We start from the raw sequence: 72,089 nt of genomic DNA, 5'->3' as shown, positions 1-72,089 counted from the left end.
TATATGTTCACTAGAGAAAGCATTATATGACAAAAGGGGATGGAAGGCAATACAACTGGGCATACGAATATGGGCTCCAGTGGAGGAATGGAAACAAAGGTTTGAAAATGATTAGAAAATGTTCCTTCTGGGTTTCCATTTTATATTTTGTTTGAATGTGTTTATTGGAGGAAACTTTTTTTATTATGTTTTTCCCTTTTTTTCTCTTGGTTTAATTAATTAATGTATATATTCTGTGTAATAATGAATTAATGAATCGGAAATTCTTGATGAAGAAGCAACAGTCACAATCCCTGTCAGGGTTAACATTAAAACTTACTAATTAAATTGTGCTTAACCCTCTGATAGCTTGGTACAAAATCAGTCAGGCTTAAATTACAGGCAATGTGTAAAGTATTTATGCAGCACACAAATATTAAGATTTGAAAACAACACAAGAAAAATTCCACACCAATTTAGAAAAATAATAAAATGTAATAAACTATTTGACACCAAAAGGACAAAAATCACATTATTAGAAATGGAGATGAGCAATTTAAAACATTTAAGGTAAGCCCGTGACCCGTGGTCACCTGGTTGTGCAGGAATGGGGCAAACGCACAAGTTCAGGCTGACTGCTATTATATGGGTCCAGGATATAACCCATTATTCTCCTTTCCCCAAATTGTTTCATAGAGTACTGGAATATTTCATTTATTCCCTTTCAGTGCATAAGTATTAGAAATTGTGTGCCAAAATTGTGCTTCAAATGCACTTTTTGATTTAATTTTATTTCAAAACTTTTCTCAAGGAAGTGGAGCTTCTATCAAAACCTTATTTGGGGAAGGCTTGCTTGCTGAAACAAACTCCGATCAGGTAATGCATCCGGCTTTCAGCAGTGTCAGATGTGGGTGTGGACCGAGCATATTGAGAAGTAGATGGAGCTAGTGGATGGAGTAGCTGGAGACAGGGGAAGTGGGTGTGGCCTCCTAAAAAATGTGAGCACTTGCACTTAATATTTTACAAATTAAGCACGGATTAGGCCCAGATCTCTGTACTGGGGTGAATGTATGACATTGTTCTGCATTCTGTCCATCAACTGTTGTTTTTGCATTTGTCACCCCGAGTGGTAAGGGTATGCCCAGATGGGGTCCGTGCTCTCCATGCCACTGGAATCAAGCTATCCTGGCTGATGAGGGCTGAAAGCCTGAAACCGTTCCTAGGATGCTTGTTTCCAGTCCAAGGAGGACCTGGCTTGGCAGTTCGTGCTGGACTGTTCCCATGGGGCACAGGGTCAAGACTGATTTGCATATGGTTGGGTTCAAACTGGAATGGCATGTTGAGCAAACAAACGATGGATTTAGGCCCAGATCTCTTTACTGGGGTGAATGTATGACATTGTTCTGCATTCTGTCCATCAACTCTTGTTTTTGTATTGGTCACCCCAGAGTGGGACGGGTATGCTAAGACGTGAGTCCCGTGATCTCCATGCCACTGGAATCAAGCTATCCTGGCTGATGAGGGCTGAAAGCCCGAAACCGGTCCTAGGATGCTTGTTTCCAGTCCAGGGAGGATTAGTACAGCAGCGATTTCATTTCTTTGGAGGGAAATGTCGTGGGAGGGGGCGCTTGCGGGGCCAAAACACAGCTGTGTTGATTGCTAGAGCGTAAGAACAGGGGCACTTTTGGAATCAGAAAGACATTTGGGACATACGTGACCAACAAAGCATTTGCCATCCCCGGACCCAGTTCCAGGCATGGTAGGGCCTCTGATGTCTGCAGCCTTTACATTAGCCCCAAAAAACGAAATATGGCCCATGGTACCACTGAATGTTTTTGTAGTGCAGAGTGCAAACGTAATGCAATCTAGACGCTTGCCTGACCGTTTAATGCGTTTAAAAGCTGTCAAATTGTGGGTGACTGGAAACAGTGAAAACACCTTCACACTGCCTGCCACTGTGCACCAGTGTCTTTAAGGTATTTATTTATTTATTTATTTTCTGACACTTATAAAGCGCGAACAATTACCCTTGGGTGTCTCGGTGCTAGACTGCAGTAATGTCATTCCTTAGAGGTGAGGATGCGGTGAGTGTACTGTATTATTGGTTGAATAACCACGTCTTCAGATTTTTTCTAAACTGTAAGAGCGATGGACTGGCTTTGATGTGGTATGGTAGGGTGTTCCAGATTTTGGGGGCCGCAACTAGGAAGCGGCGGTCACCCCATGTGACTGTTCTGCTACGTGGGACCACTAATTGGTTAAGTGATGAAGATCGTAGCTTTCTGGCAGGACTGTAAGGTATTAGATGATCTTTTAGGAAGCGAGGCCCCTGATCCTGCATTACCTTGTAGACTATGCACATAGCTTTAAACTTTATCCTGTTTTGGATAGACAACCAATGGTAGGACCTCAGAGTATCTGAGATGGGTGCGAATTTTGGTTTTTTGGACAGCAGGCGTGCAGCCGCATTTTGTACCGTCTGCAACTTTTTTGTGACTCTGGATTGTGCATTCAGAAAGAGTCCGTTGCAGTAATCTAGTGAACTTAAAACCAATGACGTGACCAGGGTCTTAGCGGCCGTGTCAGGCAGAAAAGGCAAGATTTTCCTTATCATTCTGAGTTTAAAATGGGCCGTGGACGCTACCTTATTGGCATGAGCCATAAAGTTAAGCTGGTTGTCAAAGGTAACTCCTAGATTTCTCACCTTGGGGGTCGGACAAGGTGGGGTGCCAAATGTTGATGGCCACCAAGTAGTAGGCCATGATGGCGAGAGATTGCCAAAAATGACAACCTCCGTTTTCTCGGAGTTGAGCTTCAGGCAGTTTCCTGCCATCCACTCACCGATAGCTGTCATGCCTCTTTGGAACCGTTCTGCCACCTCCTGTCCGTCACCCTTAATGGCCAACACCAAATGTGTGTCGTCTGCGTATGAGGTTAGGCTCATCCCATGTGCTTTGATGACACTAGCAAGGTCCGACACATAGATGTTAAAAAGTGTCGGACTAAGGGATGAGCCTTGAGGGACCCCACACGGCAACGACAGTTTGGCAGATTGGAATGGTCCAAGAGTGACCGCCTGAGTTCTATTAGCCAAGAAGGAGGCAAGCAGGTTTCTCGCAGTGGAATGGATTCCCATTTTTTCGACACGGTCGACCAAGGGCGAGTTAGATCCTTGGCCACTGTGGTGGGGCTGACAGAAGCAGAGGCAGTCAGGCCGCCCAAGGCTTGTAGAGCTGGGAGAGAGTCATCAACGTGTCATCATGTGTCACACTGTAAACGATTCCCACGCCGGTTCAACATGTGACTTTCAACCACACGTGCCTTTGCGATGTTGGAGGTACTGTGTGTTGAAAAACTCACAGGTTCTCGATAGGCCAGCCCATCTCAGTCAGTTACAAAGTTTGTTATGTCTCTCCCGAGAGGAGAGTGTCATAGGTTATAGAACCGGAATACTTGAGGAATAATCCCACCATTGCCACATGGCGTGATCCTGGGCATATGGCTTAACTTTTTGGTCATCATTTCTGCAAAAATGGGAGTGGTTACACACACTGTGCAATATTGGAACCAAACATATGACAACCCTCAAGGGGCTTCAGAGCGTATGCGATGAGATATTTTACTTTCATCAGCACCCACTGACCACAAGCTTTAACATAGCAACAGGGTGGTGATTTTTTCATAACATAAAACCGCAGGGCTGAGCATGCACTTGCAGGTGTAATCTGTTTAGCAGGGCTAGGTCCTGAGGTTCTTTTCAAGTCTCTATATGCCAACATCAGCCCCAGGCACTTTCTGAGGCACTGACTCGTTGTCCTCCCAGTGTATCCCTAGACCCAACCACCACTGTCCCTCCACGCTTCCTTTCAGACGCGGAATGTGCCTAGAGATGAATTCAGTTGCATGGTGCACTTTACGTGCACATATGGGGGCAGCTGTGCATAAGGTTGCTAAACACACTACGTCAATACTTTAAGAAGGACCCCACATTTCTCGCTAGCGCCCATATCTTGGATTTTAGTATTTGTTGTGATTATGTCCACACCATGGCGACGCTCCTCACGCCACACGGACACGGTGGAATGTTGGGGTCCGGGGATTCTATTCTGTGAGGCGCACCCCAAAGAGTCAGTTGGCAGTTGCTGGCTGAAGGTGGCGGGTGCGCTGACACTGGCTTGCTGTAACTTAATAAAGCCTTGAACCCATACTGTGTCTCCGCCTCATGTTGAGAGCTACAAAATGTTTTTGGCGACAAGAGGTTCTTCGGTCAGCAGGAGACACGGCATACAGCGAAGAATTGGCATGCGAAAAAGATCGTACTTCCTGTGAAGCGAGTACCCATCTGGTGTGACAGACTGCTTGTCACTAGTCCGGTGCGACATACAGAAGTATTGTTACTTTACATAGTGAGTAAGTAGCGCTTTGCCACATAGGAGATTTCGTCAACCTGGGAGAGTAAACGCAATATAGCCTGTGATTAATCGCAACGTATTTTGGCAGAGGAGTATTGCCACACAGTCATCACCGCTGAAGTAAACATCGCGGTTGAGCGCATGAACATTTGTGAAGAAATGTTTGAGGAAAACGTTAGCCGAGCGTCTGCGTGAAGAAATCTGAGTGTCAGCTGCGTGAAACTGACGGACAGAACTGGAGTCCTGCCGGTAATGAGGTGTGCCACTCGGAAGACTAATTACAGTCCGGCTGTGGGATTTTTGGAAAAGAGCGAGATTGCATAGATGTGGCTGAATAATGTGGTGAAATAGACAAGTTGAGGATAATCTTCTGTCACAATCTGTGGGACGATAAGGGAGAGGAACGACCCTGTGGTGACTCGCTCTTCGCTTTGGCCGGAGTGGTCGCTCCCAGTGCCCCTGGCGTGTACTGGTATCGTTGAGCAGCGCTTTTGTTTATTTTGCCTCCTCTCTGCCACCTATAGCTCTGCCTGGCTGCCGCTTTGCTTGTAATGCGCTTTGGTTTGTAATTTGTACATTTGTGCTGCTGTGTTAGCGCGTTCTCCCCAAGCGCTCTGTTGTGCTCCCCCCTCCTCCATTTTGTTGGTTGTTGTTGTCTAGTTCAGCCCGCCCCGCCTCCCAGCTGAGCCGCCCTCGCCCCTCCCCCTCCACTATCCATATATGACAGTAGTTCCCGCGCGCAGCGTTTACGCGCAGCGACCGCGCCCAATCCGCGTCGCCGAAGGTGCGCCAAAGGTAAGCCCGTCTACGCCCGTCCGCGCCTGGACCGCGCCCAGCACGAGACCCCCTGGCCCCCGTCCCTCCCTGCCCTCCCGCATTACCTACGATGCCGCCACCCTCCTAGCCCTAAACCCCGGTCGCGCCCCCAACTGCGTCCAAGCCGCTCCTGGACACCCCCATGGACCTTTCTCCTGCTACTCCTGCAAATTCAGCGGCACCGACAACATCTCCGCTACGACCACACCACAGACTCCCGACCCCAACCACCTACAATGCATCCTTCTCAACACCCGCTCGGTCCACAGACACGCCATTGACCTATGGAATCTACTAGACACCATCTCTCCGGACGTCGCCTTCCTGACAGAAACATGGATGAACGCCACATCAGCCCCTGACATCACCATTGCCATCCCTGAAGACTATAAGATCACTTGCAAGGACCGTACCGGCCACACAGGAGGAGGAATCGCTATCGTCCATAAGAAATCAATCCGCATCTCAACCAGCTCTGACGCCAACCTCGCCAACTCCGAACACCTTCACTTCCAGATCCACATCGACCCCAAGACCACACTCAGAGGCACCCTCCTCTACAGACCACCAGGACCCCGTGCAAAATTCAGTGAAGACATCACGGATTTCATCACTCCACACGCGCTCCCCTCCAAAGACTACATCCTTCTGGGAGACCTCAACTTTCACCTTGAAAAGATCAACGACCGCAACACCTCCACCCTCTTGGACAACCTCGCCAACCTCGGACTTAAACAACTGGTCACTTCCCCCACCCACATCGCAGGCCACACACTCGACCCCATCTTCACCTCCAGCAATCATGTCTCCTTCAGCCACACTACGGATCTCCTCTGGACTGACCACAGCTGCGTTCACTTCACCTACAACAAGCCAAAACCCATCAACCACCTCCAACCAACTCTGCAAAGAAACTGGAACAAAATCACCATCGACCAGATCTCCTCATCGATCCTTCTAAACACCCCAGCCCACTCTTCTAACCCAGACCAAGCCGCCGCCAACTTCACCCTATGGTTATCCAACACCGCCGACACCTTAGCACCACTGAAAAAACGTCAAAGCAAACCTGGCAACAAGAAGGCCTCATGGTTCAACGATGATCTTAAGAAGTCCAAGAAACTCTGCCGCTCCCTTGAAAAGGCCTGGAAAAAAGACCCAACCACCAGCACCAAGGACGCCTTCAAAAACGCCACCCGCACACACCACCAACTAATCCGAAAGGCCAAGAAAACAGCATTCAAGGATCGACTTGACAACAACGCCCACAACAGCAAGGAACTTTTCAACATCGTCAAGGAATTTACCAATCCCTCGGCCAACTCCAACGACATCACCCCCTCTCAAGCCCTCTGCGACTCCCTAGCCTCATTCTTCCACAACAAGATTGCAGACATCCACAACAGCTTCGACAACCAACCCGGAGACCAACCCACCCAACCATATGCTGAACATTCTCCCCCCGTGAACACCCTTAACGACTGGAACCCAATCTCCACTGAGGACACCATCCGCCTGATGAACTCCATCCACTCAGGATCCCCCACAGACCCATGTCCTCACCACATCTTCAACAAAGCAGACTCCGTCATAGCACCGCACCTCCGAGACGTCATCAACTGCTCCTTCAACTCCGCAACCTTCCCGGAAAGCTGGAAACACGCTGAACTCACCGCCCTTCTGAAAAAACCCACAGCGGACCCCACCGAACTCAAAAATTACCGCCCCATCTCGCTCCTTCCATTCCCGGCCAAAGTAATCGAGAAAGCTGTCAACAACCAGCTCGCCACTTTCCTCGAAGCCAACAAATCCCTCGACTCCTCACAATCTGGCTTCCGAGCAAAACACAGCACTGAGACCGCACTCATCGCAGCAACAGACGACATTCGAACTCTACTGGACAATGGAGATACAGTCGCCCTCATCCTCCTCGACCTCTCTGCAGCATTCGACACAGTCTGCCACAGCACCCTTTTACAACGCCTCAGTAACATCGGAATACAAGGAAAAGCACTTGAATGGATCACCTCGTTCCTCACCGGAAGAACCCAGAGAGTCCGCCTTCCACCATTCAAGTCCGAGGCCACTGAAGTCATCTGTGGCGTACCACAAGGATCCTCACTCAGCCCCACCCTCTTCAACGTATACATGAGCCCCCTCGCGACCATCGCCCGCCAACACAACCTCAACATCATCTCCTACGCGGATGACACTCAACTAATCCTTTCTCTCACCAATGACCCCAGCACCGCCAAAACTAACCTACACGAAGGAATGAAAGAAGTTGCTGAATGGATGAAACACAGCCGTCTGAAACTGAACTCAGATAAAACAGAAGTCCTCATATTAGGTACATCCCCCTCTGCATGGGACGACTCTTGGTGGCCGGAAGCCCTTGGAAAAGCACCCATCCCGACAGACCACGCACGGAACCTAGGCGTCATCCTGGATTCTTCACTCTCAATGAACAGACAAGTCAGCGCCGTATCCTCATCCTGCTTCAACATTCTTCGCATGCTCAAAAAAACATTTCGCTGGATCCCCACCGAAACCAGGAAAACAGTAACCCATGCTCTGGTAACGAGCCGACTGGACTACGGAAACACCCTCTACGCAGGTACTACCGCTAAACTCCAGAAGAAACTCCAACGAATCCAAAACGCCTCAGCCAGGATCATATTAGACATCCCGCGCAACGAACACATCTCTGGTCACCTGAAAGACCTCCACTGGCTTCCCGTCAATAAGAGAATCACTTTCCGACTGCTAACCCACGCACACAAATCACTCTACGACATCGGACCAGAATGCCTCAACTCACGACTGTCCTTCTACACCCCCTCCCGCCAACTACGTTCTTCCAGCCAAGCCCTCGCCACTGTACCTCGCATCAACAAGACCACCATGGGAGGCAGATCCTTCTCATACCTGGCTGCTAAAACATGGAACTCACTCCCTACTTACCTTCGCCTTACCCAGAACCACCTAGCATTCAGAAAGCAACTTAAAACGTGGATATTTGACAAATAATCCTCCTCCCCTTCCTAAGCGTCTTGAGACCCTCTGGGTATGTAGTGTGCTATATAAATTCTTTGACTTGACTTGACTTGACTTGTGGGAAACTAAGAGACGACGCGTCTGCCAGCTGACTGAAATTGACACGCGTATAAAGTAAACAAAGCGTGTTCCTGTGCGGTATTGCCGGCAAGGATAGCAGAGGTCTGCAATATTCTGTGGTGAAACACTGCCATCTTGTGGTTTAAAGTGGTACACGCAAGTTATTTACTGTACTGCTAAAAGGTTTGCTTTGAAGACAGCAGTGGGTATAAACAAAATAAAAGTGAACTGCTACTCATTCAAAGAAGATATTTGTTTATTTGTAATTTTGACTTTGTTATGGATGCTATCTTTATTGGTGGGAAGAAACATTTTATCTAAAAAGACCTCGAAATTGAGAGGAATAAGCAGACATTTCCAGCATTATTCACTAGTCAAATTAGCTTTGGAGTATCCTTTGGTGATTCATAATGGATGTAACATCCCTTGATGTCTCAGCGGTATCTACTCCTCCTCACTTTCTCAGCCAACCAGGGAATCCAAGTATAGAATGGGATGAGTGGATTGAGATGTTTGACAAATATTTGGAAGCTTTGGATGCTCAGGATTACAGTAGCAAAAGAAAAAAAGTGAGTTTACTTACCAATTTAGGAAAAGAAGGACAACACATTTTTAAGTACTTACCTGTTGCAAACAATGAACGTGGTCAACCCATTGGGAATGTTTTTGAAGAGGCACGAAAAAGTTTGGAATTGAGATTTGCCAAAGAAACAAACAAATGTAAATTTGGTCCTATGACTGAGGAAATGATTCGGGACCAACTGATTGTTCAATGTAGAAGCAGAAAGACACAGGAACGCTTATGGGCTGCACAAGATCCCTCTCTTAAGGTTGCAATTGACATTGATAAAATATTTGAAGAGTCGGATTCTTGCATGAAAGAAATGGATCGCAGGGATTCTAAACTTAACGAGCCCAATTCACAGAACTAACTTAAGACAAAATCCTAAACTTACTACCATTTTGGTATTCACAGAAGGCACTTACTCATTTCGGTATTCACAGAAGTTAGGAGTCCTAATGCTAGGACACCTAAATGCCTTCTGTGAATACCGAAAGTCTTAAAGTTAGGATTTTTCTCAGTTTAGGAAAACTAAAGTTAGGGCTCCTAACTTTAGGACTCCTAAATGCCTTCTGGGAATACCAAAAGTCTTAAAGTTAGGATTTTTCTCAGTTTAGGAGTAGTAAAGTTAGGAGTCCTAACTTTAGTACTCCTAATTGCCTTCTGTGAATACCGAAGTCTTAAAGTTAGGATTTTTCTCAGTTTAGGATTAGTAAAGTTAGGAATCCTAACTCTAGGACTCCTAAATGCCTTCTGTGAATACCAAAGGTCTTAAAGTTAGGATTTTTCTCAGTTTAGGAGTAGTAAAGTTAGGACTCCTAACTTTAGGACTCTTACACTGACAAAACCTAACTTTTGGGTGATCAAAAATTGTTTTTTGAAAACATCAAGCTAGAAATATGCAATGCAGACATTTTGGTTTCTTTTGATGTGAAAGCAAAAACTATTATCACAGTGGACGCTGCTATACATTCCAGTAACTGGGAAAATCTTGACCTCTCCAAGTTTAATCTATTCTTGTCTAATAGTGCTCCTACTTTCCAAAACAATGTGGCGTTGGACCAGAGAGCATTTCAAGATTGGATCCAACTGGCTCTCGAATACTTGCCTTCCAACTTCAGTTAGGAATTTTAACAGTCATCGCCCTCTCGCCCCCTGGTTCTCAGAAGACCTAAAAATGGAAAAAAACAAATGGAAAAACTCGGAGATTCATTGGCGAAAGACCTATGCACCTGATGCCAAAATTGCCTACCTCCCTAAAAAACTGGCTTATCAGTCTCATTGTAGGTCGGCACGTGCCACCTATGTCTCCAACTCCATCATCCAGGCCAAAAATTGCCCTAAAACTTTATTTAACATGGTTAAAGATCTATCTGGCTCCGCTGCATCGCAACTCCATCCCAGTCTAAATACGACTCAATGTGAGAATATTGCCCTATTTTTCCTTAATAAAGTGGAAACTATCTATTCCAATTTGGCTAGAACCAGCCTCTCTTCTTCTCCCCTACCTAATGCTACTATGGATTACCGTGCCTCAGTGCCCGAAATCTGCACTGCTCAATCACATATGATTACTGTTGACACCTGGCCACTTCTTGACATTTTAACATGTACTCAACACCTTAGTCAAATTAAATCAGGATCCCCCTGTGACTTATTGCCCATCTCAGTTTTACAGCAAATTAAACCACTCGCACTCGATTGCATCTTTCAACTTCTCAATACATCCCTAATGACCTCCATTGTTCCCCCTGACTGGAAACCTGCAATGGTTGTTCCACTACTAAAAAAACGGACTCTGACCCTGCACTTCCGTCTAATTTCCGCCCAATTTTACTTCTGCCCGCCCTCTCTAAGATTCTCGAGAGACATATTAACGGGCATCTATCGCAGCTTATTGAAACTAACGGGCTGCTGCACCCTATCCCAGTCCGGCTTTAGGACTGGCCACTCCACTGAGTCCTCCCTCTTCGGGGGTTACAGAAATTCTTCGACGTAAAATTGATGCGGGCGAAACCTTGGCTTTGGTTTTGCTTGATCTGAGTGCGGCCTTTGATACGGTCTCTCATACCGTACTCTTAAAGGCCCTCCAATCCTCTGGTGTCATTGGGGCGGCTCTGAACTGGCTTAGCTCTTTTCTTTCTGACCGCAACTTTCAGGTCTTTTCATGCACCTCCAAATCCAAGCCTCATACCTCACCGTACGGGGTCCCCCAAGGCTCTACTCTCAGCCCCCTGCTGTTCAACATTTACGTCAGACCATTGGCAGTTCTGGTTGAGGAATCTGGGTTGTCGCTTTTTTCATATGCTGACGATACCCAGATTATCTTCTCTCTCTCAGCCGGGAAAACGTCTGTACTCAGATCGGGCCTTAGCAAAGTTGTGGCCTGGATGAATGCCAACTTCTTAAAACTCAATGGTGATAAAACTGAGGTCCTGATTCTGGGTAAAGAACGAGGTCTCTGGGGCCCTCAACATTGGCCTCCGGAAATTGGCATGTTTCCTCAACCCGCTACCCTAGTGCGCAACCTTGGCTTCATTATTGATGATACTCTTTCTATGCGGCAACAAGCCACCAAGGTTGCTGCCACTTGCTTTACTATTTGAAAATGGTTGAGGAAGATTGTGTGGATGCTCCCATCCGACGCCCAGCGTACCGTAATCCAAACACTTGTAACATCTAGGCTGGATTACGGAATATTCTTTATTTGGGAGCCAACAAAGAGGTAACACACAAATTACACAAAACTTGGCTGCTAGACTGCTCTGCCGAGCACCAAAAACTGCCCGACGTCCGGGCTGTTGGCAGATCTCCACGGGCTTCAATGGAGAAACGGGTCAAGTTTAAGGCTCTGACCTACATGTTTCGAAATAAGCATGGGAAGTCTCCCCTTTATTTACAATATTTAGCAAGTCCCTATGTTCCTTCCCGCACCCTCCAGTCTTCCACCCAAGAGAAATTTAAAGTGCCTAAAGTCAGACTTGCTCAAAAGGTAGGGCGCTCATTTGCTTATCTGGGCCCCACCTTATGGAATGCACTGCCATTGTCTCTCTGCATGCAATCTTACATTCTCCTATTCCGTAGATCTCTTAAAACACTGCTGTTTAACCAATAGGTCCCTCTAACTTCTGCTGTTTCTTATAGCGCCGGGAAACCCTTTTGGGTAGCTATGCGCTAATATATAAATTTAAACAAATAAATAAATAAATGCAAGTGACACTGGCATAGGGGCTGTATTATCACAGAATGATAGGGCTACTGAAAAAAACTGTTACTATATAACAATAAAGGGTACGGCTCTCAAACAGTAAGGCTGAGCACTCTTAAACCAACAACCAAGGAAAATGCCAATACTGCTCTAGACTTCAAGGGCCAGATGTAGGTAAATACCATTTACTGATTCTAAAATACTGAATTTTACCGATTCAGTATTTTAGAATGGGTGAATGGTATGTAGGTATTAATTCGATAATTTTTCCCGAATCTGTAAAATTCGGTAAATACCGATTCGGTATTCCCCATTCATTCCTATGGGCCTCCAGGCCCATAGGAATGAATGGGGAATACTGATTCGGTAAATACCTTATCGGTAAGGGGGGGAAGACCTACAAGGGTGACAGGGTGTCACATTGACACCCTGTTGCACCCCTGAATAGTGCATAGGTGTACATGTGGCACACATACATTCCCATGAGGGCATGTATGTCTACCACATGGCACTGTTAAAAAAGCACAAAATTGCTTTTTTAACGGTTTTCGTTATTTACCACCAACTTGTAGTTGGTGGTAAACAACGAATCCTTGCAGGTAAAAAACACTCACTAGAGTGCTTTCTACATTTCAGATTTGGTCATTTACTGAATCGGTATTTAAGAATTCGGTAATTTACCAAATTCTTAAATACCGATTCGGTAAACTACTGAATCTGAAATGTAACCACCTACATCCCAAATGCCTAATACCGGTTGGTAACGGCTGAAATTCGGTAATTTCGGCCGTTACCGACTGGTATTAGGGTACCTACATCTGGCCCTAAATCATTTAAATCAAGGGATGCAAGAACCATCAATCAATACACCCTTAAGCTCATTAATAACTTTTATTTGAATAGCACAAATTCTTTTCAATGATATCTCTAAGGAGACACTTTAATACATGTGATGGACCTAAATCAATTGTAAATACACAAAACTCAACGAAGGAAAAAAAGAGGGGAAAAAATTCCACTTTCATTCAAACACTTCCAAACAACCATTCCCTCTACACATGCAACATACATACTATTCATACTGGGAGCACAAAACACTTAAAAAATCTCACTTGCACCCCAACTACCAAACAACGTGACTGTTAATCTTCAATTTTGTAAATGTACCCTATACAATATTTGCAACAATTTACATTAGATACAAAATTCTCCTTGATTGAGCACAATAACACTGAATCTAATAAATCAAAACAATTGTTTGGCAACAACGTGGTCTACCCATTTCAACCCTCCTTGTTCTTGGGGTTCTCATCAGGACCAAACAACACTGCAAAAAAACAAAAAAAACAAAAACATGACTGTTGCCTTTACTGAAACACTAGCGAGCTCACACATCATTAACCAACTCTGCTGTCTCTTACCTAATTTGAAAACGCCCAAAGGTCGAAAAATCTAAGAAGCTGGGTTGTAAAGAGTAATTCTAGTGCAAACAGAAAAAGGGGAAAAGGAAATAATCCCACACCAGTATTTTAAAACTGTCCGTCAATTGTCCATCTGATAAAACCAAAAAAGGACCCAACACACTCTTTAGACTTACTTGATAAATCCTAAATTGAGCTGCTCTTAACTTAATTTCATTTAATGATGACAATGTGCAAGCCAGCGGCGTCCTGTTGAAAAACCAAACCACAGGTTTAATTCCACACAACGGATTGCCTTCTGCTCTTGGTATAGGACGTGCAACACAAGCACCTACCTTCGGCCCCCTCCGGCGTTTATCTAAAACGACTTCGTTCAGCTTTACATTCTGGGCCCAGCACCAATAGTCCGTAATTACTTCTGCATAAAAACGCAATGTATATAAAAGAAAACTTTTCAGTTCAAAACTCAATCCCGAATAATTTTTTGGAACAAACTGAGACACTCTGGACATGGAAATCCCACTCCCGGTATTTAGGATGCCAATGGCATCATGGATTTACATCCCATCATTCCTCTTGCTTTCTGGAAAACGTATCTTTTTCCAAAAACTTTACCACTTTCACACTAGTCCTATGCCATTATAGCATCACGGATTACTCCTGCTTTATGGGAGTCATAGTTCCTAGTGAATGGAACTGTGCACTCTTTTACCGCCAAAATCTCTACCGCCTTCGCGCTAGTCCTATACAGGTTCACTTTGTGGAATGTCTGAAGAGAGCAAAAATATATTCCCCTACCCAATATGGGTGACACTGGAAAAGGAGGCTCCATGCACGTTTAACATGGATGCATAAGCCCTCGGGAAAGCGAAGTTCTAAGGTGGTGTCGGCAACTGGTCGGGCACGTCTGTACGTGGGATGAAGATCGTTAATTTCTCTTATGCATATTAGAGACACAGAGCTAGCTCACTGCACAAGGTGGAGGTGCAATTCCTAAAAATGAATATGCCTGAGAGTACCACAATCGTCATAAGGGAGATCATCAGTGCAAAGAGCCTCAAGACTGTAGTTGAGGGGCTTAGTTTAAAAAATCCAATGGCTCATAACTGGGGCATTCAACCCTGAAGGCTTTCAAACACAAACCAAGACCATAGTCATAATTTGTATAATTCTGAAATTTCGTTTAGGCCTGACACAGCCGTGTCAAATTTCACAATGAGCTAGGCTTCTCTTTTTGACAATTTTAGTTCCAAATCCCCCCTCGGGGATCTCGTTCCACTTTAGAGATTATTGTCCACTGTAGATCTCTTTCCGTATGTGATTATTTTGTTCCAGTGATTTACAAGAGGCGCTGTTTCGACATTTTTTCTATTCCTAGACTTATGTTGGCAGATCCTCTGTCGTATCTCCTGATTAGTTTTTCCAATATGTAACATCCCACATGGGCATGTTATTCCATATACCACGTATTTTGTCTTACAATTGGTAAAGGCCTCACGTTTCCAATGTATGCCCTTATGTGAAAAAAGGGAACCTTCCACTGTTGAATCACAACAAACACATGTGCCACATTTGTGATATCCTAAAACCGGTGTCAGACCCATTAATTGCCTCAATGTTGTTTTTGGGTCTTTTTTGACAGATGCTCTCACAATGTAGTTGGATATGCTGCTTTCTTTTTTGAAAGCAAAAAGGGGAGCCGATGAAAACTCCTGGTTCAAGTTTTCTAACAGGTGCCAATTCTGGTTAATCACTTTTTAAAGATTGTTAGAATTGGGGCAAAACGTGATCACACATACTTGACGCGGACTAGGTGATTTTTTTCCATCCCTCCAGAAGTGCTTCTCTAGGGGTCCACCAAGCTCGTTTCATAGCTGCTTTAATCAATGTTCTTGGGTAGCCACGATCACGGAGTTTATCACCCAAGTTGTTGGCGTGCAATATATATTCATCCTTGTGGAAACAGTTTCAGTGTATCCTTAAAAACTGCCCATATGGCAAGTTTTCTCTCAGGCTTCTTGGGTGATTACTGGAGAACAGGAGTGCTTTATTTCTATCTGTAGATTTTTTATACAGAGTTGTTACCAAACATCCTGCAGCCGGGAATACTTCTACATCCAGAAGAGCTATTCTGTGGGCAGAGTGGAAAATGCTGAATTGTATATCTGATGTTCTAGAATTGAGCCAGTTGTAAAAACACAAAAGTTGTTCTTGTCCCCCTGACCACACCATAAAAATGTTGTCAATGAAACGAAGCCAGGTAGTTATGTACTGTGAAAATGGATTATTGTTATGCACAAATGTATCTTTGTACATTGACATGAATAACACGGCTAACTCTGAGGCAAAAGGACACCCCATCGCCACACGTTTTGTCTGGAAAAAGAACTCATTCCCAAATACAAAATAGTTCTTCTTTAGGGCAAAGGAAGCCAAATCAACAATGAATTGTGTCGGTACTCTGACAGGTTTTTCTCTTTTCTCCAAAAAGTAGGTAAGCACTGCCACTGCTTCATCCTGAGGAATTTGTATGTATAATGAGGTGACGTCAAGAGTCACCATCAGATCTTTGTCACTTTCAAAGGGTACCTTCTCCAACTTATTAATAAAGTCCGTAGTGTCTTGAAGGTAATATATTACTTCATCCAAAAACTCTTTCAAGAAAAAGTCTACGTATTTTGAAATTGGCTCAAGTAGGGACTCACACACGGAGACGATTGGTCTCCCTGGTGGATGTGTCTCATTCTTATGGATCTTTGGTAGTATATAAAATATTGGGACCCTTTGGTGTTTATTCTGTAGGAAATTGTATTCTTTTGGGCCCAAAAAACCTTGTTCAGAACCTTCCTGTAGGATGGCAAACAAGTGGCCTTGAAGTTCTACAGTTGGATCTTTAGGATTTTTTTATAGCAATTCGGGTCATTCAGTTGTTTCAAGACTTCATTGGTGTATTCTGCTGTATCCCTCACCACAATTGAGCCCTCTTTATCCCCCTGTTTGATAGTCACAGTGGAATAATTTTTTAGGGCGACTAATGCTTCTCGTTGATCCTTTGAAATATTATGTTTAACATAATTTGATCATTTTTCCTTTTCCGAAATCGCAGATAACACAGTTTTTTCGAATAAAATCACTTCCTTTGGTATTTTAATGCCAGGTGGGCAAAACGTGGATTTTTTCCGTAACCATGTTACTTCAATTGCTGTAGATGTTTCATTTCCAGCAAAAAAAATTCTTAAACGGATTTTGCGACAGAATTTAATAAATTCCATTTTTATTTTGACAAAATCTGTCTTCTTTGTAGGGACAAATGAAAGTCCCTTAGTAAGGATCATTTCCTCTGCACTAGTCAAAACTTTCTCTGATAGATTGAAGATCGGAGATGCTCCTTGTTTTTGTAGTGTCGTCCACTTGTGGTCATCTCCCAAAGCTGATTATTGTATCTTACTCGCCCTCTTGGTCTGGACTGGCCTCTACCTAAAAAAGGTCCCTGTTGTTGTTGTTGAGGATTCCAATGCTTAAAAACTGTGGCATTTTCCTCTCATACTTTGACTCCCACTGAGCGCCATTACTCTGTTATAGAAAAGGAAACCTTAGCTGCTGCTTGGGGTATGGCGTATTTCAGGACGTATGCATGGGGCGCAGATTTTTGCTATGCACTGACCACAAACTTTTGCTAAAGATACTGTCACCAGGTGGAACAGGGAAGGGGTCAGCCAGACTTGCTCGGTTAGCTTCCAGTCTACAGGACTATAATTTTAGCATGGAAATCATTTCAATATGGTGCAATGTCCAAGCAGATTACATGTCGCGTCTGTCCTTAGACTGGGAAGAAGTAGACAAGACTGGTGTGTCTAAGAGGGAGAGAGAAGGAGCTATCTCTAGTGTTGACTATGTGGTTCAATGGAGTTGTGGTGCTGTCAGAAAAGAGGAATGGGCAAAGACTATGTCTCAAGATGAAGTTCTTAAAGGAGCCCTAAACCTCAGACGTAGGGAAAGCACTTTGCCTATCCGCATTAGACTGTTCAACGCGGTCATTGACGAGTTATCCACAGTTGCAGAAAAAGTCATCATGCGACGGTGATAAGATAATTCCCCCACTTTGTATTCGTAAGAGACTGTTCGATTTAGCCCACGAAGGACACGTGGGCCAAACCATTACAAAGAAATGTTTGAGAAATTAATTCTGGTGGCCTGGAATGGATGGTGATGTGGTTGATTGGGTTGAGAGATGCAGTGAGTGTTGCAAGAGCAATAAAAGACTAAAGGTGGGACCCCAATCTGTCCCTAGTTCCATCTATGACCCAGGGGTGGTGTGGCACAGCATTTGCCTTGATTTTATCAGACCCATGCCGGGTGTTCACCCCTGTAAAAGATTTGGCATGGTAGTAATGGATGTCCATTCCAGATGGCTCTCTGTGTATCTCCTCCCCGAAATAACCACTAGAGTTACCATTAGAGTACTACGCATGATCTTAAAAGAGGAAGGTTATCCCCTGTCCTTATTACAAACAACGGGACCCAATTGACTTCCAGTGATATGAGAGAATTTCTAAGCAAGTGTGGTATCAAACATTCACTCATCACTTTTTTACAACCCGCAATCCAATGGAATTGTGGAAAGGGCCAATCGTATGATTAAGGAAGCTATAAGTTTGGCCCTCACTAATAATCTTGACATAGATGAAACTTTGAGCGAATTAGTATGGGCTTATCGCACTACTGAGAATTCCACTACAGGAGTAGTTCCCTTCATTTGCATGCATGGTAGAAAACCAACTTCTAAATTAGTGCCTCAATGGATTAGAGAATTGGTAGAGGGAAAAAAAGTGAGTGGTAGTATCAAGAGTACCCCAATGCACGCTTCCATGAAAGGACATACCCAAAAGAAGAACTCGTCTAGTATTCATGTAGGTGACTGGGTCAAAGTCCGATCAGGACGTTGGGTCAGAGGTCTATGCTAGTTTTGTGGTTCCTTCAAAGCTCAGGAAGGTCATCCCTTTTATGTTGTGTTGGATAATGGGGGAAAAATGAAACTTACGTACAGTGGCAAAGTATTGCTCACAAGACCATTCTTCCAAAACCTTTGTTAGGAAGAATTCCTGTTCAGGTTCAGGTTCCATGTTGGCTCACGATCATCAATTGCTTAACAGTGCTCGTACTGGTGCAGAGACGGAACAATTTGAGCACTAGTCAAAGGGCTATTACTGTAAATGAGGAGTCTCATGATCCTCAAGGCACCTCATTTTACCAGAGACCTTTGCGTGTCAGGAGACTTCCTCAACATTTACATGATTTCATGGTGGGATGACTTTTTGTTCTCAGACTAATGTTTCTACCTCTTCCCATCCCAGCCTTTCTTCCTACTCTTCTTCCCTTTTGCTCTTTCAAGTTCCCTACCTGCGTATAGAGGAAAGGGGGGGTATATTGTGATCTTGTCTACACCGTGGCGACGCTCCTCGCGCCACTGTGGAATCTTGGGGTCCGGGGATTCGAATTCTGTGAGGCGCATGCCTAAGAGTCTGTTGGCAGTTGCAGGCTGAAGGCGGCAGGTGCGCTGACACTGTGTTGCTGTAACTTATTAAAGCCTTGAACCCATACTGTGTCTCCGCCTCATGTTGTGCGCTACAACACCATTCTTGTGGCGGACACAGCAGAGTGAATTGTCTCTTGGCGCTATTAATGTTGCATGTTGTATGGACCCCTATTCCCACCTACGATCCTGCAGGGTTTTCAAAAATGCTATTATCCTCTGCAGTTACGTAACAGCAGTGAGATGCTGTGACGTCACAATGCCCAATCTTGGAGCGGAAGCCTTACTCCCAGCCCATGTTTACTTCCGTGTTTACAATGCCTCAAAATGTGTGTTGGTGGACAGATTAGGAACGTAAATACAACGTAAGTAGCTATAGGTGGGTGCCTGTGAGCCAAGAGGTTGTTTTTCACCTCGCGATCTCGGTGACATTATAGACAACTCTAGTTTCACTCTCGTCTATTTCGATCACTCAGAAGCCCCTAGTGAAAAGCATCCCCATTGCTCACTGTTGTCCATCTCCGAGTAACTGTTGCTCTACTACTTGGTATTCATTGTTAGCCACCTCAGCAGGAGGAAACGATGAGGCGGCCCCACTGGTAGGCTTCTAGATGACCCAAACAGACCCAGCAGCCACTGCCCAACCGATTAAGCTATTTCACTGCGTTTCTCTTTCACTCTACCTGAACCTCTCACATTTTTGCCACCTTCGTCACTTCCTAATGAATGCCAGAACCATGGGCAACAAGGTCATTGGGGACATCAGTTTTCTAGCGCTGGGGTTCTTCAAAAAAGATGTTGCATTTTAGGAATTGGAGTCTGTGTTTTTTGATTCTTTTAATTAAACAGCTTTAATTAAGCCGCAAAAGGACACATCAGCTCCCAACAGCACCGACTCCAAGACTCATCACAGACAAGCATGTACAGGACACAATACACACAGCCATTGCCGGCTCTAGAGCAGTGCGATCCGTGCCACCACACCTGGCTCTGCCTTAAGGTGGGGACGCCCTGTTTATTGTTTTAACAGCACCAGTTGCCATGTTCCTTGTCCTAGCAATTTTCAAGTTTCAATAAAAATTGCACGATCTCTGGTGAATAATGTTCTTCATAGAGAGAAAGACCGGATCTTTGTCTGGTAGTGAAAGTTTCGACTCATAATAGTGCAGAAGGTTAAATTGCCTGCTGCAAAGAACGTGTCCCATTCAGATCACAAAGTGCATACACTATAAATAGGTCAATGGGTTATCACTTTTGTCAGAGAAATCCTTTTGTTTCTGTCAGTTTAAGAGTTAAAATCCTAATATAGAGCAGTGAGCGCTTAACTGTCCTAAAAGAGCAGCATGCAAACTGCAAGGAATATATCACAGTTACATGTTTTTTGCCCAGACTTTTCTTATTCTAATATTGCAAAAAAGAGTTAACTTGGGTAGAAATCAATTCTTATTATTACAGAAAACCCCTAACAATGTAGTTACATTTTAAATTCTGAATGTGTGCTTTTCCAGACCACTGACTCTTAAACTATACTGCTTACCAGTATGGATGACATGGGACTCCCAACACTGTAAAGAAATCAATTGGACACTATAAACATAATTAATTAATATATCTTTAATGGAGCTTGGAGATCAGCTTCCATATCTGTCCTGGTACATCTCATGAATGTTCCTTCAACATTCTTTATCTTTGACATTCTTTTACATCTCACATTATGATGTCATTTATACATCATTACATTCTTCCCCATAAAATAAGTAAAATAATTTAAATAAATAAATAGATTAACATTGTTCAGTTAGTCTCTCGGGTCTTTTAAAAAAAAATCTGATCTCCTTTGTATCCACTCATCTTGTTGATCATTTGGTTGTATGTCTCTCTGTACATTCCCTTTTGTAACTTTCCTAACGAAAGACTTGTGTCTTGTAATTATTCTGCTATCATTTTCTGCAGTCATTGCTGTGCCATGTATTTTTGTAACTTCCAAAGGCATTGGGTGAAATCTAGTTTGTGATTTATTAACTTGCTGTTGTTTAACTAAAACTAAATCACCAATTTGATAATCTTTACCTTGATAAGTTTTTCCTTTTTCTGCATAGTATTTCATTTTCTCTTTGGCCTCTGTCTTTTTATAAGACTGCATCATGTACTTTTGGTGGACATGCAGGTAATTGTAGTAATCAAGTTCTCCTTGATTGCCCAAACATTAATTCTGAATGGCACCTCCCAGTTGATGGATGAGGGGTATTTCTATAGTCTCTTAAAATTTGACACAAAGCTTGATTTACTGAAATCTGTGAAAGTTTTGCTCTTTGTACTCCTTTTTTAATTGTTGCCATCAACCTTTCTACCATTCCATTTGCTCTAGGCCACATTGGAGTTATCTTCCTATGTACTATTCCCAAATAGTTCATACATTTTCCAAAATCCTCTCCACTAAATGGTGGGCCATTGTCTGTCTTTAATATACTAGGTATTCCCCATGTTGAGAATATTTCATCTAATATTGGAAGTACTGTTGAAGTAGACGTAGATTATATCAATTTTACAATTGGAAAACGAAGATATTCATCTACCACTGCTAGTAGGTAATGCCCAGAATCTAAAGGCCCATAAAAATCTGCTGCCACATTTGACCAAACAGCATTTGGAAGATCTGACATGTGCAACTCTTCAATTCCTTTCTCCTTTACGGTACATTGGCAGACATAACAAGACTGAACAATTTCTTCCACTTGTTTGTCTAGCCTTGGAAACCATAGTTTCTCTCTTAAAAAATTCTTTGTTGCCGATACACCACGATGACTTTCATGAGCCAACTCAATTACACGACGTTGAAGACTGTCTGGTATTAATATTTTTGTTCCTCTGAGTAGTATTCCTGATGGGGTTATAGATAATTCAGAAATTATATTTTTAAACGCCATCACCTTTATTTATCAATCTCCACTTATTTTCATGTATTATTTTCTTCGCCTCTTGAAGAGTATAATCTTTCTCTGTTTCTTCAATTAGTTAATTTTCTTTCACAACTCTTGGCATTGCTGATTTCACTATAAAGTGTATGTATTCTTATGTGTTATGATGCTTCTTCGCATAAGGAAAGGACAACTCCGACAATGCAGGCCTTTCCAGGTAAGTTTTATTGGAGAAAGCAACCTGGCATCCGATCACCTCGACAGCGCAGAACAACTGTCAGCTATCGAGTTTCGTATGCCTGACATTCTACAAAGAACACTGAATATGAACAGAGCGTGTACAGAATATTACGAACAGGTAAGATTCCAACATAACACATCCTCCTTCCTAGAGAACAAAAAAAAAACTGAGGAACAAGATAAACTAAATTGATACAGAATCCATCCCACTCCTAAGGGAGAGAAAAAAGAAAAAAAAAACAAAGAAGTAACATAATCTTTCAGATATATTGGAGGTTTACATACTCTACGTCCAGCACACAAACTCTCATCACGAGAAGGAAGAGCATCGGATTCACATGCGGAATTTCGGGTACCAGAATCTCTGAAATCAGAGTCAGGCATGAACATTGCACCCAAACAACCCTCTCCCTTGGAAGCTGGGACATGGAGAGAACCACCTTTCTGATAAAGAGCGACATTCCTCAAATTCCACCTATCCCCACCTTCAACAATTAGAGAAAATTTGTTAACAGAAACGACATGGAATGGGCCTCCAAACTTATGCAGACCAGCTTTAGTTCTACCAGACTTTACTTTGACCCAATCCCCAATCGCAATCTTCCCAGCAACAACCAGCAGAAAACTCTCACCATCAGAAAGTACCCAATCCTTCAACCAAGCTGGAACCATTCTAGAACTGGGAGATCGCCCACGCATAACCTGAAAAGGGGATTGATGAGTGACACTGTGAAGAGTGGTCCTGTACGACCAAATCATGTCCTGAACCAACCGTTTGGGATCTAAATTGTTGGCTAAGGCAAGTTGGATGGTACCTTTGATGAGCCTGTTGGACCTCTCGACCATACCATTGCCCATGGGATTGTACAATGAAGTACAAGAGTGCTTGACGCCACATTTCTCAAAAAAACATTTCATTTCGTTAGAGGTTAACTGAGTGCCATTGTCAGTTAAGACCATATTGGGAAAACCCTCTTGAGAAAACAGCCTCTCAAACACCTCAATAGTGGACTTAGTGGTGATATCTCTAAGAAACTCAACACAAAGCCATTTCGAGTGTACGTCAACAACAACAGCAGCAAAACGCATATCTGCAGGTAGGCCAGAAAGAGGACCAATAAAATCCAAACAAAGGTTATACCAAGGTTTCCCTGGATCTGTAATGTGACCTTTACTGCTTTGAAGTCCAACTCTTAACCTCTTCTCACTCTCCTTGAAATAAATACAGTTTTCTACCCAACCTCGGATCACATCATCCATGCCTGGCCACCAAAATTCCTGCTTTATTCTCCTAATCGTCATGCCCTGACCAAGATGTCCCACATGGGCTAACTTGAAAATATGCAACCTTAAACCAATAGGTGGTACAAAACGATCCCCTCTCATTATGATCTCAGAACCAGAAAGAGACAATTCATCCAAGAGTTTCCAATAAGGTCTAACAGCAACAGGCAACATACTCTCTCTGGAAGCACCTCTCCTTATTAGAAGAATCACCTCCTTATTAGAAGAATCACCTCCTTCAGGGTAGAATCCTTCTCCATTTCAATCAACCACTGATCTTTAGAAAATGCACCCAAGGAAGACTCGCACACATCACCAACCACAGCAACAGCCTCATCCGTATTAGACTTCTCAAGATCTTGATCAACCAATTTCCAATCAACAGACAAACAGGTAGACACCTACAGGTCTAGCATCCACTATTAATTCTGTGCATAGATGTGGGTAAAAATACTTTAGGTTTGCTGCATTCGTAATTTCCATTTTTATATTTTTTAATGCTTGTTCACAGTCGATATTCCATTGAAATTTCCTTCCTTTTTTTGTTAACTCTCTTAGAGGTGAGTGATGTAAATAAGAATACGTTTCCACGAACAGGTACTCCAGGATACAGCTTTATTGCAGCACAGAACAGGTAGGACCATCCCTCATCTGACCAGAGCTCCAACTGCCAACAAGGCGAAGGAGAACTCCAGAACTAGGAACACCCAGAGTAATCTAGAGTGCTAGCCCAAGGGAAGAGCTAAGCACTGTACAACATATCTTCCCCCCTTAACAAGAAAGAAAACAAAAATGAAAAAGGAAACACAAGAAAAGATCAATGTACATAGTCATTCAGATAGGTGGGTGGACGACGGGAGCGAGAGCTCCTCAACCTGAGATCCAACGAGGAAGAAGAGGAAATGGTAGGAACAGAAGTAGAAGGGGCAGAATCAACCAAAGAACTACCATGCACACACAAAGAAGTAGAAGCATTGCCACTACCCACCTCCCCCCATACAGTTGGCAGAGAGGTGGAGGAAGAACCACCAGAAGTCAACAAGTACCCATTGCACCCTCCTGAACCACTAGCCATTACGTCATCAGAAGAAAAACCTTTCCTCTTTTGGTATAGTGCTACTCTCCTATAGTTCCAACTTTCCCCATTGGCCAGCACAACAAAATGTGGAAAGACTTTCTTAACTCTGTAGGGACCTCTAAACTTGCTAAGGCCCTTAGCACACCTACCCGGCTTTACCTTAACCAGATCACCCACAGAGATAGGCAAAGGAACATTACTATGGGATAAAGGTACTTCACCATCCAAACGCCTTAACCAAGCAGCAGTCAATCTTGTCACCGGAGCATGCCCACGCATTAATTCAAAAGGGGATTTTTCACCATTCTTGTGAGGTGTTGACCTGTACGCCCAGACAAATTCTTGCACACGCTCATGTGAAAAACAACCACTCTATACAAACATCTGGATCACCCCCTTTACAAGACGATTAACCCTTTCACAAAGACCATTTCCTTGTGGGTTGTAAAGGCTAGTCTTCTGATGTCTGATGCCACAATCACGTACAAACGAAGCCATTTTAGAAGACGTCAATTGGGTGCCATTATCTGAGATAAGGACAGAGGGGTATCCTTCATTCAAGAAAACACCCTTCAGAAAGTTAATGGTGGTATCAGTGTTTATCTCCCTCACAAACTGTACGCACAGCCACTTCGAGTAACAATCAATTATAACAATGGCATAACGTTGGTTTAAGGGTAACTCACTCATAGGGCCTATGAAGTCCAAACAGACACTGTGCCAAGGCGCATTCTCAAATCCAATTTTCTGTGGTGACTGAAAACCTAGAATTTTCAGACGCTTCTCCCCCTCTTTGCAAAAGCTACACTTCAGCACACAATCCACAGCATCTCTATCAACAGAGGGCCACCAAAAGTTTTCTTTGACACAACGTTGGGTGAGGCTTTGGCCCAAATGGCCCTCATGAGCCAAGTCAAGAATCCTACTCCTTAATGAACCAGGAGGAACAAAGCGATCACCCCGCATCAGAACATATTTTCCTTCCAAGGAAAGTTCATCCAAGACCTTCAAAAACGGTCTAACCTGAGGGTCAACAGTGCTCTCCCTTCTTGCTCCTTTCGAGACAAGATCTATAACAGCCTTTAAAATTTGATCCTCTTCCATACTTTTTGACCACTCGTCACGGGAAAAAGAGCCACCTCCTACAAACAAGACATCCTCAACTATAGCAACAGCTAGATCATCCAAAGCCTCCTGAAAGGTACCATCACAACTAGTGGATCGCACAGGAAGCCGCGACAAGCAATCTGCTTGGACATTTTTCCAGCCATGAACAAACTCAATCTCACATTGGTAGTCCTGTGGACGAGAGGCTAATCTCGCCAGCCTTGGAGACCCTTTTCCAGCACCACCTGGAGCTAAGACATTTACAAGGGGTTTATGGTCCGTACGGAGAATAAACTTGTAACCCCACAAGTAGGTCCTAAAGTAGCTCGTGCCCCAAACAGCAGCAAGAGCTTCACGCTCTATGACTGAGTAATTTGATTCCGAGACAAACAAAGGCCTAGATGCAAACGCTATGGTCTTCTCTACCCCTCCATGCTTTTGCAGGAGAACTGCACCAAGACCTATAGCACTGGCGTCAACCATCAAAATAGAGGACCGAGCAGTATCAAAAGGGGTAAGGACATTAGCAGACTTAAGTTCCCCTTTGATCATATTGAAGCAAGACTCATGCTCAACAGTCCAATTAAACTTGACACCTTTTTTTAACAAGTATCTCAAGGGAGCAGTCTTTGAAGAGAAATCTCTCACGAATTTCGAGTAAAACTCAATCAAACCCATGAAGGACCGAAGTTGATCCTTGTCAACGGGGAAGGGAGCTAGTTCAATGGCCTCCAGTAAGTTCCTCTTAGGTTTAATACCTTCCTCTGATAGGCAGAAACCTAAGTACTCTATTTCCTTCAAAAGAAATGCACACTTCTCCCTTCTCAGCATTAGGCCAGCATCATCCACTCTTCGTAACACATTCTGCAAAGTCCCATTGTGCTCTTCCAAAGAATCTCCATAAATCAAGATGTCATCCTGAAAGTATAATACTTTATCTAAACCCTTAAAGACCTCGGAAACAAGTCTCTGGAATACACTAGCGGCAGAAACAAGTCCGAAGGGTAACCTCGTGAATTGGAAGGTCCCTTCACTGGTGATGAATGCAGTCAAATGTTTGGACTTGTCATCTAAGCAAATTTGATGGTAAGCATGCTTTAGATCCAACTTCCTAAAAAACTTGGCCCCCTTGAGTGTCGAGACTAACTCACTAATGTTTTGTAGTGGGAACACATCAGCAACCACACATTTGTTCAATGAACGCAGGTCCACACAGAACCTAATTTTATTGTCAGGTTTCTGTGAAATCACCACTGGCGAAACCCACGGGGACGCCTCAATGGGTTCAATAACGACCAGAGCTCCAACTGCCAACAAGGCGAAGGAGAACTCCAGAACTAGGAACACCCAGAGTAATCTAGAGTGCTAGCCCAAGGGAAGAGCTAAGCACTGTACAACAGTGAGCTTGTAGTTGCAAAGTCTTTTATGTATCTTGAACAATAACTTGCCATTCCGAGGAAGGATCTTACTTGTGCTATGTCTTTTGGTCTCTGCATTGCATTTAATGCTACTATTTTGACAGGATCTGGTCTCATTCCTCTTTCTGAAAATATATGTCCAAAAAAATGTTCTCATTTTTATTAACTTCACTTTTTTTGCAATTAAAGTTAACCCAGCTTCTTCCAGCTGCGGACACGCTTTTACCAATGTTTGATTATGTTCTTCTTGTGTTTTTCCAAAAACTTGGATGTCATCACTATAATTCATACAATTTTGTATTGGTCTTAGGTTTTTTATAATTTCTTGAAAAATTTCTGCTGCTGAACAAATTCCAAAGTGTAATCTTTTATATCTGAATAACCCCAGGTGTGTTGAAAACATAATATATCTTGATTGGTTATCAATGACCAGTTGGTGATATCCTTTACATAATTCAAGTTTTAAGAACACTGTTGCTCCACTTATAGTACTAATCATGTGATTCAAGTGAGGACCTAGATAACCTTCCCTTTCAATAGCAGTATTAGGAATTATCATATCTACACATATCCTGATATCAGCAGTATCTTTTTTGGAACTATGACAATTGGAATTACCCAAGGCTTTGGGCCTGTTACTTCCTCTATTATGTCTTGTTCAAGTAAGGATTTAATTTCCTTTTCAACTTTTCCTTGCATATGAATTGGTACTCTTCTGTGTGTTTGTGCTGTTGGCTTTATTCCTTCATTTATATGTAATGTAATTTCCTTTACATTTTACTAATCCATCAAATAATTTAGGATATTTTTTAAAAACTGGGTGATCAGTTGTAATATTGCAGTTCATTGCCAACGAACCGATTAGTTGTGCAGTCACATTACTCAACAGACATGGACCTGGTACTTCACCTTGAAGCACATGTATATCCTCTTTGCTTATTATATCTCCAGATTTAAACATGTCCTCAAATTTTCCCAGGCCGCTTCAAACTCACGTTTATATTCCAATTAGCAGCTCACAGCGAGGCACACATTAGAGCTCACGCGCTCTGTTTACTTTCAATTAAGTTTTCTTTTGCGCTTGGCTGCACATGCTCCGTTTACTTTCAATCGAGCTTTCTTTTTACACTTGGCAGCACGTACCAGAGCTCACGCGCCGCCAATTTTTTACTTTTGATTAAAACTGGCTTCTCTTCATGCTTTGTTACATACACTGCACACGCTATAGTTTATTTTCAATTCCCTTCACACTTGGCTTACTTTTTTACTAAATTACAGTGTGCAATAAAATATATGTATACTTTCAATGTTGTACTTTACTCATATTCCATTGTTAAGTTTGCTTGTGCACCTTAATGCCAATTTTCATTGCATTGGTGTTAAATTAACTTATAAAATTAATTTTGTTATCTTTTGCTGCTTGCAATTTAAATACACTTTTGTATAGTCAATTTTAAATTACTTACAGTTTGAAATCATCAAGAGGTGCGAAGTTTCTGATGAAATTTCCAGTAATCTTTTCCTTATACAAATTTTGCGCATTTTAAAATAATTTTCCTGTTGAATAGTTTAGCTCACAGCTGATTTGATGTTTCCAAGCAATCAATAGCCAAATATGTAAATCAAGTGAATTGCCAGATGTGTGAATTCCTTTAGAAAATTTCTATAAAATGTTTCTTTGTAGAAAATCTTCACTTTCTTTATAAATGTTCTTCTCCCTTCGTCGCCATTGTAAAGAAATCCATTGGACACAATAAATATAATTAATATATTTTTAATGGAGCTTGTAGATCAGCTTCCATATCTGTCCTGGTACATCCCATGAATATTCCTTCAACATTCTTTATCTTTGACATTCTTTTACATCTCACATTATGATGTCATTTATGGAATATGCTACTTACCAGTATGCATCTGTTCTTGGCATAGAGGGCTGCAGAGTGGTACATTTATGAATAGATCACCATCTGGTGTTGGGCTCGGATGATTGCACTTGTTTTTCTCTTGGAGAAGTCTTTTGTCGTCACAAGACTGATGACTCCTCCTTTGGTTGCTAGTGCGCATGGGCATCACTCCATCCTTAGATTGTTTTGCCATAGCAGGGTTAGATGGAGTAGTATGATAGAATACAGATAGAAATGCCCATGTAAGTGTATCTAAAGAAGATAGTGTTGGAACAGACACAGGTTTCCGGGGAGGCTGGGAGGGCATGTACCACTCTGCAGCCCTCTATGCCAAGAACAGATGCATACTGGTAAGTAGCATATTCCGTTCGAGGCATATGGGCTGCAGATGGTACATTTATGAATAGATTATACAGCAGTTACCTCCCTAGCGGTGGTCACCAGTGTCTGTTGCAACAATTTGAAATACAGTTTTTAGTACAGCTTGGCCCACTCTAGCCTGTTGTGTCGCCTGCACATCTACACAGTAGTGTTTTGTAAAGGTATGCGGTGTAACCCAGGTTGCTGCTTTGCATATGTCATCTAGAGGAATGCTTCCTAAGAATGCCATAGATGCCCCCAGTTTACGTGTAGAGTGAGCTCTAGGAGGAACAGTTAATGTCCTTTTTGCTTTTATGTAACCTATTTGTATACATTTTACAATCCACCTGGCAATGCCTGCTTTAGAGATAGGATTGCCCTTATGTGTTGGAGAAAACGCTACAAATTGTTGTTTGGTTTTTCTGAAAGTTTGTGTTCTTTCTATGTAGTACAATATTGCCCTTCTGACATCTAATGTATGTAGGGCCCTTTCTGCTACCGTCTGTGGTTTTGGAAAGAAGACTGGTAGTTCCACTGGTTGATTGATGTGGAATGCTGAAATTACTTGAGGCAAGAATTTTGGGTGTGTTCTAAGTACCACTTTATTTTGGTGTAACTGTAGGAATGGTTCTTGTATTGTAAATGCCTGTATTTCACTTACTCTTCTGAGTGAAGTAATGGCGATAAGAAAGGCTACCTTCCATGTAAGGAATTGTATTTCACACCTATGCATAGGTTCGAAAGGCGGTCCCATTAGTCTGGTGAGTACTATGTTGAGATTTCAGACCGGGGAAGGCGGTAGTCTTGGTGGAATGACTCTTTTGAGGCCTTCCATGAAAGCTTTTATTGCTGGCACTTCAAACAGGGATAGATGTTGCCCGTTTTGTAGGTACGCTGCTATAGCTGCAAGATGTACTCTAATGTAAGCAAGGTTACATTGCTGTAAGTGTAGTAAATAGCAAATAATCTCTTTAGTGGATGCGTCCAGAGGGTTGATGTTGTTACTGTTACAGTATACAGCAAACCTCTTCCACTTTGCTGCATAGCATGCTCTGGTTGTAGGACGTCTTGCTTGCTTAATGATTTCCATACAGTTTGGAGGTAAATTTAAGTATCCAAATTCTATGACCTCAGGAGCCAGATCGCTAGGTTCAATTGTTTGGGATCTGGGTGCATTATTTCTCCATGGTTCTGTGTAAGGTGCATGGGTAACATTTCTAACTTTTGATGTGGCACCTGTGAGAGTTACAGTAGTGTGGTGAACCACGGCTGTCGTGCCCACGCGGGTGCTACTAGTATCATTGTCATTGAATGTTGTTGCAGTTTCCGAACCACTAATGGAATTAGTGGGAGAGGGGGAAAAGCGTATGCAAATTTGTTGGACCAATTTATCCATAACGCATTGCCCTGCGACAGGTGGTGTGGGTACCTGGATGCGAAGTTTTGGCATTTTGCGTTCTGATGAGTGGCAAATAGATCTATCTCTGGTTGTCCCCATCTTTGGAAGAATGGCTGCAGTATTTGGTCGTGCAGTTCCCATTCGTGTATTTGTTCTGACTCTCTGCTTAAGATGTCTGCTATCTGATTTTGAACTCCTGGTAGGTGTTCGGCTAACAGATAGATCTTTTGAGGAATGGCCCATCTCCAAATGTCCTGCGCTAGTCTGGATAGTTGGAGAGAGTGTGCCCCCCCCTGATTTTGAATATAATACATCGCTGTCATGCTGTCTGTTCTGACCAGGACTGCTTTGTTGAGAATGTGCATTTGAAAAGCTTTTAATGCTAGAAACACTGCTAGTAGTTCTAGATAATTGATGTGCAGTCTTTTTTGCTGTACACTCAATCTTCCCTGCACTGTATATTTGTCCATATGCGCTCTCCATCCGGTGAGCGATGCATCCGCTGTTAGTATCACTTGTGGAATCGGTTCTAGGAACGACCGCCCTGTGGAAATGTCTGTTGTGTTTCACCACTTCAGAGAGCGGTGTGTGCAGTCGTCTACCAACACCAGATCTGTAATCTGACCTTGAGCCTGATTCCACTGTGTTGCTAGACATTCCTGCAGTGGACGCATTTGTAGTCTGGCATATGGTATTAGCAGTATGCAAAAGGACATCATCCCTAATAACTGCATGAACACTCAGGCTGTTAGTGAGTGTTGCGGTTGAAATCTTTGGATCAACGTGAGCATTGTTTGTATCCTGATTGGATTGGGGTATACTTTGGCTCTTTCTGCGTCTATAGTAGCCCCTAGATATTGTTGAATTTTGTTTGGTTGCAGGTGGGATTTTGTGTAGTTCACCGTAAACCCTAGCTGGTGCAGCAACTGCATGGTCTTTTGTGTGTTTTGAAGACATTCTTCTTGTGATTTGGCTTTTATTAGCCAATCGTCCAAGTAAGGGAAGACATGTATTTGTTGTCTTCTTAGGTGTGCTGCAACCACTGCTAGGCATTTTGTGAACACCCTCGGTGCTGTTGTGACCCCAAACGGAAGGACTTTGAACTGATAATGTTGTCCTTCCACAACAAACCTGAGATATTTTCTGTGGGCTTTGTGAATTGGGATGTGAAAGTAAGCGTCTTTTAGATCCAGTGTAAAAAGAAAGTCCCCTTTCTTCAGTAAAAAAAGTACTTGTTGGAGCGTGACCATGTGGAAATGTTCCGAATTTATGTATGCATTGAGAGGTCTAGTATTGGCCTTAGAGACCAGTCTTTTTTTGGGAATTAGGAAGTATAGAGAGTATACCCCTGTTCCTTGTTGATGTTGTGGAACCTTCTCTATAGCATGCTTTTGTAGCAGTGATAGTACTTCCTGTTTTAACAATGTTAGATGATCTTGACTCATTGGACGCTGTTTGAGGGGGATGTTTGGTGGGGTAGCTGTGAGTTCTAGGCAATAACCATGTTGGATAATTTGTCTCACCCAACTGTCTGATGTGATGTTTTCCCAGACAGGTAGGAACTGTGATAGACATCCCCTGACCGTTGTTATGTGGTCTGGGGGGAGTTGTATGAAGTCACTGTTTTGTGGTTGGGGAGTTGCGGTTGTTGTTATTTCTGCGACCTCTACCCTTGTTGTTGTTACCTCTGTAACTGCCTCTTGAATTACCTCTGAGTGATGTTGGTGTAAAAGAGGTAGATTGCTGGCGTGTGCCTGTATTCTTTGACCGGCCTCTATAGGTTGACCTATGAAAGGAACCCCTTTGACTTGGCTGTTGCAATGCTCCCATTGATTTAGCGGTTTCTGTGTCTTTTTTCATTTTTTCTAACATCTCGTCTGTACATGAGCCAAAAAGTGTTTTTTCATCAAAAGGCTGGTTCAATAATGATGGTTGTACTTCTTGTTTGAACCCTGAGACTCTGAGCCCTGCATGTTTTCTTAACATGATACTGGTGTTGATAGATCTTGCTGCAGTGTCTGCTGCGTCTAAAGCACATTTAATGGAAGTGTTAGTTATTATCTTCCCTTCCTGTATAAGCTGATCTGCCCTTTTTTTACGCTCCTTAGGGAGATGTGTAATGAATTTTTCTAACTCATCATAATGAGATCTATCATAGCGTGCAAGTAGCGCTTGTGTATTAGCTATGCTCCAGCTGTTTGCCGCTTGGGATGCCACTCTTTTGCCAGAGGCATCTATTAATTTGGACTCCTTATCAGGAGGAGGAGCTTCTCCTGTAGTTAATGAGTTTGCTCTCTTACGAGCGTTTGTGACTACTAGCGAGTCGAGAGGTACCTGTCCCCTGATAAATATTGGGTCCTTTGGGGCTGCCTTATATTTTTTTTTAGCAATTTTTGGGTTTAATACCCTAGCCCTCACAGGATCTTTGAATATGTCAGCTGTGTGATTGAGAAGACCCTTAAGCATAGGTAGTGTTCCTGATGTTCTTTGTGCAGCAGGTAGTGTTTCTAAAAGGAAATCCTCTATTTGAGGTTCCTTGTGTAAATCTACCTTGTGGTATTTTGCTGCCCTATTTATTAACTGTGCAAAACCTGTATTATCATCAGGTGGTGAGGGTTTTGAGGGATATAGTTCGGGGTTGTTATCGTTATCTGACCCTGCATTATAATCCTCCCATAGGTCTGCTTCATCTGGGGCCGTGTCGTCATCCCCATGAAGTTCTCCTTCCCCTGTATCGCTTTCTACATCTGTTTGAGGTGTAGATGGTCTTGGTGTAGAAGGTGGAGGAATAGCTGGCAGAGTGTAAGGAAGAGAAGATGGTGTTTCTGTAGGTTGATGAGAAAGGGGAGGAGTTGTATTTATCCCCATTGTTCTCTTTTTAGGAGGAGGAGCTTTGTCGTCCAACTGTTCATTCTTCCTCTTTTTAGGTAGTTTTGTCACCACCTTGTCAGTTTGCGGATCGATAAACAAAGTCTTTTGTTTTGGATCTGTCTGATGCTCCTGTGTCTGTACCAAAATTTGGTTCCGAAAGGTGCCTTTGCTTCTGACCATCAGTGTTCTGTTTTTTCGGTACCGAGAATTTTCTCGATTCCGATTTTTTCGGTGTCGAGTAAGTCTTCGGCGTCGAAGCATGTTTCGGTTTGGATATGGAATGTTTCGACTGCGAGCCTTCCTTTGTATGGAGCTTCGGTGTCGATGTCGATGCCCATCGCTTCTCGGATCCGACATAGTGGGAGGGCGAGTGTTTCGGTTTCGTTGCCGGGCCCGAAGGCGGGGCGTCGGAAACTTTTTTCGGTAGTCTGACCGGGCTCGAAGGCGGGGTCGACACCAAACGGGGTCGGTTTTTCGGTAAAGGGACGTCGTCACTCACGGTTTGATGATCGTCGATTTCTTCGACATCAGACTCGTCCACTTCTGACCCAGACTCCTCCTCATCTTCTTCTTCTTCTTCGGGGTGCTGGGCCTCGAACAGCTCCGGGATTGCCTCTGACTGCATTCTCGACACTTCGTGTCTTCGGGCTCGACGGTTTCTAATCGTCGACTTGGAGGAGAATGCTGTGCCGGCTTCACAGTCCCTGGATTCGTGTTCAGGTGATAGGCAAAGATTACACACCTCGTGTAAGTCCTTGTGTGGGAACTTAGCACGGCACGTTGGACATTTTTTGAATGGAGTCCTTTCCATGGACTCCGGGCTGGACTACGTCAAGATAGGCCTCCCGGTCTCGTCAACGTAGAAGTTGTAACTTTTGTTGTTTGACGTCAAACGCATCGCGTTCGATAACAATACAGTTGAATTGGAAAGTGAATACGCGCCGAAATATCCTCTTTTTTCCCCGAAGTCGATCCGGAGCGCTTTGATCCTCATCCGAACCCGATGGCGGAAAAAAACAATGTAAGGATGGAGCCGATGCCCATGCGCACTAGCAACCAAAGGAGGAGTCATCAGTCTTGTGACGACAAAAGACTTCTCCAAGAGAAAAACAAGCCCATCCGAGCCCAACACCAGATGGCGATCTATTCATAAATGTACCATCTGCAGCCCATATGCCTCGAACACATCATTACAAACACCTTGTGGGCTTCTGTCTTATATAACATTTTGTGTCAAGGGGTTCATGGGGAGCGCCAACAAACATTGTTGCACAGGACGCCACCAGTACTAAAGCTGGCCCTGCACACAGCACCCCAGATAGACCCACCAAGACACAACTTGGACAAAGAGTCCCTTGCTACCAAGACACGCTGAACACAGACATGCACAACACATGAAACAGTACCCCTCATGCATCCAACACAACCCGGCCTTAGAGTCAGCAGCCATGCTGCTCCAAACAGCACTTGTCACCCAAGCACGCCACACACAGACTTGCAGGACACACTAAACACAACACCTCAACATTCAACGCAACCCAACCTGGCCTTAGAGTCAGCAGTCATGGTGCTCCAAACAGCACGTGACACCAGTGGCAAAGTGAGCAAGGGACATGACCCATTGTAATAAGCCTGTGTATTGTAAGCAAAGTTGAGTTATTAGACAAAATCTTATCAGCATGGCAATTTCCATATAACACAAGCATTGGCATAGTTAATAGGTCTTGCCTTTGGAACCTTACAAGTATTTAATTATGCAGCACAATATCCTTGGTGCAACATCAACTGTTGCATGGCTAAACACTTACCATGTCCAAAAGGCGAGACCTATTGGCTATGCCAATTCTTGTTGTTGTACTGTAGCCACCCTCCTGTGTAAGTGATAGCCATATTTACGTGTCCCGGTTGTTAATTAGCCATATTTACGTGTCCCGGTTGTTAATTAGCCAATCTTCCGCCGTTGCCATTAGCCACTTTTCCTCTATGGGTGTTCGTGCAGCAGAACTGTTTATTTGGTTTTATTGTATTTTTCCAGCGCTCCAATACGCTCACTTTTTTCCCACCCCTTCTTAACTGCTCCCGCCTCCCTGCGCTCCTCCCACCACCTACTTAATGACGGCCGTAGCGTGACTCTATTGAGTAGATTCCTGATCTAGCTCCCCCTTGCTGCTGCTCCACTAAGCAGGTGTCCGGACCCTGCAGATAGCTCCCTCATTCCCCACCTGTCTCCCTCTCACTGCTACAATAGTTCCCACACATCAGACGTTTAGCCTCATTGTTCTACTTTAGCCAGCCTAGTGTGTAATTGTTAGCCATATTTCTGTGTTCCTGTTGTTATTCAGTCAGTCTTCCTCTGTTGCAGTAACCTGTTTTCCTCTGTGCGTGTTTGTTCACCACAACTGTTTATTTTGTTTTATTTCATTTTTCCGGCGCTCCACCATGTCGTATGTGTAACCTGATTTTTGTACTTTAGCGTTTTTGTTGTAGTTTAGCCACCCTACTGTGTAATTGTTAGCCATATTTCTGTGTCCCTGTTGTTAATCAGCCAATCTTCCTCTGTTGCCATTAGCCAGTTTTCCTCAATGCGTGTTTGTTCTGCTTATCTGTTTTTTTGTTTTATTGCATTTCTCCAGTGCTCTACGACACCGAGCTGCTTGCTTGTTTCCCACTCATTTTGTGCTGTTCCTGCCTCCCTGCTCCACTCACAAGGCCTACTACATAATGGAGGCCCTAGTGTGGGCGCACCAAAGACATGTCAAAGTCAAGCCCATCTGTGCCCGTCCGTTCCCTGACAGTGCCCAGTGCCAGGAACCCTGGATCTCCCATCACCCGCATGTACTCTAGCACCTAAACCCAGAGCCCTCGACCCCAGTCTCCACAACAACTGCTGCACCTCTCCACTCTCAACAGTAGGAACCAAGGCATGCCACCACTGTCTCTTTAACACTGAAGCACCCACACAAACAGCCACCACCACCACGCCGGCCATAGCTGTACCTGGACAACTCTACTGCCTCCTACTCAACGCCCTATCACTCTGCAGAAACGCCACCGAGATATGAGACACCATCACCTCCCTCACCTGCGACGTTGTCTTCCTCACCAAGACCTGGCTCAACTATGCAGCCATACCAGTCAACACCTTGGGCACACCCAGCAGCTACAAGATTGCACACCCGGACCACATTAACAAACACAGAGGAAGGATGGGCATCACCTACAAGGAATACATCCACTGCACCACCACCACCACTTATGACACCACCCTGATCATGGAACATTACAACTTCCAACTCAGAAGAGAAGGCAAGATCGTCATCAGAGGCAACCTCGCTTAAAAGCCCTCAGGACCACCCCCTGCTTCTGGCTTCTATGATTCCATCCCTGATTTCATTGCTCCTCAAGCCATCAATATTGAACACTACATCTTCCTCAGAAACCTCAACTTTCACTTAGATTACCCCAACGACACCAACTCAGCCAACCTCCTTGAAAACATGAACAGCATCAGCCTCGTCCAGCTAGTCACTGACCCCATGCACATCGCAGGGCATACACTGGACTCACAGCCAACAACAGAGTAAAGTACAGCCACGTCACCGAGCTCAGCTAGTCAAACCACTCAATCGTCCATTTTACCTTCAGAGCAGCCCCCAGCACCGCTACCAGACCACCCTGCACCTCACAACGCAGCTGGAACAAAGTGTCCAAAAGCCAATGGAACCACAACCTCAACATCTCCCATCCTACACCACTACCAACCTTGAACATGCTTAAAAAAACTTCACCACCTGGTTCTCCGACTTCGCTGACAGAGCTGCCCCCCATCAAACCCACCAAACTCCAGAGATAAAAAAATAACATGCCAGCTGGTACACCCTGGAACCGAGAACCACAAAATGCAATTGGAAAGGAAATGGTGCACCAGCAAGGAGCCCACCGACCGGACCACCTCCAAGACATCGCTCAACCTCTACCACCGACTCCTTAAAGAGATGAGAAGGGACACCATAGCTAACCGCATTGAGGCCAGTTCCAACCACATCAAAGAACACTTCAGCATCGTCAAACAGTTCTTTGACCCCCTCAGAAACTGAGAACACCATCAACCCCTCCGAAGAACTCTGCAACACCCCGGTGGACTTCTTCCACAACAAGATCTCCATCATCTGCAAACACTTTGAATTCCAAATGCCACTGACGAAACCCTCAATCTCCTCACTCCCACAGCTGCAACCTCTTGCCACTGGATCACCAGCTCACCTCGCTAAGCATCTCAGACATCAGGCACTCCATTCACTCATGAGCTCCCACAGACCCCTGTCCCCACCAAATGTTCAACCTTGACAATCCATCAGCAACAAGCTCACAGCAATCCTCATCACTTCCACCACCTTCACAGAAGACTGGAAACACACAGAAGTCAACCACACACCTCCTGAAGAGACTGCAGACCATTCAGAAATCTGCAGCCAGACACATCCTCTGCCTCCACAGAAGAACCCAAATCACCCTGCTCCTGAAGAAACTACACTGGCTCCCCAAACACAAGAGAAGCCAATTCAGAATTCTGACCCACCCTTCCAAAGCCCTAAACAATCAAGTACCAGGATACATAGACCACCGCCTGAGCTTCCACCAACTCTTCAGACTCTAACACTCTGCTTCCTTCTCCCTCGCTCACCACCTGCATCTGCCAAAGCAACAGTGGAGGACTCTCCTTCTCCTACCTCACCACTAAGTCCCACTCCATCTCCGGATGGCCTCCCACTCCATCTCCGGAACTCGCCCTCTCTTCAGGAATTCAGGAGTCTGAAGACCTGGCTATTCGACCAATGACACCTGAGCAGCCTGGCTCTCAGCGCCGGGATACCCATGCTTTATAAATCCTGCTTAATTGATTGATTGCCTGCTTCAAAACATCCAAACCCACTCAAGGTGCTCATGTCCCTACTACTCTTCATGGAGAGACCAATTACTCCAGACACCCACACCAAATTAGGTGGTCAAACACATACAGTGTACAGTGATCCTCCTGTGCACAGCTCTTCACAAAGAGCCCACACCCTCAAAGCACTCAAGCTACAATAAGTGGCAGAGCCCCAGCAATGCACCTGCTATGCTCAGCTCTTCAAAGAGAGTCTACTCCCTCCAGACATCCAAGCCCCTTAGGTGGACGAGCCTTACTATGTACAGGCACCTCCATGTGCACAACAGTTTATGGAGAGGCCACTCCTCCCACACACCCAAGCCCCGGTAGGTCATGAAAACCCTGCTAGGCTCTGCCTTCAAACATGCATAACTTTTCATGGAGGGCCCACTACCTATAAAACCTCGTATCCTGTTAGGTAGTGAAGTATCCAGTACACATATGGCATTATTTACAAGTAATTAATGCAGTGTGGTGCTGCAAGACATTTGGCTTCGCCGCGCTCTGTTAATTCTGAAGTAAAGCGATGCGTCATAATTACAAGAATATGACAAATGCCTTTGCTCTGCCCTGCGCTGGCCCACAATTAGCTGCCATGCACCGACTCAGGCACCCTTCCAGCACTTATGAAAAGAGGAAAAAAAACGAAGAGAAATGAAAACATTTCTCCTTGTTGCACCTCCCTACGCCGCCCCTAGGGAAGCATAGCATTCTAAAGCATTTCCAGGTTTATGATTTCTCGTAAATCTGGAAATGAGGCAGAAGCCATGGGTGTTGCACGGCAACCCAAGTGGCGCACTGGTGGCGCAAAGGGCTTGTAAATAAGCCTTTTAATAATCTTTGTCCTGCAGACAACTCTTCACAGACGGCCCATACCCTCCACATATGCAAGACCCGTTTGGAGGCCAAGCATGTTGCAAAACCACGCACTCATTAGCTCTACAGTAGCTATAGAAATTTGCCTTAGAATGATGCAGCTCACTAAATACCTTTCAAAGTCAGAAGTGTATAGCAAACTCTCACACTCAGTGAATGATGTCATCAGTGATATCATTGAACATGTCATGAATTATGTAATATGTAAGGTCATATGCAATGCATGGCGAGGTTCAATTTGGTTTCAGAACTATAACTAGTGAATGTCAGTGTTTTTTCAAAGTTTAAAACATGACCTTATGACTGGAATCGTCACCTAACTATAGCGTCCCTTTTCTGTTTTCTGTAAATGTGTGTGTTTGTACATGTTTGCTTAAAATGTTTAAATCTGACTTTGTTTAGAGGTGTGTCCACATCAATGTATAGATATGCATGGGTGCATACAAAGACAGAATTAAATATGTAAGTAAATAAAGACTCATTTATTGCCCAAACCCTGTCAAACAATCTCTGCTTAGCAATGAAAGGTAACTTCTGGGCCGACCCTGAATCAGATCGACCTGGACAGCGCCCTGGGCGGAAAGAAAATCTGGTCTTTGTTGTGGGAGCGGGAGTCATTGCGGTATGATGGCAGGACGATGGGAGGAGGACAGGATTTGATGTGGCGCTAACAATTATCCAGGGATACCTTAAACTGATTACAAAGGGCCTTGATCATGAAGCCCTACTGGCACTTTTGTGCCTCCGGAACATCACTTTTTTGATGTTCTGGAGGCGCAATGTGCCACTGGCATATTTATAAGGCCACAAAAAGCCATGTTATGTGGCTTTTCATGGCCTTATAAATATGTGCCACTTTCACGCAGAAAACTAGGAAAGGGGCGTTCCAACGATGTTGCTGGGGGCATTCCCACCAACATTCATGGCTTTTTGACACTGCCCCAGGTTTACGAGAAATCATAAGTCTGAGGCAGCGCCAAAAAAGTACGCCTCCCCAGGGAAGGTGGAAGGGAGGCACAATGAGGAGAAATATCTTTATTTCTCCTTGTTTTTCCTCGGTCAATGTGTGAATGCAGCACACATGGAAAGAGGAAAAAGCACCTCTTGTGATTGTTTCTATGCAGGAAGGATTCCCATGGTGGTGATGGTGCAAAGGTGCCTGCAATGGTGTACAACAGCCTGCTGTGCCCAGGCGCTGGGGAAAAGGACAGGAATGCGCGGTTATCTAATAGTTATGGTGTAGAATTACATGCAACACTGTACAAGGAAGGTTCAACTAGGATTCTACATCGAATGAACCTAGAGAATTCCAATGAGTCCTCAAGTAGTAAACATTCTAATAATAATACAATACTACATATGGCGCATTGCTGTCCTTTTCTTTTGCCGTCGGGCAGCACAGCAGCAAGGCCTGCTGCGCTGCCCTACGGCAAAAAAACATTAATGAGACCCAAAGTCTTTAGTGCCCCCCCAATTGAGACCAAGTGGGATGGACGAACTGCTGTTGCATGCCATTAACACAGACAGCGTTTATATGGAAGAATAGTGTTTTTTTATTTTGTGTTATTCATGAATAAATAAATCTTTTTAATAAAAGGTAAATATTGCATGCAATTAGTTATTGTGGTTACTTTGACTAAGACACAACATTTAGAAGATGTGTTTTATTTTAATAATGGTCTAGGAAGTTATCATTCACTGTGTCTTGCCCTGTCCTAGAAATGTGATTTCTGATTGACCAGGGGGTACTTGTTGCTTACATATAGAACCCAAACCAGCAACTGTAATCCCAGAGGCGTCGCATAGATTTCACATAGTCGAAACCTATTAACGTTGCCAGTCCTTGTTTTGATCAGTATGGCGTCAGTCAGGAGTTTGGCTGTATTGATTATGAAAATTAGGCAGTCTCTAGAACAATGTCACGTAATCAAGCACCAATCCTTTCTGAATAATTTTCATTCAAAAATATTCTGGAATGATTGTTCACTATGAGGCCCATGGGCGCAGTATTTGTCCTTAGGTAGTCTATTATGATTGCCCCATGTAAAAATATTTTCACTTGGATACTTTAAAATCAGTCAATTGCTCCAAACTTTTGGCTTGTGCTAGGGCTTGAGTTATGTTAATTTCGCTTATCAGATGTGGTGGCGATAAAATCATGGATACCATTTCATCAGTAGTCTAATCCTAGTTGTTCTGTCATTGCGCTCAACTACAATTAATCTCAAGAACTTTATGAAAAAAATGTTTTCATTTTTTATGGTACCCCTGCAGCCGTGCACTGTTCAGAATTCAAATTACAAAGAACCGAATGGGATGGTAGAAAGCTAGCCCCCCCCCCCCCTTTCCAGGAAGGGGAGAGAAAATGTTGGTGGTGTGGGGGGGGGGGGGGGGTAGGAGCATACATTCTCCCTAAAATATCAACAATGCACACCAATGGGTAGCCTCAGCCAGTGAATGTATCTGATAGGAATCAGATAATAACAAGTTATATCATCTGCGCTAGAAGCAAAAGTTTATTTTGTTAGAGCCTCACTCAGTCTAGTAGTGGCATGCTTCATCATCAGCCCTTATCCTGATAGCTAAAACCAGGATGTGCTCAACCATGTTCCAGGGATAGATTTTCTCATGCAAAAACTTGTTGAGGTCATTTTGCAGTTTATTGACCTTACTCTGTATAAGGAATTCTTTGGATTCGCCAATCTCTTCATTCGTCTCATCCAATTTCTTTTCGAATACCCCAATTTTGATCTATGTTTAAATTGTCCTCACTTGCTTTTATTTTGATCAGCATGGCATTAGACAGGTGTGTGGCTGTATTGATTAATAACATTTCAGCCATCAGTGTGTGACTTTAGGAAACACCCCCTCCCTCCTGTATTGTCCACGAGAATTTCAGAATAGGGTAAGAATAGTTATGTTTTTATATATGTCATCTGTCTGTGCATCTTTATGAACACATTAAGTCTGTCTGCCATTAACAAGAACAATATTCTCGGAATTTCAGTGTGCATTGTCTTTCACAGCATGATTCGAAATAGTGCACTGACAAGGACACTAAAAACTTGAGTTATTGTGTACTACTGAGGAACCATTTGGCTATTATGGATTGTCTCTTTTGCTCTGCACGACTGCCATGGATTTGAACACACTCATAGATGCAATAAACTCACTAAAATGTATGTATCCATTCTTCTTCTTACAGGAATCAAGAGTGAAAACTGCTCCAGTAGTTTGGGCTAGTAAGCCAGTTCTTGAATGCAATGAATGTTGTGCGATTCTCTGTTCCCCTTTAATTCCGAGGTAGACGGAGACAAGACTTCTGGGAACTTTTCTGTCCTGAGGAATGCCCTGGACAGTAGGGGGCAATTTTTTTAATGCGCTGAAATATGTCAAAAGAATTGTAGGAAAAAAGGGCCATTATCCTATAACTTTTTATCCCGGAATTTTTTTTATCCATACCCGAGCAACCACCAATGAAGGAATACCTGGTTTGCTCAAAGTATTTTTATTCTTTGAAGACAAGACCCTGGCTGCTACTCTATATCAAAAGAACTCCTTGGAAAATGGTTGAGCCCATCCTGCTTTTTAAGTACTAGGATGAGACTCAGTGATGAAGCATGCCACTACTAGAAAGGGTGAGGGTCTAACAGTTTTGCTTCTAGTGGAGATGGCGTAACTTGTTATTATTATCCGATTCCTATTAGATACATTCACTGAGTGAGGATAGCCATCAGTGTGTAATGCTTGCTAGGGCCCCATAAGACTTACAGCAGTGATGCGGTATCCCAGGAGCATAAACTTCCTTTCAGTATTGTACGGTAACTCAATCACAGCAGCGTGTAATTTCATAAGAAGTACTCCGTCAAAAAAAGGACTCCAGTACTTGCTCAGTAATACAAAAAACAGCAATTTTACAACTTCCTTTAGTGTTCCACTAATTGGTACCTGTTATGAAAAATCAAATGCATCAACTTTTCAAGACACACCACGTACACCACAAAGAAGGGGTTGCAGCAGAAGTTATTTTATTACAAAGAGGGGCAATGTTTCCAAACAATAAAAAATATCAACTTCCCAGAATGGCAGAGAGACAATCCATGTGCAGACAAGTGTGGTTGCTGTCCACATCTCAGCAGGGTGATCCCATCATCCTTCCATAATGTCTGGAACTTCAAACAGACAGAAGTAAAAAGGACCTCCATGTACACTCTGAAACAAGAAGAGAACACACTGATCGGAGAGCACCAAGAAGAAATGCAGCAAATAGAAGATTGGATCTCACTGGGCACAAGAAGGAATCCAGACCGCAGAAAGAAGGAATCAAGCAAGCAGAAGGCAGACATATACAATCTATAGGGAGATGGTCACAGAGCTAGAAGGCAATGCCTAATAAATGAGAGATCAGTGACAGAATAGTACAGCAAACATAAGAAGCAAAGTAAAAAGTTAGGACCACAGGAGAAAGGAAAAGAGGGAGAACCTGAGAGAACAAAGGAAAGAAAATCAAAGTGATAGGGGAGATAAGTGGGTGTGGGCAGGGGGGAGGGCCTATCGGGCGCAGGGGGAGCAAAGCTAGTGAGTGGGTTGGGAAGTCTAAAATCAAAAAAACAGGGGTATGTAAGCAGCATTCAGGAGCTTGGTAGCTCAGCCAAGACAATGGGTGTGTAGCCCTATAAACAACAGCGTTGAAGTACAGCTAGCAGATGGGACCAATCTTGTGAGAGGGGTTGGCAAGCAATGGGGGAGTGGAGTGAACGAGGGTGCCACTCTGAGTGGGGATGGGTATGATTCGGCAATCAAAAAAGCAAGATACCAGCACAGGAGGGGAAAACACACACACACAGAGTGAGTCCACAGTCAAGAGAGTAAGGAGCACAATATGTATGAAGCAGTCCAATGAGTCAGGAAGATCCCTGGAAATGAATATGTCACTCTCGTACCTGTTCACACATAGATCCCCACCCAGAGCAACAGGAACAAGACCCCAAAGCCCATGAAGAGTGAGGCCACTAATGAGATGAGCAGCTCTTTGTAGATGTCCCGCGTGTACTTGGTCGACGTCACCTCATAGCTGAATCTAGTGGTTAAGGGCAAGAACTAGGCAAGGGGATCCAAAGCAGCCTCTCTTCTTTTAGGTGGCTGCTGTCATATACATCTCAGAATGTACCCAATGACAGGCAAATCACTTTGAATGTTCGTTTTAACAACTATTGGTTGAAGATTATAATATTTTTAAGTACATTTCTGTACTCGTCACTTTATGCCAAGGAATATCCATGTTGTAAAGATTAAAACGTATTATTTACCCAAAAAGAAACACAGAATTGCACATTAGCTTTTCAGGTCACACAGGTCCTTTCTTCAGAGTTAGCGGCCTAAACCTAATACAGTGTCTTAGGAATAGGCAGTTTTTACAGTTTTAAAGTACAGCAGTCAGACTGAATACCACAGAACAGCATTTGCAAGTATAGAGCAGGACAACATCTTAAAGACAGCTAACTGCCATTCAAAAAAGAAAGATAAGTACCTGATCTCCTGGAGAGAGGGGTACTAAAATAAGATTTGCACAGGATGTTAGTGGAATAACTTTATCAAAGCTATGCCATGGACACAACAATGGCCACGGTAAAAGAATGTCTGTGCTCCTTCGCTGGAGCAGCTGTGCGCAAAATAAATGCAGTTAACATAACATAACATAACATAAATGCAGAAATAAAAAGCTAACTTGTGATTAAGATTATTGCAGCACCTTATTATTGATACTATTCAACACCAGAAGCGTGAGGTCCTTTGGTAAGAGTCCCTCGTTATACTATTACTTTTCCACTGAAATACATGTCATAAGTTGTCTGTGCAAAGTCATCCGGATATGCATCACTTGTTTGGTCTCAGGATTTTATATAGGATTTACAATGTGGCCGACTGTACAGATTGTAAAGTTTTGAATAGTGGCTAACGTATAAAACATATGAGATTTTAAATCAATTTCTGATATTGTGGTATTCTCCAAAATGAGAAAAACCCTGTTTCTATTGGCATTTGCATTTAATTACAATCCATTCCAGATGGTTTCTCTTTGGGGACAATTCTCGCTCTTTTGTTTCTCGTTTACCAATGGCATCCTTGTGAAAAATTTGATTTTCATTGTTTAAGGAAATACGTGGTAGAAAGAGTGCGCGACAAAAACAACTAGTGGTGGGTTCTAGTGACATTTACAAACTAACACATCTTAAGCACTCAAGTTAATAATTTTTTTGGGGGGGGGCAGCTCTATTAAAGAATTTTTCTAGAGAGCAATTTCTTGATACAAAAGATAGTGAATAACATCTTCAAAATCGATACACATTTGTACGTTTCAGTCATATACATAGTAAATGCAGTCCAACAGTGCAGAAGGGGACAACAGAGACAAGAAGGTCTAACACCATTATCCAATGGTTCGAGGAGATTACCTCTTATTTGGAACCCGTCAATGAGAATACATCAGTGTTCCAACTTCATTATGTAATAATCAACAACCATGAGGTACTTACTCAATCAGGTTTAAGGAAGGGATCAGGTGGAACTGGATCTAGACTCAAGCATTCAGCTTTTCCACATCCTTATCAACAACGGCAGGCCACTATCTTTCGTCCTTCTGTCAGATGACTATGACCCATCTTGTGGTATGGAAGTAGGCGTGTCAGTCATTGAACCAGCCTCGTCTTCTGTTAATGAGGACAATATTGCCTCCTAGCCTCTAGCTAACTCCAGTATACCCCTTCTCTTTTGGCCTGTCTAAGCAGGATATAACTTTCATAGCTAGCCCAGTGTAAGATATCTGTTTTCCATACAACATAACTGGGGACACTATGTGCTTCCATTTCATTGTTATCTGCCTATTGGCCTGAACTAGGGCAAACTCAATGAATCTGGTCAAATACCTGTGTTTTGGGGCCTGGGATAGAGGCCAAGGATACAGGGTTATGGGCTAGTCAGTAGATTTATGTTTGTACCTTTGTTCACTGGAGACATAATTTCTAAGCATCACGTATTAATGTGGGGTAAAAAGAGGTGTTTAGTAAGGGAACTGCCAGCCAACTGGCACAAATGGAATGTCTAAGCAATCTTAAACTTGAATGTTTGGTTGTAGAATGTTTTATTCGAGAAAGTGTCTCCACAAGATAGGATGCTACATTAACCTAGCGCACTGAAGAAAAAGTACACATTTTAGTCAAATCTGATCTTGCCTTGATGATGGTTTGCAAGCAAACATGGGTTTCAACACATTTCTTTTTTCCTATACTGCTTATAAGATTTAGAAGTAAATTTGAATGTTTTTGAAACCCATGCATAAAAGCAATATATTACACAAAACAAAAGTTATGGACAAGAAACAGGAAATATTAAGACAGAGTGTGAACGGAAAACGTGGTTTCGAAATCTGCACATCAACTGGCATGGATTGCAGCAAAGCCTGTGACCCGCAATCTTCGGAAAAAAGTGCCGAAATACCAAAGAACTGTGATGGCACACACTCATTCCATATCACTTAAGTGACAATCCTGTTAACTCTCTTGACGCCACTGACACTTCGTATTGAAAGGATACACGAAGAACCAAGCAGTGAAGAACATGCCGATGGCCAGGAGCACCACTGTCAGATGTGGAAAGACAGCGGGGTTCACCGGGCTGGTGTATCTGCTCATAGCCTCAAGCTCCTAAGGAAGACAGAAAGAAACAAGGCATTGGTGAAATAGAGCCTTGGACTGCAGAACTTAAGCAGGAAAACAAAAATCTGCCCACCTTCAGCCTCTTTGGTCCTTTGCAGTTAGTTTTATGGTAGAATTTGCCACAAAGAGAGGTCAGAGTCGGAATCATGAAGCTCAGTGACAAAAATAATTTTCCACAGGAAAGCAGCACTTCCATGCTCATGGCAGCATCAAACTTAGTCTCCGCAATCAGCCTCACAATAAAACACATGCATCCTTTCAAAGACATGGCCTTCCCTTCAAGACAATGTGGTTGGGGGCATGAGGCAGGTTCCTCGCTCAAACTCAAGGCGCTAAGGGTTCCCTGTTGCTGCCACCCCTCCACAACCTACCAACTGGAACAACCTGCTAGAACTTGGAGCCAAGGTGCAGGGTCCTTATCCAGCCTCCCATTACGCCACACAATTTCACAAGACAGTAATGGTTACATAGCTTAAGCAGGTGATGAAAGGGTGGCTTCCATATGCATCCAAAACTGCACACCCATTCCTAGTGGCCATAAATTCTCCTACAGTGTCTGTATGGAAAAGAGTTAATGGTAAGCAAGTATTTAGAATATGAAAATGACAGTAAAGTTTGCAGCTAATATCCTTTTTTAGTTGAAGCTTTCCAGAGACAACACTCAATCTACCTTTTCTGACACATACTCTTGAAGAAGGACTCAGTGATGTGAATAGCCAGCAGATCATTAAAGACATCCCACTGTGTTTTTCTCCATAGCCCTGGTGTACAAATGAGCCTCTCACGTAGACTAACTCCTTTTCAGAAGAAGGTATTGAATCAATTATTTTGGAAAGTTGTATGAAAAATAATACTACTTTAGAATTCAGCTCAAAATGTTTCCAGTCTTAAAGTATAAGCCATTGCAGTTTTAGTTAAAATAGTGCAATTATTACTTCCTAACAAAGACTAGAAAACTGGCGCCTACCCAGGACCCTCCCATTGCAGTAACGTTTTTGACCAGTACTAAATTCAACTCATGCTAAATTTACCAAATAAAATCCCAACATATAAAAGGCAAAGCGGTTTCCTTTCAATACACTCATTGTTAAAATGTGCCTTCAAAAGCTTTACATCAGCTTTTGGGCCGCATAAGCTCTATACAAGTGATTTATAAAACGTATGTAACATTCCACAATGTGTCATATTATTGCCATGGAGAAAAAAGCAGAACAAGGTGCCAAATGATGTGCTAAAAATGGCACTTCCTTCGCACAACGCACCACTCCGGATGACAAATTTGTACACTGGATGTAATGGGAGGCACATTCTCCTAACAGTTTTTCCTAACTTGAAGTTCTGCCCCCGTAGAGTCCTTCGAGGGCTCCGGCCTAAGATTTGGATTTAGAGAGACTCAAGACTAAACTAACCTACCTTAACGAGTCCATCTCAGGGAGTCACAAATGGATTCTTACATTGTCGTGGATATAACACTTTTAATAGGTGTACACTCAAGACCACTGCGAATGTCAAGCTGGATACAGGGAAAGTGGAGGAGAATCTCTCCAAGATACTCCCCTCCCCAGGTCTATCCACAGTTTCCGGTAAATTATACAGAATGGGAGGACTGCAAGTTATTAGTCCCACACCGATAGTTGACGGGTTGATGCAGTTCAGATTGTTTCTTACTCGTTCGTCTTACGTTTTACCATCCTAAGAGAGGATTCTAACATAACAAAAAGGGCATTTGGGGCAGAGAGTGGAATAGAACAAGGCCTGGGGGGATGAATATTGATTTTGACAATATTAAAATGACCAAGAACAATAACTAGTAGAATGGCAACAGTGGCAACTCCTCATTGTATACAAAACTATTTATAGCTACCCCAGGTAATTGGCCCTATGTAAGCAGTCAAACAAACCCCAAAATCATGGGCACCATCTTAGAAGCCTTTCCACCCACACTGCGTCAATTATAAAGGATAATCAATGTCTTGTTATAGTGGATATGATACCCTGATATGGTCCCGAATACCTCTGCCTCTTTCTCAATACTTTAAATGACAAAAAGGAGTATCCGCACTATAAATTACAACATCATCACTTTTTGTGGGGTTACATGTCAAGTTAACCTGGATATTGTTGGGCTTCTCAGTAACCTGTCATGACAAAAAACGTAGTACAATCAATCAATAATTGCAAAACCATCCAAGCCTTCACAAATAACACAGAATGTAACTCCTCTATTCTGTTAGAATCCTAACCCAAACTTACCATGTTTCTTTCTCTACTCTATCAGTAACCTTACCCTAAACCTTTCACAAACACTACTCATAACCCTAAACCTAATCTTTACCATAACACCTATGTCCTTCGTCAAACCTTATCTTGCTTTGTAACAAACTTAACACTTGACTTGGAAAGGAATTAACGCTGTGCTCACAATATTTTCGCCCATTCAGCAGGGAAGGCTCTCTGTACAAGTGTTCTCCATTTAGATGCTCATTGTTGTGACATTTCCTCTCCATTCTACAGGCCAGCTTTTTGTTTGCTTTAGGGATGCCAAATTATCTTTCAAAGTGATCAAGATGTATCAGGTGAATTATGACACAGCTAGTATAGGGAGTAAATATCTTACTGGGCATTCAGTTAAGAATGGTAACCATGGGAGTAAATTACAATCAATGAGGTATGATTGTTGTCATCTTAATTTAAAAGATTCTTCACTATAAGAGTGGTTTCTAACATCTGCACGGCAGTGGATAGGTTGAGTTAACTTGTTACTGTGGCTAGCTGGATCCAGCTGGTAAAGTGAAATGGGCTACTTCTACCCCTTACACTGTGTAGTTGAAGCCGCAGTGCAAAAGTGAGAAGAGCATGGATGCAAAGTCCGAGAGTACAAAGTGTTCAATTTACAAATAAAATGAGATATAAGAAAGATAAGGTAAAAGGCATCACATTTGTAGTTGGTAATTTGTCAACATTTTTTTTGTTTGTGAAAGGTTGCTCTCAATATTCAGGAGTGACATGTGTAGCTCATATTAATAAAAAAAGATGTGGTGCCACTCACAGAAAATGGCGGAATGCTGAAAAAGATACCAAACAAGCTTCCGAGGACCGGTTTCTGGCATTCCAGCCGTCTTCAGCCCGGCTCGCTTGAATCCAGTGGCAAACTGAGCAAGGGACTCACGTCTGAGCATACCCTGCCACACTTATGGCGGCCAAAAGCGGTACAAAAGGGGGTGGTGATGGACAGAGCATCCGAATCAATCAAACACTCACACCCAGTCAAAAGATCTGGGTTTAATCCATCACCGTTCTTTAGCCCACTCTGCCAGCCAGTTCAGACACGGCTATATGCAAAAGGGGGTGGTGATGGACATATAGCAAGCAGCACAGAGCGTTTTAAAAGTGTGTGTTGTGCCTTTAGTAAAGTCCCAATAGCTTTCTGGACGGTGTGATCCTAACATTACCCGTTTTATTTTTCAATTTAATTTATTTATTTTATTTTTCAGGGAAGTGATGTGATCCAACGGCTAGAGCAGTCAGCCTCGAAGCTGGAGAACCAGGTTAGAGTCTGGGCAGGGACGCTCAACACCCTGTGATTGTGGGAAGATCCCTTAATCTCCCTGTGCCTAACAAAATGAATGTGTCCGTCTGTAACACAACTGGTGCTAATATAAAGCGCTCCGATACCTTTTCGTCGAGTTTGCGCTATATAAAACTTTTTTGAAAAAATTAGTAAATCTCCTTTGATTAAAAGAATTAGTGCAAATTGTGTTTCACTGATGCACTCTCCTGATATCCTGATTTTTTTACGCCATTAAAGCTCGTCAGTGGAACTTAACTTATGTGGTGGACCACCTACACGACCAAGCAAACGATCCTCCAAGGCTAAATGGGAATTTGGTGCCGGCGCTGCTCTTCGCAGACGACACCATTCTGATATCACAGACCATGAAGAGGCTACAAAATATGTTGAACGGGTTTAATAGATATATACTGTACAAAAAAGGGCTTAGAAATAAATGCAAATAAAACTAAGTACATGGCCATAAACCCACAAAAGACACTTAAAAAGAATCTCGTGCTCAGTAATGAGAAAACAGAATATGCCACTAAGTTTACTTATTTGGGCATATTACTAGACACAAACTAGCCTGGATCTAGCAAATAAACCAATTAGCCTTAAGGTTAGCCCAAGGGTCAAGGGCAATCCTTAAGAAGTACAGCTCAACTACAAGGAAAGCTGTGACACCAGCACTCGAGATATATAAATGTAAGGTCCAGGCTGCAGCATTGTATGGATCAGAGGGGCACAAGCGACATCCGACATCTAACAGCTGGGGAAAACAAGTTTGCAAGGAGATTATTAGGACTACCCCAATCAACACCACTTGCCCACTGTTCCACGATCTAAATTTGAAGCAAATAGGTCATCTCGCAACCCTACGTCCACTGCTCTATTGGATACGGCTATGGACTACGCCAGAGTTACTAGCATATAGAGAAGGTGCACGCGAATTATTGGATATTGATACATGTCTTACCTCCCCGTGGTTAAGATTTGTCCGGAAATGGCTGATTGAGTTAGGTCTTGAATCATACTGGACTAAACCACATAATTTAACACCAATTTGTAAAGGCAATATAAAAGTGTAGTCATTGGCAATATACATTGAATGCACTCCACTCTGACCCAAGATTAGGAAGGTTAACAAGTGAATTCCTTTCTATTAAGCCAAGCCGGAATCGCGAGGATTTTCTTGATCATATCCAACCGTTCCTAGCAAGAATTCTGTATCTAAACACAACACATTACAGATCAAGAGCTATACTGTAAAATAAGTGGGGGGGGGGGGGGAGGATCTTGCCTGTTCTCTATGCACTTTAGGGCCTACAAACAACATCGAGAACATTGCACATATTTCGTTTTTTTGCCCAGCGTATGATAGGGCAAGGAGCAAATGGATTCAACCATTATGCAATTCGTTGGGAATCGGAAAACATCAAGAGGTGCTGAGGGTACTGACAAGTACCCTACCACATGTCATATTTGCGCTATCAAGATATTTGTTTATAGTGGGTCTAATAAGGAAGAGAATGGGGCTAAAGTTGTGATATACTAATGACCAAGATATCTGCAACCATGAAACTTACCTTTAATTGTATGAATAATTAGACATTACTCCATGTATATTTTAAAAAGGTTTTATTGAATGAAGTTGTTTTATTGCAACTGCCAATTTTATTGAAATTATGTAACACTTGGTTGAAACACTTCAGATTATTTTATAGAAAATGTTTCACAATTAAATCTTTTATGACCTTTGGACGAAATAAAGAATTTATAAGATAAAATAAGATGTGGTACTGACTTTAAATCTTGTAGAAAACTTCAAATGGTAAAATACTCAGGTACCAGTTCCAGTAAGGGCGCAACCCTGGGTGCTGACCATTTTCCCGTTACCCGCAAGTTTAAAGAAACAAACATCGTGTGTGGTGTCTTCACTAAGGCTGTCTTCCATAAAGCGCCATAGTATTGTGTACTCTTCTCATGACATTTCGCTTCCATTTAATCTCTTGAAAGGAGCTTAAATTTACTAGGTGCTGACTTTTAATTACAATTCAAATCATACTATGCCCTTATGATTCGCTCAGCAGCTCCTTTAAAAAAGCCCTAGCATAATCCACATTTAGAAGAAACACTGGTCTGTCTACTCTGGAAATGTATTCGCTACAATTTGTCAAAAGAACTGAAGAGCTACTTTTGAGTAACAGGACGAGTTCGCTCATCGTTTTTTATATATAACAAAAACCAAGAGATATTTTATCCAAAAATAAGTATTCGGTTACCTGCCTGCAATTTTAAGACCAATATGGAAAAGGGAGTGTTCATAGCTGCCAAGGTTTCAGGTTGCTTGTGTGACATTTCCACAATTTCTGAGTAAATATGAGTGACATTCAACAACTATGAGTGACACTTCCTTGTGAGCAAAATAAAAGCACTAAAACATCTTCGAACTGCTCTAGATCCCTGAAATGGAAACTTAAGATACAGATACCAATGAGACATCCGTTCAGGGCACCAACATCACATGGTAGCAGTCAGAAACGTAATATCAACAGTGCAGAATATTTGCAAAGGGCTGCAGAGTGTGCAGGGGCAAGCTTCTCTATAGGATAAAACTGTGTAGACAGCTGTGAGTTACCGCGTCTACCCTTGACTCGAGGCCCGGGGCCTAATAGCTAACTCTCTGATTCAGAAAAGGGGGTGGTGATGAACAGAGTGTCTGAATTAAGCAGACCACTCTTACCCAGTCCAAAGATCAGGGCTTGATCCATCACCGTTTTTTAGCTCACTGCACCATCCCAGCTCAGAACTTGGCTATATGCAAATTAGTCTGACCCTGGCCCAGTGCATCATGGGAACAGGGCAGACCAAACTACCAAGCCAATTCTTATACTGGGAATAGCTAACTCTCAGCGTCGATTCCCCTCCTGCTTATAACCCTCGATACCCACCAGTTAACAGAGGAGTGTTAACAGCAAACCTACCCAGTGCTTCAGTCGAGTTCTACCTTTGCGGGTCTCCGTAATGTATCAACACAGACAGTAGTGCTGGATCGGGGTCCGTAACTGACCTGGCTGTATTTTCGGTTTCCTGCTCTTATTCTGTAAAATGAAAGGAGGCCAAACAAAACAGTGCCTTTCCTTTTCATCCTCTGGATACACGGATTGGCCTCTCTTCATTTTACAGAACAATTAGGAAACCGAAAATTCAGCCAGGTCAGTTTCATTGCATTGGTTCGTCTTCAGTCTCTGGCGTTAGCAACAGGTTGTGGTCCTGGGATAATTACTGACGAAACTCGAGATGATCGGGAGCGGCAGGGATTGGTTCCCTGACATGACGGCAAGACAAAGCAGCAATAACCATACAATTTTACTGAAACAGTGCACACTATTCACAACTCCGTTATTTATTCTGCTAGAAAACATCCCCTCTTTGGAATCCCGTGTGGTGCAGCGACCGGCACAGGATTGCGTCCGCCTCCAGGCTCCTACACTCCTGTTTTCACAGAGTTTGATTACGTTTCCTTTTGCTTTTGGCCTCGCCTATGAGCTGGACCTCGTGTGGACTCTTCTGAAATCCAAGTACAGCTTCTCTTGTAACCGGCGCTGACAGCAGCATGTACCCCCGGGCACGGGCCGCAGCTCAGAAAAACACTTGGTCACACACAGCCCAGCCCGCAAGCTAACTCTGAACTACAGTTTACTGCAACAGGACCGCCACTGAGTCAGCTGATAGCGCTGCTGCTAAAAAACTAATTATTTCCTAGAAATTATTATTCATATTAACTCACTCGGTAGGCTGCATGCAGCAAACACAGTCAGTCTCCACTTGCTTGTGAAGCCACCTCAGGCCGCGAACCGCGAGCCACTGCAATTCGAGTTTACCGTGGGAGCGGACCGGCCTGCCAGCTGCAACGGTAACTCCCTCAGCAATTCGCAGTGGGGCCATCGTTGTCATTTTAAATTTACTGCAGCCGGGGACCACGCGGTGGTGCGAGTAAAGGAGTGCTGCCATGATTTGCTGCAACCGCTACCTCGACGTGACGCAGTCAGAGCGGCACCACCACCGGAAATCTCCTTCTGTGTTGATACACTGTAGCAGTCAGTCGAGCCGGTCCCCAAGCCTGTGAACAGAGCGCGCACGCAAGGGAGCGAGCGCGCTGCCACCACTCCAGCTTTGCTTTAGCAGTAGGCAGCGCTAATGGCTTGACAGCTGAAGCGATATGCCTATATTGCGTGACAATGCATTTCAGTGCGGTGATCCACACTGAAATGCGTTAGTGTCACCACTAATGCATGACACTAGGCAGGACTGAGTGTTTGTGACTTAGTAGGATATGGGATAGATAACCGATAACACTGCACATCTAGGAAGAGGTTAGGAGGTGTTCAAAATAGGTCCAGGAACGCTAAATACATGACAGATTTACATATATCAAAATGAAATACACTTATTCACAATATACCTAACGAAAATAAAATTAATTTACATACATTGGTTAGGCAAAAAAAATAGAACTGGCATGGTGTGTGCCCTTCCTGATTGCATGCAGCATCCCTCTATAACACCAATGTAAGCTATCAGTTCGCAAATACTGCACAACTATCCCAAAAGCCTATCTGCTCTTCGTCTTTAGCGAGGTTCACATAACACAGAGCAATAATCCCTCTCCACAGCCTTCCTGTGAGCAGTATTACTAAAAAGTGTCTGGCGATTGAGATCTGGTGCTATGAAAAACTCTTGTCAGGAGAGAGTAAACAAATGCAGGCAGATACAAGTTCATAGAAGGGGTGATGACAGAGTGATGCGGTCTGCAAATATTCATTTTCTATTTTTTTTCGCGAGTCGTTCCCCTCAAAATCCCGGCCACTATTCTGACATTCTCTCACCATCTCTTCTGCTGTTGCTGCTATTGCTGCTGTCACCACCGGAAAGACACGTCTCACAACGTAGGTTCAGGATTCACGGAGCACGGCATGCTGGGAAAGAACAGATCTACTCTGCCAAACGCTTGCGCAAAGGCTTGCCCGCAACAGACATGCTGCCGCCATTTTGAAGCCAGGCAGTCAATTCGCCCTGTGTATGTCGCACCTCTTCAAATGGCCTTGACCTGCTCTGGTTCCTATTCTTACTGTCGAACTCTACAAGCCTGAGTTACATGACCGTTTATGCGACATTAAGTTTCGGCGAACCAGAGAAACAGTTTGGTAAACGAGAGAAGAAACGACATAGACAATGGACTAGAAAAGTATAATTTACAGCCTTCCAACTAAGAACTAGAGCGCTGCATTCACTACTAATACTTATCAAGTGACGCAGCAAAGTTGCCATGATAGCTGAAACAGTTAAGGTTGCCCGGCCAGGACTTTATGTACAATCTCCCGTAATGATTTTCAAAACTGTTTTTATGCCTTTTTGTGTTTTTTAGCTAACAGTCACGGATAATTAAGGCATCTGTAGGACGCATTTTAACGTGTTTTCTTTCTTATAGTTGCTCTTTTAAGTATGCACTGACAAGAGGTGAAAGTTCTGCTTTAGGGAATTTTCTTCCTTTTTGTATGGGGCTTGACATTAACATGCATGCCTACATTTTAAAACAAAGTGGGAGATTTGAAATAACAATAAGGGGAATGTATTTTCCCCATTAACTTATATTGAAGTAGTGCTAATTTCAGGTGGGACATGCAGTGTCCTCCCAGCTCGGGTGCATCCATATGAATACGCTAAACATGGAGCTCTGTAAGCCATGTGTGAAGATTCGTATATTGACCTTATTTTATGTGTGGTGGACGATGGTGAGGTTGAAAAAGGTTCTGGTGAAGCGTGAGCAGTATTGTTACTGAGAGGAGTCACAGTTCCTAAGAAAGAGTAAGGAAGAGAGAAGGGAGTGCCGTTTATTTTAGAAAAAAAGCAGGGGACAGTGTGTCCTTTACTTGATGTCCTCACACACCTCAAAGGATATCATGATTCATCATGGGATGGTGCTCCTCGTCAGGCCGGCGCAACCCAACGGGTCCCCTTAAAGGTCACTTTGTCGGAGATATTTTTTAGTGATCTAGCGGTATGGGTGTGTGCGGGTCTGAGTATGGGTGGTGTGAACTACAGATATTAAAAGATGGCTAGAGGGAAGTGACGGTAGTACAGCTTAATAGAAAAAATCCCTTTGTCATCCAAAAAACGGAAGGGTGTGTGCTGCTCAAGGGTGATAATGGCCATCGGTCTTCCAAAGACTGATGCAGAAGGTGTTTGGAGACATGTCTGGTGTGAGTTACTTCCAGGACAATATTTTGATTTGTAGTAAAGATGAACAAGGCCATGATCTAAAATTGAGAGTTGTATTAGAAAGGCTACGCAACAGTGAGTTAACCGTAAAACAGGTGAAGTGCAATTTGAAGGTCAGTAGTGTAACATACTAGAGACAATATTAATGCCAGTGGTGTCAGACCTCATGAGAAATTGGTGAATAATATAGTCAACACCAGGACACCTGATAATAAGGATGATTTAAGATCATTTTTAGGGATTGTTGAGTTTTATGACAAATGTGTGGCAAACTTTGCTGGCAAAACAAAATCTATGAGGAGTTTGCTTAATAAATTACACATGGAATGATTATTGTCAGGAAGAGTCTGACAATATTAAATCAGAAATCACTAATGCACCCTATTTGAACAGTTTTGATATAACCTGCAAAAACATAATCACTACTGATGCAACTGCTTATGGTCTAGATTCTGTTTTGACCCAAATACAAGATGGTGTGGAAGTAGTAGTGTTGTGTGCTCCGTGTACCTTGTCTGAGGTGGAACAATAGTTGGTTATCCAAAGGGAAGCTTTAACAGGTTTTTGGGCTGCTAGGCATTTCAAACATTTGTGTGGAGTATACCATTCATAATTAGGACTGACCATAAGCCATTGGTAAATGCTGTTTCTGCTAAGGGGTCTGGCTAAAGGTCACCAAGGTGGGCGGTGAATTTACAGGAATATAATTTCAATATACAATTTGGTGCAAGTATTAAGTTTGCTGATACATTAATCATGTACAAGGTTTTATCTCAATCTAGCACTCATTCTGGGGATGATTTGGAAGAATTTGGAGCTGTAGAATGTTTTGATTTAAAATCTGTTACTATAAAAGAATGGTTGGACGCTGTGAAGTGTGATGTAGAATTGATGAACCTGAGTAAATACATTAGGGAAGGATGATCTGATTTAAAGAGTTATGTACAGGTCAGGGCTGAGTTGAGTGTGGATGCATGGGGTGTGAGAAGGGGTCGTAAACTTATTCCTCCCAATGTGTTGAGAAGTAGGATTGGGGAGTGTGGCCATCAGGGTCATTTAGGTAAAAGTAAAACCACTTTAGTGCCATGGAAGTAATGGTCACATCCATGGCTGTGATGCTCTGGTGACATGGATGTAACCATTACGTCCAAGGGATACCACCGCCTAATCCCTCTGCTAAAAAGAGCAGAGGGATTTTTAGGGCTCGGTCTCTACGTACTCTGCTCATGCAGTGTCGCGCAGCGAGATCCTATTCCGGGCGATTTGAAAATGGACCTTGAAATTCCACATAGCTCGTGCGTTTGGATTTCCAAGGTCCGTTTCCATTGGCCTTTGCGTGCGTGCTGTTTTTAAACAGAACACGCAATAGGCCATAGGCGGTCGCGTAGCTCTGCCTATAGCCTATTGGTGTCTGTTACACGCACCAGAGGCCATATGTTTTGAATTATTGCGGCTTGATAGCCACGATAATTCAAAACATATGCCTCGGGATGTGTAGAAGTGATTCCCGAAGCTCCAGATGCACTTTTTCAATGTAATGACAATCGTGTGCATGGGGAGATAACATCATTAAATTGAAAGTGTAACTGAAATGAGCTGATAGACTGATTTCAGTTTCACTGCTTCAGTGCTCATGGGCCTACCGTAGCCTCCGAGCACGGAAACACACAAGTGAGATATCATTGGGGAGAGGAGTTGGCTTAACGGCTAGGGACATCGACCTCAAATCTGGGGACCTGGGTTAGAGTCTCGGCAATGACAGTGAACATCCTGTGATTCTGGACAAATCACTTAGGGCCAGATGTAGGTAAATGGCATTTACCGATTCGTAAATACCGAATTTTACTGATTCGGTATTTACAAATCAGTAAATGCTATGTAGGTATTTTTACCGAATAATTTAACGAATCGGTAATATTCGGTAATTACCAAATCAGTATTTACCGATTCGGTAATTGCCATTGATTCCTATGGGCCTTGAGGCCCATAGGAAACAATGGCAATTACCGGATCGGTAAATACCGATTTGGTAAAATTACCGAATTGACAAGGGGGATAGGGTGTCACTTTGACACCCTGTTGCACCCCTGATTCAGGCTTGTGTGGCATGTGACACACATACATGCCCTTGTGTGGCATGTGACACACATACATGCCACATGGCACAGGTGTACATGCACAGAGTGCATGTACACAGGAATTCGGTATTTACCATCAAATAGTATTTGATGGTGAATAATTAATTCTAAAAGGCCCGTGGCACTGTTTTCAGTGCCACCTACATCCAGATTTACCGATTCGGTAAATTTACCAATTCGGTAAAATACCGAATCGGTAAATTTACCGAATTGGTAAATTTACTGAATCGTTAAAATTAGGGCCCCCTACATCTCAAGAACCAAATACCGGTCGGTAACGGCCGAAATCGGCCATTACCGACCGGTATTTGGCCACCTACATCTGGCCCTTAATCTCCCTATGCCTAAGAAAAATGAATGTGTCCTCATGTAATGCAACTGGTGCTATGTAAAGCGTTCTGATACCCGATTCGGGTTAAGTTCGCGCTATATAAAACTCTGAAAAGAAGAAGAAAAAATCATTGGAAAGGGGAGAATCTCCCCTTTCTAATGGTACCCTTCCCTATTGGGTCCCTGCTTGGGGATCGCCACAGGGATCTACCACTAGACACCAGGGAAGGGGGGACTGCTCCTTGGGCAATGGTCCTTGTTCCCCCCATATTTAAATGGGCATGTTTAGTCTTTCTATCCCCCTGGTAGGCAGAAAGCCCACTAGGCACCAGGGATGATTGTTTTGTTTTTATAAAAGAGTGGTGGGGGTTGCCCACAATGGGCATGCCAATGCCCCCACCCCCTCAGTGCAAAAGGGACAGTCGTTCTGCCCCCACAGGAGGAAGATGAGAGTTTTTACCCCCGATCTGCCCCCGGGGCACAAAGCCCATTAGATACCAGAGATTGTTTTTAGTACTTAGGGGTGGGGGCTGCCCTGAATTGGCACTATAATATCCCCACCCCTTCCAAAAATTGGCACAGTCTTTCGGCCCCCCCCACCCTCCCCCCCCCCAGGGTGCAGATGGGGGCAGTAGCCCTCGATCTGCCTCTCCCCCCTCGGGGGACAGAAAGCCCACTAGGCACCCTGAATTATTGTTTTTTTAATAAAAGAGGGGTGAGGGCTGCCCACAATGGGCATGCCAATGCCCCCAGCCCCCAACACAAAAGGGACAGTCTTTCTGCCCCCCTCCTCCCCGGAGGAAGATGGGGATTATCCCTGATCTGTCCCCCAGGGGCAGAAAGTCCACTAGACGCCAGGGATTTATTTTTTAGTACTATGGGGTGGGGGCTGCCCTAAATGGGCACTATAATGCCCCTACTGCATCTAAAAAGTGCCACAGTCTTTCTGCCCAACGTAGGGTGCAGGTTTGGGGCAATAGCCCCCAATCTGCACTTTTAGGGTGTCAAAAAGTCCACTAGGCACCAGGTATGATTTTATTTTATAAAAGAGAAGCAGGCTGCCCACAATGGGCATGCCAATGCCCATACCCCCAACACAAAAGGGACAGTCTTTTTCCCTCCCTTGAGGGCAGAGGGGGGCAATAGCCCTCAATATGCCTCCTGGGGGACAGAAAGACCACTTGGCACCAGAGATATGATTATGGGCATGTCAGGGAGTAATCCCTTAGGCAATGGTTTCTTCCCTTTCTTTGTGAACACATTTTGGCTGCTTCTAACCCCCTTGGGGGCAGATCAGTCATATTTTTAGGCACATCTGCTCCCAAGGGGAAGGGGGCAGAAAACTACTAGACATTATGCAAAGCTTCTGTGTGTGTGTGTGTGTGTGTGTGCAAACTGGAATTCAGTTCCCTTCCCAAACACTCCGTGGAAATTAATATGCTCCTCCAAGACACAGAACTAGAGGTCCTGTTCCTGACAGAAACGTGGCTATCCCCTAGTTCAGAGCCAGACATCGTTCAAGCCCTTCCACCCGGTTACCTTTATCCAACGCCACGACAGATCTACTGGAATAGGCGGTGGAATTGTAGTTATTTACAAAAGTCACCTCTCTTGCCGCCTTCTAGACAGCGCAATCCTTGATTGTGAAAACGCCCACTTTTCCATTCAAATCTCCCCTTTAAAATCACTCTTGGGCATCCTTCTGTACCGCCCACCAGGAGCACATGGACAGTTCTGTAGCTCCCTGATGGAATACTGGGAGATCTAAATGGCAGGAGACTTAACACTTGACCTAGCTTCCTACCACCTCCATTTGAAAAGCCACCTGGCCACTCATACAAAAGGCCACCTTCTACATCCCATCTTCTCAAACATCACCAAACTATGCACAGGCGGGCCCCTCCCCATCCCCTGGTCAGATCATTGCCCAATTCCATTCAAGTGGCATATCGCCACTGAACCTCCTCGCAGACCTCCACCCCGCCTCCCTGAACGCCCATTGTGTCCTTGAGGACTGGAGACACGAACTCGAAGTCACTACACCATTATTTGAACCAGACCCAGTCTTGGTAGACGAGCAATTCTCCACCTGGATCGAGAAATCACTAGACCAAGTTCTGCCAAGAAAAATTCTTCCTAACAACTGTCCCTGCACCCCTCAATAAGTTGAAACTCGTGACACCGTGACCCCTCTCATTACTAGCCTAATAAACTCCTCCCTTGAAAAGGGCATCGCCCCCAACTGGAAAAGGGCCACACTCAGAGCACTGCTAAAAAAATCCCATCTTGACCCCCTAGACTTGGGCAACTACCGACTCATCTCCCTACTTCCTGGAATCAGCAAGGTGGCGGAGAAATTTGTCAATCAACAGCTCTCCACCTTCCTCTAATCCAACAGACTCATACATCACTCACAGAGAGGATTCCGGCCGGGCCAGGGCACGGACACCGCCCTGATAGCAGTGGTTGAAGAGGCAAGAATTATCTTGGACGCAGGTGGATCGGCAGCAGTGATCCTCCTGGACCTCAGTGCTGCCTTCGATACGGTGGACCACGCCATCCTGGTCCACCGTCTAAGCAGAATTGGAGTCACCGGTCTTGCCCTATCCTGACTCAAATCCTTCTTAGAACACAGACCCTTTGAGGTCGCCGAAGCTGTTCCTCTCCAATGTGGGGTCCTCTAGGGCTCATCCTTAAGTCCCACACTTTTTAACATATATATGTCCCCTATGGAGGAAATTGTAGCCCTCTTTGGCATAAACTTAGCTATGTATGCCGACGACACCCAACTCGTAGTCTCCCTAAACCAGTCGGACCATTGCCAGGAAAACCTATGCTCTTGTCTCAAAGACATATCCAAATGGATGAGCGAATCTCTCCTCAAACCTAATGGAGACAAATCAGAGATCCTATTGCTAGGCAATCAATCCAAACTCCCCACCAAACGTCTGTGGCCATCATGCATGGGACCAACCCCCATCCCAAAAAAAGAAATAAAGAGCCTAGGTGTCTGGCTCGACCAGGACCTCAACTTTCAAACACAAGCGAGGAAAACTGCGGGAACCTGCGTTGGTCTCCTATGTACCGTTCGCAAAATCCTCCCTCTTTTACCCCCCCATTCCAGAAAACTCCTCATTCAGGGCTTTATCATGTCCAGACTAGATTACGGAAACGCCCTATACCTTGGCGCTCTGAAATCGGTCATCAACAAACTGCAAAATGTCCAGAACTCGGCAGCTAGGCTGCTAACAGGCACAAAAAAACGATGCTCTGCTAAGCCTGCCCTAAGCTCCCTACACTGGCTTCCAATCCATGAAAGAATCAATTTTAAATCCCTCTGCATCGCACAAAAAATCCTCCAAAACAAGGGACCCCCAATCTTGAGATCCTTGGTCAAACCACACAAAGCCAACAGGGAGCTAAGATCCGACCTCCTCTCCCTGGCAAGCGTCCCCAGAATCAAGAAAGCACGATCAGGAGGACGCCTATACTCATACAATACCTCTAAGCTGTGGAACTCCCTACCCCTCAACATCCGTAGGGAGGCCAATCTACAAAAATTCTGCAGGCTCTTGAAGACCTGGCTGTTCCCCTAGGTCACTCTGTTCCAGATGTAACTTCACGAGTCCAGCCCTTGGAGACCCACGGGTAGCTACGCGCTCTACAAATCCACTTCCAATTCCAATTCCAGTTGATGGTCTGTGTTTACTGCCGTTTGGCGGTTGTGTGTGAACCTGCAATTTACTGAAGGTATGTGTGGACTTGTGCTTAGCTGGCAGTGTGAGTGTACTAGTGCTTGGCTGGCAGTGTACGTGGACTGCCACTTGGCTAGCGGTCTGCGCAGATGGCATATGTTTGGTGATATACGTGGACTGTACTTGGCTGGCGTTGTGCATGGACTGTTGCTTGGCTGGCGATGTGCTTGAATGGTGCTTCGCTGGCGGTGTATGTGGATGGCGCTTGGCTGGTGGTGTATTTGGATGGCGCTTGATTGGTGGTATACATGGATGGCGCTTGCCTGGCGGTGTGGCTTGTGTGGATCCTTTAGAGTTTTATTACTCAGAATTCCCTGCAAACCTCACATTTAGCTAATTCACACTTTCCTCACATTTCTGTGTGGAAAACTTGTCGGATCACTGTGCTGGCTCAAATTTCCCAACACCCCGGTTTTTTAAATATATTTTTAGGCTGACACTGCTTTGGTCACCCACACAAGTGAGGTATCCTTTTTATTAGGAGACTGAGGAGAACGCTGGGTGGTGGGAAATGTATGTTGGTGAGCTGATCTCAAAACCTTCCCACACAGGAATGTGAGGAAAATATGACTTTTTAGTTACATATGAAGTTTGCGGGGGATTCTGGGTAAGAAAATGTTGGGAGATCCACACTGGCCACAAATCCTTGGACTCCCCTGGGTGTCTAGTTTTCAGAAATGTCTGTTTTTTGTTAGGTTTCCCTAGATGGTCTCTGAGCCCGGAACCAAAACACAGGTGTACCCTATCTATGACAAAACAACCTGTTATTCACGGCGTCGTGAACAACAAATCCAAAAACAGTTCTTGCTGACCGCGGGGTCGCAGACCAACTACGGTGTCGGGAAGACCCGCAAACAGTACCTTTTAGAGATGCAGGGCGATGGGGCGCTTGAACTCACTCACGTTGCTGGTTGAGCTCCTTTCTGATGGGATCTGGAGCGCTGACGCCAACAGGCGTGGGGTGCTGCGGTGGAAGCGCAGCTGTTCGGCGTGCTGTGCCCCCAGTTCGCAGTGCGAGCAGCGACTTGGTGGCAGCATCATACGGCGTCGTTGGTGAGACCAGGGTTGTGGTGCAAGATGGAGGCGGTGCTCCTCATGGTGCTAGCAGGTCACAGAGTAAGCAGCGGCGTTGTCGTTGCTGAAGCGCTGTCATCGGCTGACAAACTGGATTCGATGGCGCCGGCGTCGGTAGGGGCAGGAAACGAACCTCTCACCGGTGTCTACTTAAGTGTTCAATAACTTTAGTACAATATAAAAATCATCATTGTCCCAAATCAAGAGTTATTTAGAAAAAAATATTATTTATTTATAACTTTTTCATGGCATTAATCATACAATACATAGACAAATTTATATTCAATTCATTAACTTATATAAGCCCCAAAAGAAGACATGTTCACACACAACAAGAATTCATCCATACATCTCATCATATATACACAAACCAATACTTCCACTCTATTTACCAAAACACTCCACTCTCATACTCAAAAAAAGTTCATCAAAAAGCAGCCTAAAAAACAGATATACAATTATATACAATTTATACAAGAGACCTACCTAGTCCATCTGGAGCCCCTCCGCCCCCCCAGCTTTCTGTCATCCAAACCTCAGACAGGTAATCCACATTCCAGCAGAGGCACACAGGATGACTGAGCAAGAAAATACCCACTTTCTAAAAGTGGTATTTTCAAACGCTGAATGTAAAAATCACATTAACTAAAAGATGCATCTTTAGATTCTGAGTTCAGGCATACTAAATGTTATGTTCTTATCAAATTTCCTGAGCCAGTTATGTTTATAAGATGTTATAACCAAAACTCCCAATCTAGCCTTTGGGGAACTGGTAGCCTTGCAAAAGTGAAAAAGTAAATTGGCTGTTATTCACTATTAGGACATGCCACACACACCCGGGCTTGTCCTACCTTTAACATACATTGCACCCTGCCCACAGGGGTACCTTGAGCCTACCTGAGGGATGTCTGAGATGTAAGAAAAGGGAAGGTTAGGGACCGGTCATTGTGTGCACTGGCCTAGTCGACATGGCAGTTACAAACTGCGTGCAGACTCTACAATGGCAGATCTGAGTTACCGTTTTCAGGGCTACTCACGGGGGTGGCAAAACCAGTGCTGCAGGCCCCCGGGTAGTATTTGATTCACTGGCCCTGGCACACCCAGTTCACTTTACTAGGGGCTAGCCGGAAAATCAAATATCCAATCATGGAAACACCAATCCATAGCACAATTTACACAGAGAGCATATGCACTTTAGCACTGATTAGCAGTGGTAAAGTGCCCAGAGTCCTAACACCAACGCACACAGGTCAGGGAAAAATAGGAGGAAAAAGCAAAAAGTTTAGGGATAACCCGGGAAAAAGGGCCATTTCCAACAGCGGCCATCTAGGAAAACCTACCAAACCTAGACATTTCTGACAAGTAGACATACAGGGGAGTCCAGGGAGGTGTGGCTTGCATGGATCCCCAACGTTTAGTTTTTTTACCTAGAATTCCCTGCAAACTTCAGTTTTAGCTAAATAAAATGAAGTTTTCCTCACAGTTCTATGTGGGAAAGTTGTGGAATTGCTGGGGCTGCACACATTTCCTGCCACCCAGCATTCCCACAGGTCTCCCAATAAAAATGCTACCTCACGTCTGTGGGTTGGCCAAGTGCCCACAACAGGGAAGGGCCCAAAACATATTGTGGAGGCATCAAAATTATTGATCACAAAATGACCTGGCTGTAGTTTTAGTTTGGGCTCAGCGGCCACTTGAGGAAATCTACCAAACCCAAACATTTCCGAAAACTAGACATCCGGAGGAGTCTAGGGAGCTTTGGTTTGCATGGGTCTCTCAACGTTTTCTTACCCAGAATCAGCTGCAAACCTCAAATTTAGCTAAAAAAAATCACATTTTCTTCATGTTTCTTTGTGGGAGAGTTGTGGGATGGATGGGGCCACACAACTTTCTTATCACCTAGCATTCCTCCAGGTCTCCCTATAAAATTGGTATCTCACTTGTGTGGGTGACCCAAGTACCCGTGACAGAGAAGGGCCCAAAACATATTGTGGAGACATCAGAATTATCTATCACAAAACAACCTGGTTTTGGAAAGGGGGGCACCTGCGTTTTTTGGTCCCTGTCTAGGCAGCTGTCTAGGGACACCTACCAATCCCAGCGATCAACACCCGGGGGAGTTCAGGGAGGTGTGGCTTATGCCGATCCTCCAACGTTTTCTTACACAGAATCCCCTGCAAACCTCAAATTTAGCTAAACAAAATCACATTTTCCTCACATTTCTGGTTGGGATCACCGCTCCAGCACAAATTTCCTACCACCCAGCGTTCCCCTCGGTCTCCAGAGTGAAATCATACCTCACTTGTGTGGGTGAGCCACGGGCAACTGGGAAAGGCCAGAAACATAAAGATTGAGAGCATAGCACAGCGAGCTCTGAATACTATATTTCTTTTTATATATGTTTTTAGACGATTATGCATTGGAAACCCAAACAAGTGAGGTATCATTTTTATTGGGAGTCCAAGGGAAATGCAAGTCACCGCCTCCTGAATTTCCCTGGGTGTCTAGTTAAATTTTTCTTACAGGTTTTCTAGGTTTCCCTCGGTGCTGGCTGAGCGACGGCCCAAAATCCACAGTGAGGCAGATTGCATAAAAGGGTCAGTTTTCACTGGAAAAATGTTGCATTTTGAGCTGTTTCCTACCGCGGGCACTATGCCTATCCACACAAGTAAGGTACCATTTTTATTGGCAGACTTGGGGGAATGCTGGGCAGGAGGAAGTTTGTGGCTCCCCACAGATTCCAGAAATTTCCATCACAGAAATATGAGGAAAACATGTTTTTTGACAAAGTTTGAGGTTTGCAAGGGATTCTGGGTAACATAACCTGCCAAGGGATTCTGGGTAACAGAACCTGGTGAGAGCCACACAAGTCAGCCCCATCCTGGATTCCTCAGGGTGTCTAGGTTTCAAAAATATACAGGTTTACTATGTTTCCCTAGGTGCTGGCTGAGCTAGGGCCCAAAATCCAAAAAACAGCTAGGCACATTGCGAAAAAAGGATCAGTTTTCAGTGGAAAAATGTCATGTGTCCATGTTGCATTTTGAGCCATTTCAAGTCATAGATACTTGGCCTACCCACACAAGTGAGGTATAATTTTTATTGGGAAACTTATGGAAACACAGAATAGTAGAACAACTGGAATTACTGTTTGCCTTTCTATGCCTTTCTGCCTTCCAATTGTAAGACAGTGTGTAGCAAAAGAAGTCATTTTGAACAATACCCACTAATTCACATGCTAATATGGGTAACCACATGTCCAGAGATGCACAAATAACCACTGCTTCTAAACTCGATATCTTGTTCACATTTCAGATATACATAGGTTTCCTTGATACCTATTGTCAGCTTGTTATATTTTACCAAATGAATTACTATATACCCGGTACACAATGAAAAACCATTGCAAGGGGCAACTCAGTTATTGGCTCTGGGTACCTCGGGTTCTTAGTGAACCTACAAACCTCATATATCCCTGCAACCAGGAAGGTCCCACCGACGTAACGGTATATAGCTTTAAAAAATCTACTATAGTTGAAAGAGGTTACAAGTTATAAATGTAGGCACATATAGCTGTTTTATTTCAATGTTCTTTTATTACAACTGTTCCTTTCTATAGGAAAACCTTGAAGGCTGTTCACCAATGAGCCCATTCTGAATTTATAATTGTATCTACTTTGCAGAAATGTATAATGTTCCGGTATTTATTATTGATTTCACATTCATTTCAACCACTAACTGGACAGAGATTGAAAGCAAAAAAATAGTAAAAATAGGCTACATTCCCCTAAAATCCAAAAGGTTTTGGTATTTTGCCTAATTTCTTTGTCCCCTCCAAGAGACTCCGTAAACCCTGGGTACCGTTAGAATTCTCAGCATGTTGGAAGAAAAGGACGCACATTTGGCGTGGATATCTTATGTGGACAAAAGGTTATGGGGCCTAAGAGCAAACTACCCCAAAAAGCCAAAAAAGGGAGCGAGGGTGGCAGCGAAGGGGTTAAGAGAATTATTTTGGTGGCCAGGCAAGGACAGGGATGTTGAGACTTTGGTTAAGGATTGTGGGTTGTGTGGGCATAATGATAACATTTTGAAATCCAGTACTCAAACCCTTCAACCCGTCCATTTTCCCAAGGGTGCTTGGTTGAAGATGGCCCTGGATGTAATGGGTCCTATGGATGTGTTGGAAAGAGGCACTAGATTTGTATTGGTAATTGTGAATTATTACTCTAAATGATTTGAATTTGATTTCAGGGGTGAAGTAATGAGCAAATTGGTTATACATTTTATGGAGAAGTTGTTTGTTACACTTACAATTAAATTAATGTACTCTTCAGCCGTTTTGGATGTCAAACTGTGACGATGTAGCGGTACTCTTGAAAAATAATCAGCAGGGTTCTGATCCTTACCCAGCTTGTGTGCAATTCCATAGTTGTACTCTTGCAGTCTCAACCCCCACCTCACAATGTGAGAGGGCATCTTGGTTTTCGGGTTTCCAAAAATAGTGAGCAGCGTTTGCTGGTCTGTAAAAATAGTGAAACGTTTTTCGTATAAAAGCACATGGAAAATGTTTGCAGGCCCACACTGCATCCAGACTCTCCTTCGCCAGCTGAGAATTTACACATTCCGTGTCAGACAGACTTCGACTGGCATAGGCCACAATGTGTCTCAGAGCATTCGGATGACCACTATGTTGAGCAAGGATTGTCCCCAGCCCCACTGGTCTTTCATCTGCTGTGATCTTAGTATGTAAATTGGGGCAATATAGGCCATCTCGTTTGCGTTTGAATAGTATATTTTATTCTTTTAGAAACTTTGTTCACATTCAGCAGAACACTGGAAAGGGACATTTCGTTTTGTCATGTCTCTCATTAGGGCACTCACAGTAGCAAAGTCAAAAACATACCTTAAGCAATAACTGGCCAAGCCTAAGAAGGATCACACCATGGTGACATTGTGTAGGGGGAAGTAGCTGACAGTGCTTGAACTTTGACTTGGTCGGGAACCATTTCCTCAGCAGAGAATATGTGCCCAAAGAATTTAAGTTTGGTCTTGTGAAACTCACACTTTGCTGTGTTCAGAGTGAGACCATCATCAGCTCATACCTGGCATACTTGTGTAAGAGCCATGTCATTCTCCTTTTGTGTTGCTCTAAATACTAGTATGCTATCATGGTAATTAAAAGCATGTGTGGCAGGTTGAATTATTCGATGTATAACATCCTGAAATGATTCTGCAGCTAACAACACTCCAAAACTCAAACTTTTGTGTCTGAACAAACCAACATGAGTCGAAAAAGTAGTGCTGTACCGGCAGTTCTCTTCCAACTCGAGTTGATGGTATCCCTTGTTCAGGTCAAGATGGGAGAATACTTTGGCGTTGTTCAGCTGCATGATCATGTCTGCTATGTGTGGATCAAAATCTCTTTCTCTCTCAAAGGCTTTAAAAGCCCGGCGCACTGTCCTTTTTTGGCTCCACCACTATGGGCAGGACCGGTGGAGTGCTCAATGATGCCATGCGTCAACAGCGTTTCTAATTCTTTCTCAACAGCTTCTTGCATGTGAAAACTGATTCTGTGGTGCCACTGGGCAAAAGGGTGAATGTCCTCAATAATATGAAGTCACACTTTCATTGTTTTGAGCCGTCGTAGGCCATGAAACAAAAATGGGATGTCAAATTCAGTGTGGAGGTTGTAATTGAGCGATTTCACTCCTGTTTTAGCAGCAGTGGCATGCACTGGACCAGGTTTCTTGAAGAATGTGAATTGATGCTCGATTTGATACTGCTTTATGTGGCATTGTCGCTGTTAATGACCCTTGGCTCTGTAACTGTTTAGAAGCAGCCCACGAGTATACCTTTGTGTTTGACAGGTTGAGGTGTGGCACAGGAGACAGGCTTTAGAACCTTTTGAGTGGTATGATGTTAATCAATGCACCATTGTCTATGATAAAGGTCATGTGGTAGCCATTAATCTTTGTTGTCATCTTGAGGCAGTTTTTCATTTGGTGGTTTGCCTTTGTATTATGTTCTTCCTTGCAAGCAGCCAAACCTTCATGTGCCTGCCATTCCTCGGTCTATCATCATCGCACATCCATATTCTTCACTTGTGCTTGATAATGACATTGAAGCGCCTTTGTAGGATGATCTTGACGATGATCGACTTTTTGTCTGGTTTCTACTTGTCGTAACTCATGTTGCTTTTTGGCCTTGTGGGCGTGGTAAGAATGCTTCTGGAAATTTCTGGCATCCATTTTCTCTTCTTGCTTGGACGTATTTGGTTTCTCTTTAGCTTTGCAAACCGTTATAAAGTGTTTTTCTTTCTCACAGCCTTTACATATCTCTCCCATGGCTGGACATTTACCTTCATGTGGAAATGAAAACTTAAAGCAGAAACACAACTTTTTCTTCTTTATAGACATGCATGCTTCTACCTTGGGGCCGATTCCGTTCGGAAATCGGCCTGACCGACTCGTACCCGGAACGGAGTCCGACCGACACCTACAGGCACCGTCCGACCCGTGCAGTGCAATGTAAAGTCCGTGACCTACAACCAAGCCATATGGAAAACAAGCCGTACGACCGAGCTGTACAAAATTCAGCTATCCGACCGGAAAATGGACACGAGCCGCACCGACCGACACGAACCCGTAAGGAACCCGACCGATACCGACCGATTGTCATGACATGTACAAACCTACCAACAAATAGGGCAAGGCAGTGGCACTAATCTGAGTAAACACTGTCAGACATCCCTGCCACTACAACCACTATCTCACAGTGAAGCTGACTGACAGGAAGGAATAGTGGGTGTGCTGGTGAAGTGAGTGTATACAAAAGCATGAAAGGTTTGTTGTCACAGATAATGCCCCCCTCACAATTGCATCATCAACACCTCTCTGAAGAATGCTCACCTCAGAGGGGCCTGAAATGGGCTGGCAAGTACTCTGGGACTCGGCTCTTTTGTGGGGAGCACAAAGCTCTACTGGAAATTGGCCACCACCAAACACCAGGACTCCACTGTCAGCCATCTTCTCAGCACGAGCACACCTCCTCACAGGGAAGCAGAGTCATAAGGAGAGAAGTGAGGGCATGCTGGGAAGGGGGGTGTAGCCCAGAGCATGCTGGGAGTTGCAGTCACTCACAATACCCACCCACCCACATGGCCCAGTAAGTTCACACGGAACCATGCTCACCTCACAGGGGGGAGGGGATGGGGGTAAAGAGTGACAAGATCTCTGTGACTGGGCACTGTTGTGGGGAGCACAAAGCTCTACTGGGAACTGGCCACCACCAAACACCAGGACTCCACTGTCAGCCATCTTGTCAGCACAGCAAAACACATAAGATGATGGGCGGAATGTTGCACAATGGCAAAACATTCACCCCCAGTCACAGATCTGGGTTTAATCCATCGTTATTTTGCTCACCAAGCCACCCCAGTTCAGACATGGCCATATGCAAATCAGTCTTGACCCTGTGCCTCATGGGAACAGTCCAGCCCGAACTATCAAGCCATGTCTTTCCTGGACCGGAATCAAGCATCCTAGGACCGGTTTCTGGCTATCAGCCGTCTTCAGCCAGGATAGCTTGACTCCAGTGGCTTAGTGAGCAAGAGCAGCCCCACCATCACAAACAACTGCACCCCCTGCAGCCACACCTACAACATCTGGCCACAGACCTAACCCCACCGCCACCACAGACAGACCTAGGACACCAAGTTCTAACAGTACAGGGCCACCGGCCACCCAGGAAGCTACGAACAATGACACCAGTAGCAACACCCAAGGGGGGCCCCAGGTCAACTGTGCCTGCCAC

The 72,089-nt window shown here is 43.9% G+C and overlaps 1 protein-coding gene across 1 annotated transcript; it reads right to left on the bottom strand.

Annotated features, from left to right (window-relative positions):
* Positions 1 to 43,444: 43,444 nt before the first annotated feature.
* On the bottom strand, positions 43,445 to 55,718 carry TMEM258 (transmembrane protein 258). The gene is made up of 4 exons (XM_086955581.1): positions 55,591 to 55,718; positions 47,027 to 47,136; positions 44,377 to 44,507; positions 43,445 to 43,645 (listed from the first exon to the last, which is right to left on the bottom strand). The coding sequence occupies exons 1-3, from the start codon at positions 55,591 to 55,593 to the stop codon at positions 44,381 to 44,383; spliced, it is 240 nt and encodes a 79-aa protein (XP_086811707.1). The 5' UTR covers positions 55,594 to 55,718; the 3' UTR covers positions 43,445 to 43,645; positions 44,377 to 44,380.
* Between the last annotated feature and the right edge of the window lie 16,371 nt (positions 55,719 to 72,089).

Source organism: Lissotriton vulgaris, chromosome 2_1 (genome assembly GCF_964263255.1).
Source record: "Lissotriton vulgaris chromosome 2_1, aLisVul1.2, whole genome shotgun sequence".
In the NCBI taxonomy this organism is placed as follows: Eukaryota; Metazoa; Chordata; class Amphibia; order Caudata; family Salamandridae; genus Lissotriton; species Lissotriton vulgaris.
This window is presented reverse-complemented; position numbering and strand designations above follow the sequence as displayed.

Bases quoted from the DNA above. Each gene is read 5' to 3' on its own strand.
- TMEM258 (XM_086955581.1), bottom strand. The intron at 44,508-47,026 runs GTATCCTTTCAA...CACTAGATTCAG, and splicing joins TTCACTGCTTGGTTCTTCGT to CTATGAGGTGACGTCGACCA.